The following is a 72,089-nucleotide window of genomic DNA, read 5'->3' on the forward strand; positions in this document are numbered from 1 at the left end:
ATAATGATGCATTTTCAAACCGATATAACGGTCGACCTCGAGTTTTCTTAATGTGGCCAATGAGTTGAGAATATTTTCTCCTTATTATGCACATACCGTGAAATTTTAAAGAAAATCGTTAGAGCCGTATACATACATACAAGAATTGCTCGCTTAAGAGTATAGGATAAAATTTATATATATATATATATATATATATATATATATATATATATATATATATATATATATATATATATATACATACATACAAGAATTGCTCGCTTAAGAGTATAGGATACATACATACAAGAATTGCTCGCTTAAGAGTATAGGATAGAAAATATCAGATTGAGTAAAGGTTGCAAATAGGCGACTAGATAAAGAATATTAGGGTTCAGAACTCATCTCAATTTTTACTCTTATACTGAATAATTTTGTATAAATTCTAAATTTTCCAAAAGAAAGTTTTTCTTAAAATAGAGCTAAGCAGAAAATGGAAGAGAGATAAGAAGCAATAGCGGCCATAGGGTGTAGCTAATGGGGCAAGCACCCCATGCCCTACGTCTGAGGGGGGGGGGCGCGATCGGAGATTTTATTGTCACAAACGTGATCACTACATATTTTCAGCCTAAGTGTTTTATAGGCTACTGTGCATAGACACGTTTAACCAAGCTACGACATTAATCCGAGAGTGGGTACATGGCAAGTGGTTGAAATCCTGGGATGGCTCCAACAAAGCCCGTGGAGTCTGGCAACATTTGCGTCGCCCGGACCGCGACGATCCATGGTGGAGGCTAAAAAGGTCGAAACAATCTATCATTGCGCAGTGTAAAACGGGGCACTGCCCTGTTGGTGCTTACTTTGCCAGGTTCCGGCCAAATTTTGATGCCCGTTGCCGACACTGTGGAGAGTCGGTGGAGATAGTGGCGCGTCTCTTGCAAGAGTGTATGCAGCTCCGAGAGCTGCGGGATAGTTTGTCTGCAGTCACTTGACCTGTATGGGAGCTTGAAGGTACTACGCCTAACAGAAGAGTTTCTCGCCAAGGCTCTACGGGAGGACTAATCCTTCCAGTCTTGTTACCAATTGGGGTTCATCTCAGGTGCATAGACATCGAATGTTCATACTCTTGTGTGGCATGACTTCCACATGGAGATCACAGATTTTTCTGCATCGTAGAAGCCCATTAGAGTGTATCTTGCTATCAACTTCTACGAGAAGTTCAGATGACTCGTGCAACTTTGATACACTCTTGGGCTCTCCAGCTACTGCCTTAAATGCATTGTAGATGAGAAAAGGTCTCATCTTTGTTAGGCTTTTCCCCTCTTCTGTACACCTGGCCACCAGAAATGATGGCTTGATAGAGTTTCTTGTGCCCTCCTTCTTTCTTTCTTCCATTCTTCCTTTCTTGCCCAGACATAAATCTGGGGCAAGTATTTTTTTTTTCTGTTGTCCATAGACAATTGTGGCTGTTCATCACTTGTGCTCCCCACCCGCCATCGAGTCCAACAAGGGTCGAGCCATTCGGGTGTTCAGAATGAACCCACCAGGGCTATACCGGTGCTATTTTCCATACTGATTCTCGGTGGACACTATCAAACGCTTTCTTAAAGTCTACGAAACTGATCGTTAGCCATTATTGGTTCTCAATACTTTGTTCTATGATATTTCGTAGAACGAAGATCTGCTCTGCACATGTTCTGCCTCTTTGGAAGCCTGCTTGTTCTTCTCTGAGCCTCTCATCTACAGATTGTTGAAGCCGATAAAGGCACTTTTCTTATTCAATATGCTTGGACAAAAGTATTCAAATGCCCTGTCTTTCACCGTGACTGAGCAGGGCCTGAGATATCTGCGTTTCACTACCAATATACCCAGCAAATTCAGTTGATTCATAATGCTCTTGCTCGTATTTTTTTATTTATTTATTCCAAATCAACGTTTTGACTCGTACGAAGTTGAAGAACTTTCTAATATACCTTTTATTGTGCAAAGAATTGCAAGCCTATTATTAGATGTACATGGTTGGCCATCATCATCACATCTCTGCCTGTGGTCCCTTATGGGACATAGGCCACCAGCCAGCTTCTTCAAGGCGTCTCGGTTCTGGGCGTGTCTCTCCAACTGTCCCCACGTCTTGCCCATCTGCTTGACATCTGCTTCCAAATTGCGGCGCCATATATTCCTGGGCCGTCCCTATCTTTCTCTTTTTAAGTCTGTCGAGTATGATGATAGTCAGTCTGTTGTAAATATTATCCTTCTCTTCCTCTTCACTGTCATTTGTTGTTAAGACAATATCTAAGTGAATCCTCTTCTTCACTGAATGGAATGAGGCTGTTATTATCCGTGGTCCATGCGCTTCTCATCCTATAAGTGCCCCCTGAGCCCGCTTAGACAGCATTATACCATAATGTGTCATTCTTGGAGGATCGTGTTTCAAATCAGGAGCTTTGAAACTGGATACAGCAGCTCCCTGATTGACCCTTTAGGTCGATGACCTATGCTGGTAGCTCAGCTCGACCAGCCGATTGACTCAGAGCGGGCCATCTGGGCTACAGGACTAGAGGAACTTTGAACCATTTTTTTGACGCACCCTGTAGTTTACCCTTACGGCTCAGCCCCCCCCCCCCCCCCCCCACAAGACACCCGCCCAGGTCCCCGCGCACTGCTGGATTTGAATTTTTCCATTCACTCCAAGCACACCAAAAGTTACCTAATTTAGTTGGCGTCTATAAACCTTTGCATTTTATACTAGGTTCACAAACTAGAAAACGCACAGCTTTGTAAACATTTTATAGAGATTTTTGGACGTATATCTTAGTTTATTTCGGCTTAGCTTAGTCGAGGAGTAGAGAAAATCTCAAATATTTGGAAGTAGCCTATTCCGTAAAAATTTTATCTACTTATATGATGCTAGGGTCACTTGACCTAAACAATAAAGAACTTGAAAAACCAAACAGCGGACCTGGAAGAAGATGGATCTCCAGCTGTTCGGCGCCAGGATTATCCGACCTTCACCATCATCAGTACAAGGAACGTCAGGACCATTTACGAGACTGAGAAAACTGCAAGTGGCAGCAAAGATGAGAAACATAAACCTTCATCTTAAGAATCAGCGAGTCAAGTTAGACTCTCTCCAACTGTCCCCACGTCTTGCCCATCTGCTTGACATCTGCTTCCAAATTGCGGCACCATATATTCCTGGGCCGTCCCTATCTTGACGACTACAGGTATAAACAAATAGTTTGAGAACATCGCGCAGGATGGTACGAACCTCGCCGATAGCGAAAGAAATGAAGTTGCCATAAAAAAGGGGATGCACAAAAAAGCAGCACTGTTAGATAGCCCTAAAACAGGAGCATTCAGACATACGAATAGTGGCTAACTTTGCCGCTTCGGAATCGGCTTACTTAGTAGGATCCGATTGTTCGTGGACTCAAAAAGAAACACAAACTAGTTTTTCATGTGAGTACATTATTACATCCTTTGTCTTTCAAGACAGAAGGAGACATATTACGGTCGGCAACTTCGTCATGGTTAACAAAATGTCCATTTGTAGCGTTCTCGTAATATAAAAATCCAGTTATGGATTTACGGCAGTACGTCAACCCTGTGCCTATATTTCCGCAAACATAAAAATATACAAAATACACATTTTTTGCTTGCATATTTAATAATTATAATTATTTTTAAAGTAGAAAAATAAGATTACATACTCTAAAAAAAAAAAAACGAGAGCAGAAAAAAATGTATTTCAATACGTATTTAAAAGAAACAAAACAGTTAACACACGATTAGATTTATCACGATTAGATTTATAATATTATTTTTTTAGCAAAGATACGTAGGTCTGTAATTAATTAATAATATATTAATTAAAATTCCTCAATTAAAAACATAAAATACCATCTAAACATTAATAGTTATTCCAAGAATAATTTGTACAAAAAAATCTAAATCTATATTACATAGATCTACGATTTAACGTACTAAAAGAAGAGAGAGAGAGAGAGAGGGCAGTGACCGGGCGCGCTCTGCGCGCGAGCAGGTGAGGTCACGTCAGTACGTCATCATACGTGCGGATAGACAGCTGCCAAATAATTGACCTGAAAAACTAGGGTCCTGCGATGTAAAGTTTTATTTAAAAAGCTATTACGGTAACTTTAATCCAGATACCCCCTTCTTATTTAGCCTAGGCCCCTATATATATCTCCCCCCCCCCTTTTTTTTTTCCCAACTGGGTCAAAACAAGTGCGATATAGGATCATAGCGCATTAGCGGCATTATAAAAGCATGAAATTGCGCTAAACAAAAACAATATTGGTAGAAATATTTCTAATCTCTCAGATTTATTATTATATAGTCTAGATTCTAGACCTATTACAAATTTAATTACATGACTGATGCAAACTAATTGATACAGTTAGGCCTACACTTAAATAGGCCTATAAGCTTTTCTTGTTGAAACCTTTTTATCTTATTCTACAGATATTTTGTCCTTATTCAGAACATTAAGCGTTACTATAATAGTTTGTTTTTTGTAAAATATTTAACAAATTTCGGAAGATAATTTACACCCTATAGCCTCTATAATATAGCGACAACTATCCCAGATTATTAAAACTCCCGCGGGACTACGAGGAATGGCTGTGGGCAGGGTTTGAGCTCGGGACCATCAAAACGACAGTCCAGCGCGCATACCGCACGAACAGCTAGGGCAGCCTCCGTAGGCTACTATATAGCTAACTTTTGCTTTGGAATGTTACCCCTTCCCTCCTTTTTTTTTCCCATTTCCAACTTATAAGGGTGGGTCACTCACTGATATATGAAAAGTTCTGCGGGTGGGTGGGAGCTCTTTTTTCAATAATATCAATGAATGCCTTTCTTACACGTATTGTGAATTGGTTTCACCGGCAACGACCAGCACTTGGATTGAACGACGAATTTTAGTTGTTTCGATCTAGATCTAGATCTACTACATGACAAAAGAAATAAAATAGTGTTAAGAGGTGCATTATAGGTTGGATAATTAAATAGACATAGAGTCTAGTCACTAGTGACCTAGTCTAAACTGAATCCAGATAATAATATCATAATAAGATAATACTATCTATAGTCTAGTCTAGTGACTAGTCACTAACTTAATTTAAACTAGGAGTTGGGAGTCATCAACTCAAGTCACTCACTCAGTTGTTGACTCAGTCGCTGAGTGACACTGACTGACTCACTCAACTCTCTCACTCTCTGACTGAACTCTCTGAGTACTGAGTCGACTGACTTAGTGACTAGACTAGGACTAGATCTAGATCTACATGACAAAAGAAATAAAATATTGTTAAGAGGTGCATTATAGGTTGGATAATTAAATAGACATAGGTCTAGTCACTAGTCTGAACTAAATCTAGATAATCGTCTAGTCACTAGTCTGAACTAAATCTAGATAATCGTCTAGTCACTAACTAGAATCTATTCTCTAGGAGTTACCTGGAGTTGGGAGTCATTCAATTTCAAGTCACTCACCTACTGTCTACTGACTGAGTGACACTGACTCACTCAACTCTTTCACTCTTTGACTGAACTCTGTGAGTACTGAGTCGACTGACTTAGTGACTAGGACTAGATTTAAATTTAGATCTACGGCTAGATGATAAATTTAGATTGTGACATTGTCACTAGATCTGATCTAGTCAATCTAGATTCTCTGTCTAGAGTAGAGATACTCAGATACTGATTCTGATACTCTAGTACTCTAGATTTATAATACTATATACTATAGATAATAGAGTATTAGAGTAGTTTATGTTATTCAGACACCTATAGGCCCAAATTTGAAAGTTTGACTTTGACAGCGCATTATTTTACAATGGTTCGACATAGAAAAGAAAATGAAGTATCAAAATCTCCTTTAGTTAAAGGAGAATAAGAATGACTACATATATTTTTACCCCTAACCTATATTTGTTATAATATTTAAGGTCAAAGAGGCCGTGTGTTTTCATTTAATTCGGACAAATTTGACCCACATTATTTGATTCTGGACACCATAATTTATTTCGGACAGTCTCTATATTAAGGCATCAATAAACTCTATATTAACATTAACTAAATTTTAAGATCCCCAGGCATAGCCCCTCACATGTGTATGCATAAATACGAACACAAAAAATAAAAATATGAACACACTTATTCTACCAAAATTAGGTCACTGGGATAGTGACTTAAGTGACTTCTGCACCGACTTTTAGATTTATTTTATGTTTGCATGATTAGATGTGTGTTGAATGTTTGTGTTTTTTGTTTATTAATTTAATAAATTTCTAATACAGATGATCTTTTGTAGTATAGTACTGGTTAGGATAGCCATTCTTGCTTAACTGAATCCTCTATATTGACTATATTCTATATTCTCTCTATATAAATCTAGATCTATCCAGTAGGTCTAGATCTAAGCATTTAACTTCATTCAATGTACCAAGCTCACTCCAAACATTTGCCCATTTATTCTCTATAAAAAAAACAACAACAAACGAACAAATATATAAAAGATAATTTTTATTGATGTCAAAAACTGGCTGTCCGAAATACATTTTGGTAAGAAAATCATAATTTAATTCAGACACCCTGGAGTGATCGTTAAATGAACTTGTGTGTTACCCGTGCTTGTAATCGTGCTAGTATTTGTAATCGTGTTCGCATTATCGTAGTCTATGAATCGTGACCAGTCTGTACTGTGTTATTGTGTGTATCAGTCGTGTTTTATTGAAATAAAGCCTTGTTTCTAAGGTTATGAATTGACTTAGTATATTACAATTTATTTCAATAAAACCATTCTTAAATGGACAAGTTTTTGCGTCCCAATAGACTGGATGCTGATCCTAGTTCAACTAATGCTTCAGTTACATGGAAACATTGGATTTCTTGTTTTGACAGATTCGCAACGAAGGTAGGGGCTAGTGAAAGCGAACAGTTTGACCTGCTATGCAACTTTGTGTCTCCATCCTTATATCAGTATATTTCTACCTGTTCTAAATACTCAGAAGCAAAATCTATTCTTGAGAATTTATTTGTGAAGGCCCCTAATGAAACATTGGCCAGACATTTGCTTGCAACTTGCAAACAAGAAGTCGATCAAAGTCTTGATCAATTTGTACACAAGCTGAGAGTGATGGCCAGAGATTGTCAGTTCCGAGCTGTCAGTGCTGACAAAAATGAAGAGGACGCCATACGTGATGCCTTTGTTAGCGGCATGCGTTCGAGTGTAATTAGACAGAGGCTACTTGAGAAAAGATCCCTTGACTTGAAAATGGCTTTAGATATTGCCAAGACTCTCGACATGGCCCAAAAAGAATCCAGTTCGTTTAGTACTCCGTCTCAATTAGTAGAGTCATCTCTTTCGTCATCGGCAATCTCAACCGAAGAAATGGTGGACTCAGAAACAATCGCAACAGTGAGTACTAAATGTTTCTTTTGCGGAGGTAGTCGGCATCTATGAGCGAAATGCCCTGCCAAAGACTGCATGTGTCATTCGTGCGGGAAAAATGGACATTTTTCGAAGGTTTGCAGGTCTCGCAACACTCCTATAACCAAAACAAAAGTCAAAACATCTCCTAGCCACGAGATTAAAAGACAATCTTGTAAAGATTGTAGCTGCATTAAGGACTCTACACATCTAACATCACTAATTGCTACTTCGTCTGTACCTGATCTAACTAAATCAACAGTACACATCTCTGTAAATGGCGTGAACCTAAAAGCCCTAATTGATACAGGTAGTGGGGAAAGCTACATTTCTTCAAATATACCAAGAGAGTATGATTGGTCAGTGACACGTTCAAAGCACAAAATTTCTATGGCGTCATCTCAACTGTCAAGCGTCACAAGTGGCCACATTTTTGCATCGCTATAATACAAAGGGGAAGTTTACAATCAATTCAAACTTTCGTTACTAGATGAACTTTGCACTGATGTAGTGCTTGGGTTAGATTTCCTCGCATTACACAAAGAACTGATAATTCCATTCAACGGTGGTCGACCTGCATTTCATGTCTGCTCGCTCAATGCTGTTAAGGTAGAGGCACCACAATTGTTTGCAAATTTATCTCCTGACTGCAGACCTATTGCTACTAAATCTTGTCGTTACTCCTTCCAAGACACACAATTTATTAAAGCTGAAGTTGAGAAATTGATACGAAACGGTATCATTGAACCTTCCGAATCACCTTGGAGAGCTCAAGTCCTTGTCACGACCAATGAGCGGCACAAAAAGCGAATGGTCGTTGATTATAGCCAAACTATAAATAGATTTACTTACCTGGACGCTTACCCCATGCCTAGAGTGGATGAAATGGTGGAGAAAATTTCCAGGTATGAAATCTTTAGCACATTGGATCTGGAGAGTGCTTATCACCAAATACCTATCCAACAGAGCGAAAAGAAATACACAGCCTTCGAAGCTTGTGGTAAACTCTACCAGTTTTGCAGAATACCCTTTGGGGTCACTAACGGTGTAGCTTGCTTCCAGAAAACCATAGACACTATTATAGAAAAAGAAAAGTTGTCTGACACGTTTGCCTATGTCGACAATGTAACAATATGTGGTACAGATGTAGACTCCCATAACAAAAATCTGTTGCATTTTCAGAAGGTAGCTCTGGAATACGGAATAACTTTCAACGAAAGTAAAAGTGTATTTGCTACTAAGAAGGTAAAGCTGCTTGGATATGAAATATCCAAAGGGCATTTGAAGTCGGACCCTGATAGATTTCAAGCTCTGCGAGATTTGCCACCTCCAAAAGATCCGAAGTCTCAGAAAAGGATTGTAGGACTTTTGGCATATTATGCTCACTGGATACCAAATTTCTCCGACAAAATTTATCCTATAATGAAAAATCAAATTTTTCCTGTACCTACAGAAGTAAAAACAGCGTTGGAAGACTTGAAAGAAGAATTGCAGAAAGCAGCAATTTTCACCATAAAGTATGACCATCCTCTAATTGCGGAAACTGACGCTTCTGACATCGCAGTAGCTGCCACTTTAAATCAGGAGGGAAGACCTATTGCATTCTTCTCTAGAACTCTTTCACCTACTGAAAGGCATCAATCTGCCATAGAGAAAGAAGCCACTGCAATAATTGAAGCCATACGCAAATGGAAGCATTATTTGTGTGGCAATCATTTTACCCTTATTACGGACCAGCGGTCTATTTCATACATATTTAAAGACACTCATGACAAGAAAATTAAAAACGATAAGATACAAAGGTGGAAATTGGAACTGGCAAGCTTCAAGTTTGATATACAGTATAGACCTGGGAACGCCAACACAGCAGCAGACACCTTGTCTAGAGGGCACTGTGCAACCATGACGAAACAAAGTAGCCTGAAGACGTACCATGACTACCTGTGTCATCCAGGTGTCACTAGACTTCTACATTATGTCAGGTCAAAGAACTTACCCTTCTCGGTTGAAGAGGTCAGACAGACCATTCAACAATGCAGAACCTGCAATAGAATTAAACCGCAATTCTATAAGGAATTTGCAGGTACGCTCATCAAGGCCACACAGCCGTTTGAAAGAATAAGTGTTGACTTTAAAGGTCCTTTGCCATCAGCTACTCGCAACAAGTATTTGTTAACAATGATTGACGAATATTCGCGGTTTCCATTCGCTTTTCCCTGTCCTGATATGACATCTAAGACAGTAATAAAGTGCTTCGACCAGTTATTTTTCCTCTTTGGAACACCCAGTTACATCCACTCTGATCGTGGCACATCATTTATGTCCACAGAAACTACAGAATATCTACATTCTAAGGGCATAGCCACTAGCAGGACAACGCCCTACAATGCCAAAGGAAATGGGCAAATAGAAAAGCTGAATAAAACATTGTGGCAGGCTATTTTATTAGCATTGGACTCAGGGAAGGTGGAACTATCACAGTGGGAATCTGTGTTGCCCCAGGCACTTCACTCAATTCGATCATTACTGTGTACTTCTACTAATGAAACTCCACACGAACAGATCTTCAAATTCAACAGAAGATCGCCAACGGGAACATCCTTGCCTACTTGGCTACAGAACCCAGGCAAAGTATTACTAAAATCCCCTGTAAGATCTTCAAAATTTGACCCATTGGTACAAGAGGTTGAACTTATTAGCTGCAACCCACAGTACGCCCATATACGATTTCCAAACGGCCGGGAGGAGACAGTGTCGCTTAGGCACCTGGCGCCGAAGGAAAGTTCCACGAACGACTATTTCGAACCAGAGAACGGTATTCTGCCTCATGAGGTCGGTGACTCTTTGGATATCTCACCAGGGAGTCGCTACGTGCCTGAAACTATCAGTAATTCACAGAGTCCCACCCCAATGATATACAACCAGCCAGAAGTCATCAGTGACTCACAGGGGAGCCACCCAATGCCAGAGGCCAATATTGACTCGAGTCCCGACCAGGACAGTTACGACTTGCAAGGAGAAAAGTCTACGCCAGAGATACCTCCGGATCCTTCCCTTCATACGCATGGTTATAACCTAAGACCCAGAAAGAAATAAAGGAGGGGTGAATGGAGTGATCGTTAAATGAACTTGTGTGTTACCCGTGCTTGTAATCGTGCTAGTATTTGTAATCGTGTTCGCATTATCGTAGTCTATGAATCGTGACCAGTCTGTACTGTGTTATTGTGTGTATCAGTCGTGTTTTATTGAAATAAAGCCTTGTTTCTAAGGTTATGAATTGACTTAGTATATTACACACCCTATTAATTTTTTTTTGTATGGAATCAAACAACTTGGCTTATAAATCAAATAAATCAGCTCCAAAAACAGAATGAATATTGCCAGGCTCATTAGTATAGACTTAGCCAATCAAAAAATATAGTCTTAACCCTAGGAAGAGGTTTTAAAAGTCATCTGGGTAACATAGGAAAAAACAACAACCTGACTAACAAATTTGAAATTCGTTTTTCTTACATAAAAAGACAGCTAAATGGAAGGAAATTGGGCCAGAATCATTGGAAAATGGACAAGCACATTATACAGCGCGCTAGTTTTATAATAAATATTAAAATAATTATTTAATGACCACAAAAACAATGAATGTCAGAATTCATGTAATGTTCGAAATAAATAAACTACTATAATAGTTTTTAATAGAAATACTAAATGGATCTCTAGAGATTATGATAGATCTAGAATTAAATTTTAAAAAATTATTAGATCTTTTAGTTTTAGAATCTAAGAATCTAGATCTAGAATTAGTCTTACAAGTTGAAATTACAAAGTTGAGTCAAAGTCAAAGAACAAAATCAAATCATGTAATCCTTTAGTTTATTTTTTGTAACTTTAATTAGATCTAGATTCTAGATCTTTAGTTTAATCTCACTTTCGTTTAAAAAAATAAATACTTCTGCATATTTTTTAATTGTAGTATAGTTTGTTGAGGATAATGCCTGTCATTAATCATTGATTAATCCAGATCTGTATTTACATATTCCGAGCATGCTACAAGCGTACACTTCTTGACAATTTCCGCATTGTGCTGGCATATTAATCAGGACATTATTTGCTAGATTTAAATAGCGGGAAAAAAATGTTAGAAAACAAAAAAAGTTTCTAACCTTTCGAAATTTTGATATATTTTTATCTCTTTCTTGTGGACACCCTGAGACTGTACCTCACATGACTTCCCATAAAACAAGCCCTGACTCATATAAAAGTATGTAAATGCTAAAAGTCAGATTATTTGCAGACGATTGCATAATATAAATATATATAAATATATATACAGTGCTTTTTTTTTGTAAAATATATATATATTTTGTTTTCTTTTGTTATAGTGTGGATTAGTATTCTGCGTTTTAGCAGCGCATTTTGTTGTGAGCTGTTTTGGTGCTAGAATATCTGAGGGTTAAAAAAAAATATATTTTTTTTCACAAAGGCACTAGATGCTATACATATAATATGTAAATACATTCTCAGTCCTTCACCTGATTTTAAAAAAAATTGGTTTAACAAAGATTTTGACTATTTCATGAAAAGATATTATGTTATGTTATGTCAGATTTGTACCTGAAACCACAATACTTATTTCTTCCCCCCCCCCCAATCCCTTTCCAAATTATAGGAGAAAAATATGACCCAGGAAACTACAGACCAGTATCACTTACCAGCATCACATGTAAAATCCTAGAACACATAATATGTAGCAACATCATAAACCACTTAGACAAACATAATGTCCTCACACCATACCAACATGGCTTTAGGAAATATAGATCATGTGAAACACAACTAATAGGACTAATTGATGATTTTTCAAAAGGTTTAGATAATAGTGAACAAATAGATGCTATCTTACTAGATTTTTCTAAGGCTTTTGACAAAGTTCACCACCATAGTTTGCTTAAAAAATTAAAATATTTCGGCATTAATGGTCCACTGCATCAGTGGATTAAAGATTTTCTGATAGGGAGAGAGCAAACTGTAATAATAAATGGCTCTAAATCAACACAGATAACAGTAAACTCAGGTGTACCTCAAGGAACAGTCTTGGGTCCACTACTATTTTTAATTTACATAAATGATTTACCAAATTGCATTACTTCAGGAACAAAAGTCAGATTATTTGCAGATGATTGCATAATATATAGAACAATAAAAACAACACAAGACACATATATTTTACAAAGAGAATTAGATGAATTACAGAAATGGGAATCAAATTGGAGCATGTCTTTCCACCCAGAAAAATGTCAGTTGTAAGAGTAACAAAAAAACTAAAACAAATTAATTCCACTTATCTTATTCTTGGCAGACCAGTAACACAGACTAAAAACGCAAAATACCTAGGTGTTATAATAAATGAAAAACTGTCATGGAATCCACATATTGATGAAACTACAAAAAAATCAAACAAAGCATTAGGATTTATTAAAAGAAATTTCTATAAATCAAATAAGAACATAAAACTAAAATGTTATTTAACCTTGGTTAGGCCAATAATAGAATATGCATCCTCTGTTTGGGACCCCTCAACTCAAGAAAACATTAAGAAACTGGAACAGACACAAAATAGAGCAGTGAGATTCATAACAAATGAATATTCACATTTGACTAGAGTAACACCTTTAGTAAAATCACTAAATTTAGAAAGCCTTCAGGACAGAAGGCTCAAAAGTAAAGTAGCAATCGTACATAAAACACTGAACCATAATCTTCAAATACAAAAACAAAATTTAATAAAATACTCTGAAAGACACAAAGATAAAGGCACATTCCTCGTCCCATATGCTAGGACAAATTTGTACAAATACTCCTTCTTCCCTAGTGCTATTAGAGCATGGAATGGGTTGCCTGAGCTAGCCAGGAAAACCAGTGACTTGGCAGAATTTAAGTCATTGGTTAATATGCATGACTAAATGTATGACGCGTAGGACGTAATCATCTTCTTTTTTTGAAGTAACGTCTGTATTATATAAGATAAGTTAGGTGAGGTGTGTGAAACACACAGGATAACATGTAAACATTTTGTTTTTTTTGTTTTCTTTTTTTTAATAATTAATTCGGGAAATATACACATTAAATTTATATCCATCATCGCATCAAGTGTTTTAAAAATCATTGTTTCTTTTTTTATGGATGATGTTAAGTGACAATACATAGAAACATATCATTCTTTTTAAAGACATAATAAAATTAACACATATATAATGTGTCTAGAATTTAGTGTCAAAGTGTTCGGCACCAAAATATCTCTATTAAAATGATGGCAGAACCAAAATGGTTGCTTCAAAATGTCATGTTTCTCCGTGATCATGCTTCTGTTTTCTTCAGTTTGGTCACTTTTAGTTATTCTGGTGGCATTGTCTTCACTGTTAATTGATTATTACCTTATCTGCATGTGCTGACAAGCTTAAAGTTTTTTTAAGATGTTACAAAGAAATTAAATACAAGTTTGAACTTTTTTTTTTTCCAAAAACATTAGACTAAATCTAATTGATTTTGACCAAATAAGAGGATTGGTGGATGTCTCACTAAATGCATTCTTTCATGAAAAATAATGGCTTTAATCAAGTTGCAGAACACAGCCATTTTTTTTTTGGCTTCCTGATAAATTAACTGGAATCAAAGTTAACCGTTGATGTTTTTATGGCCAAGCTTTTTCAAAACAAACTTTTCTGCTATTTTAGCTACTGTCTTGATTGTAATAAAATTTCGATGTAGTAAGGATTGTTCATTTTATTATCTATTTACAGTATAAGAAAATGTTTATTTGGTTTTGAATAATTTTTTAGTTGACGGAAAAAAAACCCTCCAAAATGGATGACGATTATTATGATGATATGGGTATGGAAGGAAATCCTTTGGAAGGAGTCTCAGAAGAAGAACTAATGGAAATGCTGCAAAATTATGATGGTGAGCTTACCCCGGAACTTATGGATATGCTCCAGTCTTACAGGTAACTAATAAAATTAATAAAAGATTATTTTTAACTATTTTGGGCTGAAACCTTATGTCAATAATTTGTCATTCTGTGTGCTAATAATTTATAATTTCGTCTTCTTTTTTTTTTTTGGAAAATTTTAGTTGTTGTTTTTTTTCGCAAAAAGCAAAATATGTTTTGCCACTGGTTCCTTCTAGAGCTGTTGTATTTCATTGGTTAAAAGTATTAAAGGGACATGTGCTTCGCAGATGTGGCAGAAGTGACACACAAACTGGAGGAGCTCCAATAACTATTGTCCCATTTCTCCCCAGCGTGCAAACATTATGGGCCAACAATCAGCATAAAGAAGACCAATGTGATGTTATCTCTCATTTAATGCCACTCTTAATATTTATCTATGAATACCTGTTGTATGTTGTACACAAATTCAGGTACTTGAGCTCCACAATCCAAGATAATCTCAAGAAGAGGACATCAAAAAAGTCCTTATGGTAGCTTCCTCAACTTTTGATAGACTCTGCCTGTCTGTCTAAAAAAAAAACAGTACCTCACCAGGAAAGCCATCATCAAATATGCAAAAACCAATTACAAATGTTGTTTTGTTTTTTTTACAGGCAACCTAAGTCCCCTGAAGTTGTCTATAGTCGAAGCCATTTTTCTGAACTATTTGACAATTGTATGTTGCCCACATGGACTCAGTTGTTTGAGCTTCTATTGCCACTCTTTGTTTATTGCATCATTTTTCGAATCCTGCTTTACCTTAGTCATCTTGGTAAGCTCATTGTTCTTCATTGTTAGATATTTTGAAATTCTTTTTCTTAATGGTCAGGGTTACAATCTTTAAAAAATTCAATGTATTTTTTATTAAGGAGATAAAAAATAATAATAGTTAATTTGAATAGTTTTAAAATTATTTTAATACCATGTGACTTTAGTGGGTTTTGGAATAACCTGCTTGTTACAAAATATTTGGTAATTTCTTTTTTCTCTTAGCATTAAAACATTGTAAAGCATGAAAAAATAACTATAAGTGTTAAAAATTATTTTTATGACTTCTATTTTTTTATTTTTTGTATATATTCTCTTGGAGCTACTGGTGACAGTCATACATATTCTGGTATTCCTCCGTCATTTAAATTTATAATAAAAGCAATCCTATTTAGGTCCTCAAACAAGAAATTATAAATAACCACATAACTGACAAAATTTACTCAAAAGATAGTAAATATTACTTTCTATAAAGTTGTCAAGCATTAAGGTTATACATAAAGTATATGCTTAATGAAAATCAAGCAAACTTTTTTTTTTTTTTTCAAAAGGAACAAAATCTTATGGAGCACCACATTGGCTCATTCATCTATGCAGTGCTGTACTTGGGCTGTTGGCTTTAAATTCATTTTTCAAAGTTGCCACCCTTTACATTGTTGTTGCTTGCTTTTTGGCCTACTTTGCTTACAGTTTTGTTATAGAGCAAAAACGGGAGTGGTGTGGCTTGGTTGGTGCAGTTATAATGGTGGTCTTTTCACTCTTGTGGTAAGATTTGATTTCTACTTTGGATTTGCTTTAAGTTCAATCAGATAAAAAATGTATTAGAATAAATGTGATTTTATTGATTAAATTTAAATCAATGGTCAAAATTTTCCATTTAATGATCTTCTCGTTGAAGGCAATTATAACATAAGATAAATATTCATTGGGGTTCATCAGTATTCCCTTTAAATTAAAAAAAAAAATTTACTTCAACAGAACATTAACATAAGGGGTTTTATTTAAAAAAACAAAATCATCACTACTCAGTTTCCTTTGCAGGAAATAGTGATCTATTACCTGCTTAACCAGTACCTGTTGTTTTTTATCAGTTGTCTTTATAACTAAAAAAAATGATTAATTACATGTTATTGTGTTTAAACTTAAATAATTGTTTAAATATTAAAAATATATTTTCTATATTATTTCAGCGAACTATTTTTTGTTGAGGCCGAAACATGGCATAAAATAAGAGGTGATTAAAAGTTGTAAATCTGTTGTGATCACAGTTTTTCATGGCAGTAGATGTTTAAACAATTAAAAATAAACTGAAATGCTTTTTTAAATATATATATATATATATTGTGATGCATTAAAATCTGTCTCTTTCTCTGTATCTTTCACTTTTCCCATCAGTCTACTTTTAACCCAATTTATCCACATACTTTTAATTACTATTTTTCTATAAATTACCCAGTTTAGACCTATGGGGCATCTGTTTCTATGGCCCATGATTAAAGAGGTTGTTATGTGGCTAGCAAAAACTAATGCTCCTTCTTCCCTACTGCTATTAGAGCCAGCCAGGAAAACCAGTGACTTGGCAGAATTTAAGTCATTGGTTAACATGCATGACTAGATGCATAACCTGTAGGACGTAATCATCTTTTCTGAAGTGAAGTAACATCTGCATTATATAAGATAAGATAACCACCTTTACATTTTCCCAACTATGTTTGGTACCCATTAGAGTTAGATGGACTTAAGGGCACCCTAAAAGAATCCCAAAATTCATTGGAAGTCAAATGCTTTACCAATCATGCCTCCTATTTTTAGGTAATTTATGTTTTATTATGTAATATTTTGTTGACATATTTCAAAAATAAGTTTCCTTCAAATTGTCAAGGTCCACTGGGCAGGTTATGTAAACATTAACTAAATCTGTGTTCATACGCTGTAAAGTTAGCTCTTAAGATTAAGTTAACCCCCTAACTTTTCATGCCGTGTTCTAAAATCCTTAATACAAATCCTGTTCTAATCCTGTATTTTGAAATGGGGAGTCCCTTGCCTTACAATTTGACCACATGCTGAAAGAATAGAGTGATTGTTGTTACCTGTCCTTGACTTGTAGCACCAAACTGCTGGTATACAACTAAACCATTGTAGGCATAATATATCGTAATTAATAAACTTTGAAAAAAACTTAATTTCCTTTTGTGAACAAAACTAAATAAAACTTTATTTATAATATATACAAAATCAACTGATAAATGAAATATAGTAGATTTTAGTAATAAGATCTTTTAACAAACTCTAACTCACTACAATAACACAACCTTTCAGTCTCACATTCTAAAGTCATCTTTCCTAAGACCAAGTGACAACAATGACACCTATGTTTCATCCTTCATAACCAATCGCTAACCTCTTCCCACCATCACCATATACACACACTCCATAACAGTGGTATTACGCATATACTTTGTGTGAATTGTATCAGTAACATTCTTTGTTTATGACTAAAGAGTATTCATCCTTATGTGTACTGCAGGTGCTCAAATCATTCTGTTTATGAAAGTCATATCATTGGGTGTGGATATTGGACAAGGAACTGTTGTTGCTTTGCCTTCTGTGGTTCACTATGCTGGATATTGTTTCAATGTGGGCACAGTGATATTTGGTCCATGGATAAGTTATCCACAGTATTCTAAATCTTTGGATAGTCAATCTAATTCCTTGGTTAGTAGTCAATGTTGAATATTCTTATCATTTATTTAACAACAACAAAAATTACAACTTTTATAAAACTTCTTACTTAATTTGATTGTGTTACTATTATTAAAAAAAATGTTTATTGCTCTATCAAGATTTGATAATATCATACACTTATCTAGTTTAATATCTTGGATTTAACTCTTTTTATATATTTCTGTTTAGGGTGTTTTATGGATATTGAAAGTGTTGCTCACTTCCGTTCTTGGTGTAGTGTTTCTGACACATTCAAACTGCTTTACTAATTGGTTGATTCTGGATCATTCTTGGAGGTAGCTAATGACTTAGATAAACACAAATACAATACATTTAATAAATTGAAGTAGTTGTTTTTTTTAATGTTCTACTTTGTAATTCATATTCAATTTTTCTTTTTTTCAAGATGGTTTCTAGCTTATCGAGATGCCCAATCCTTTAGATTTAGTCACTACTCAATAAGCTTTTTATCGGAGGCCACGTCAACATTAAGTGGAATAAAATTTGATGGACCTAATCTACAGTGGTATATATTTTCATATCAATCTTACTTTGCTAGCAAATCAAATTTTGTGTAGTACCTTGATTTGTATCTTTGAGTGCTCAAATTAAAAAAAATGTTTATTATTTGTATTTATCTTTCAGGAATGTTGCACGCCCACATAACATTGAGCTGCCTAGATCACTTGTTGAGGTTGTGACAAACTGGAATTTACCTATGCATTTTTGGCTTAAAACTTGTAAGTGTTTGTTTGAATACCTTTTAATATCGACATACTTATAGCATAAATCTTTTACTTCTGCAAGGTTTTTGGTAGCAAAAATATCAAAGAGGTGGACTGGGTAAAGTTTTGTTCTTTGAGAGATTCTTTATAAAAAATTATATTTGTCTTGTTTTTTTCTTCACTTGGCAATTTTTTGTAGTAAAATTGAGAAAGTGTGTGATACAATTGCCTTGGTTGTCTTGATTTTTTAACATTTTCTTTTATAGATGTTTTCAAACTAGTCCGTCCATATGGAACATTTTTGGCTGTCATATTAACCTATGCTGCTAGTGCACTTTTACATGTAAGATAAATTTTGTTTTTCGACTTATATTTTCTTTTAAAAGATTTTAAAGCTGCAGATGTTGAACATTTTTTTTAACATAGTATTCTGTTTAGACTTGCTTAATATTATGTATGCAAGGAATAATTAATTACTTCACTAATCAAACTTTTCTTCTGCAGGGTCTTAACTTTCAGTTGGCAGCTGTCTTATTTTCATTGGGATTCTATTCCTATACAGAGTTTGGTGAGTACTAAAACTTTTATTCAGTTTGTATTTATGTACTTGATGCATTTACTAAATCAAATAAACATGTTTTTTTCAAATTGAAAATTAAGAAGGAATTATAATTAAAGCTTTTTCTACACTGTAAGTCTCCTGGTTTTAGGATAAAATACTTGTTGTTAAATTCACAACTATTTAGTGCACTTAGTAGGAATTCCTAAAATGTACACATAGCTAATCATACATTTTGAACACCAGGGATTGCTAGCACCACCTACAGAAAATCATACATTTTGAACACCAGGGATTGCTAGCACCACCTACAGAGTTTTCATCATGATCTGGCAACAATCCGAATGATAGAAATAGATTATTGGTTTAAATGCTGGGACAAGGTCAAAAAAGCTAGCAGAGTCTGGGAGCATATAAGCATGTTTGAGGCTGAACAAGTTATTATAGCACAATGCAGACTGTGCCACTGTCCCATTGGTTTGTATATCACATGGTTCAGGCCAACTTTCAACTCATGGTGCCCCTCGCTACAAGGAGGAAGAGGAAGCCATGCCTCATTCTTTTCAACTGCCCCAAACTTGCTGATTTTCATCTCGACAGATCTGAGGAGCTACAACCTCTTGACCTGTTAGGTGACATACATGCATTGTTCACAACATCAGCGTTTCTGTCCTGGGCTTTTGCACAAGATGATTTGAGCCTTTCAGGCCCTCACTAAAATAAAGCTTGATTTTGATGAAACCCCTCTCTTCTCAGCAAACTAAGTAGGTCACATCTGAGTCTTTCTAGCAAAATAAAATACTTTGCTGTCCTTAATCTTAGGATTCAAAGGCAATGCATTATCCTAAAATAATAGCATACTCCTATAATATTCCTTTACAACACATAATTAATATTCAAAATAGTCCTTCACTATATTGTTCCTTTCAGTACTAAATCCCCAGGTAACTACCTCCTTAACCTAACTACCCTACAAACTTCCAAATAAATAGCTTAATCTTATTTTGTAGGATAAAAAATCAGAAATGCAGTTATAAATAAAGATGCATACATTTTGTAGACCACATGAAAGAAGTATTGTCACACTAATTAGGGACACCAACATCGATAAGACACTTTAGTTCTATGCTATCTCTGTGTCATGATCTAAAAATATTTGAAACAGCTAGATTTGGTTTTCTGATAAGTTTACCCTTTTTGAAAAGCAAGTTTTGAAAACAAGCTAAAAATTGCAGTTTGTGTTTCATATGTGCCTGGTCGTGTGGTATGCTCTTTGGACTGTTGTCATAGTGGTCCAGAGTTCAGATCCCCCCCCCCCCCCCCATCATCTCCTTCTGTTTTGCAGGAGGTTCAGGCTAATCTTCATTTTTGAAGGAACGTCCAAAACACTACTTTGTGTCTTATATAATACAGACGTTTTACTTCAAAACAGAAGATGATTACATCCTACGTGTCATGCATTTAGTCATGCATATTAACCAATGACTTAAACTCTGCCAAGTCACTGGTTTCCCTGGATAGCTCAGGCAACCCATTCCATGCTCTAATAGCACTAGGGAAGAAGGAGTATTTGTACAAATTTGTCCTAGCATATGGGACGAGGAATGTGCCATCAATGTGTCATCTTGCAAATCTGAGTTCAGTAGAAATCTAGCTACAAATTCATAAATCATTCTCATTCCATTGTAAATATTTCAAAGGAAGATATTGTGGAGCATTACTTGAACATTGTTCGAAATAATATTTGAGTGCTGGCACAAAGCTGAGAGAAAATAAAACTGAAACTGTGGACTTAGTTATTTCCGTGTGCTCTTTATTTACTACAACTCTAAATCATTCAATATTGAACCAAACATATTTTTTTGTGTTTATTTTTAGTGTTTCGAAGAAGACTTTCTCACATTTTTGATGCATGTATACAAGCTAGGAAATGTAAAGAAAAATGTGATCATAAATATACTCGAGTAAGTGTAGTTTGAATTTTCTTTACTTGACCATTTTTTTTTATGAATCCATTTTAGATATGTATTTGAACTTGAAACTTATTTTAAGTTTGATAGTGGCATTTTTTTTCCTAACTTCATTGACAAACTTTAAAAAAAAAAAATAGGTACAGAAATATGTAAGCAAACAATTATTTAAAATTTATATTATAAAATTATAGTGACTTTTTTTTTTTTCATCCAACTGCTTTATGAGTTTAGGAAACGATGTTTTTGATTGATGTTAATGTTTGTCTGTTTTTTTATTTATTTAATCCTTTAGTCAGAACATTCAAAAACTGATATGTTTAGTTTATAAAATGTAAATGGCATTTTTATTATTATATTTCAGACAAACCCTTTTGTAATAATGACGAATTTTGCATTCAGTTTTCTGGCAGTCTTTCATCTTGCTTATTTGGGATTAATGTTTGATAGCAGTGACGGTGAAGAAAAGGTATTTATAGGAAAAATACATTTATGTTGTTTTTTTTATTTCTTTTCCTTAAATCTTGAACTAATTACATATTCTGAATTTGAATAATAATCTGAATTAACACCAACAAAAAAATTAACAAAGAAACTCAGTTTAGGCTCGATCTCTAGCAATCAATTTTTTTTTGGTGGGAAATAATAGCTACAAAAGTTTTAGGGTAAACAAATTAAACACGCAACGAGAATATATAATATTAACAATATGTTAATATCCAGTGAACAATTTGTCAGTGAACGTTTTGTCGTGTGAAGGATTTGTCATGAACCAACTGTCGTTGAACAAATTGTATGTGAACAAGTTGTCGGTGAGGGATATGTTGGATGAATGAATAGTCGTGTGAACGAATTGTTGGGTGAATGAATTGTCGGGTGAACGAAAAGTTATGAACAAAATAGGGAAAACTCTAGTTTGACCATTTGTCTGTGAATGATTTGTCATGTGAAGGATTTGTCATGAACTAAGTTGTCAGTGAGCAAGTTGTCGGTGAGCGATATGTTGGATGAATGAATAGTCATGTGAACGAAGTGGGGAAAACTCTAGTTTGACCATTTTAATTTTTTAGAGTAAAAAATAATGTAAATTTGGCTTGACTTGACATAGAAAAAAAAATTATGGCTTAGTTAGCCATAGTGTTCCAAAGTTATACAATAACTGAGTAAATTTAAAGTTGCTTCAATTTTATTGAAAGAATATTTAAGCTTTGCAAATATTTTTTAACGTAAATATATTATAGATTACATCTAGATTCTAGATCTTGAAGGAAATCGAGATCTAGACTAGATCTTAAAGAGTTCTAAATCAGAAGTCTAGGTCTAGTTAGTATTAGATCTAGATATCCATAGAATGATAATATCAATAAGTAATCACAGAAGTATGAATTCCTGCTTGCTGAATTGGTACGTACACATCAAAATACGTTCATGCATCTGACGGTGTCAAAATCATGGGTTCGATATCCTGTTTGAACCAAATTTAAAAAAAAATAATTTTAGAAAAAAATTATATTTATATTTTTCTTGTTTAAATTACCCAATTATAAAATAATGTTAACAACTCTTTTTTTTTTTTTTTAATGTAGGGTTACACTATGTGGCACACACTAGAGAAATGGTCAAGTCTGAATTACTTGAGTCACTGGATAGCTCTAGGCACATTTATTTTTTATTGGCTCATATAATGATATCAAACTTTTGAAATGTTGTTTTTTTCATTTGGTGTTTATTGTCCCTACGAACTTACGAGAACATTAATGATAACCACTAGAATCGATACAAGATGTATATTATTACTAATATTTTCTTTCCACTTAACTTTTTTAAAAATAACTTTTGTCTATTTAAATGACAGTTAAATATTAAAAACAAAAAAATGTAAATCAAATTTTGTTTTGTAACAAATATATATTTAAAAGAAAGTTAAATAAGCAAAAAATGTAAATCAAATTTTATTTTGAAACAAATATATATTTAAATGAAAGTTAAATATTGAAAACAAAAAATGTAAATCAAATTTTATTTTGTAACAAATATATTTTCACTTGTGATGGCTATTACATTGTATAGGTAAATCAAAATATAGAATACCATTTTTATTTTTCAATCACCATTTATTGATTTTTAGATATTTTTTATATTTTGAATTTTTTTTGGCTTATAAAAATGATGTGATACTGTTTTTATTTTAGTCTATTTTGATAAATTAGAACACTTTTTGAATTGGCATTAATAGACAATGCTAAAGTACTAAGAAATAATTCATTTAAAAAATGTTGGGTTTAGATCTGAGTGACATAAACTTTTTTTATAAGAATGTTTTTTAAAGATTTAACTCGAGTGTCACTTTCTTTCGTATAAAGAAAAAACTAAACAAATGAAAGATAACAAAAACAAAACAAGCAACAAATTCACTTTTTTTAATTTTCAAAATGGTATTTTACCTTCACCTATCCCTTAATCTGTTGAACTGTTGGGACACCACACTTGATCTATCTACCATCTTTCTCCATTCCTCTGTCTTTTGCCTTGGATAGAATATCTTTTAACGGCAGGCTGTCCATTCTTTTCTCTTTCTCTGTCTGCCTATTCTTTTTTTTTCTTGGAACTGTTCCCTGAAGGAAGGTCTTTGCAAGCCCTGATGCAAATTTCAGTTTACTTTCTTTTAAATCAGCTGACAAGTTTTTATTTTCCAATGTAAAATAATAAAATAACATTAAAGTTTTTGAAACACTGAAGAAGCCTTAAATCATTATAATCTTTTATTAACAATGATATTAATTGGCTTATGATGCTTCAATATGAATTAAAATATAACAAACAAGTGCAGTTGTGTATTAGAGATAGTAATCTGATTGACTTTAAATTATTTCACCATCTGGCAATCTCATTATTTTATATCAATAATACTTCCTTATCCTTGCACTTTTGAAGCTTTAAACAAATGGTCCATTGCTGATTCAGGTTAGGATAGGCATGTGATGTACATTTTAAAGTGTTTGCCTGTTTACTTTAGACTAAAAGCATATGTTAGTTAAGTTAATGATTATCTGTGTTTGCAGTGATCAAATTTAAAATGATTTGAACTAATACTTTTCTTTTTATAAAAAAAAATATATATTATTGATAGATTTGAATTTTGTTATATCATCAATAAATCAACTTATTTACAGGCCCAAAAAGAAATTATTCTTTTCAAAACTATTCTGGAAATATCAGTAAAATACATTCTAGACATATCTGAAAGCCTCTTAGCTTAAATTTCACCGTTGCAACTTTTGAATTTGATTTTGTATAGTTTTATTTTTTATTTTAAGTCATTTATTTTTCTTAATTTAAGTTTTCAATATTTAATTATTTTTTTTTTTAAAGCAAAGTTACACTTAGGTTTAATGTAAAAAGCAACAAAAAAGCACAATGGCAACAATCCACATCAATCTATTTTTTCAATGTTACACAGTTTATGGTTTTTCATGTTATATGGTTTTAGTGTTGATCTGAGCTTTTGAAAATGAAGATGGATTCTATTGGTGATATATATTATTTATTGATCCATTTTACCTCTTAGCTTTTACATTGTTGTCTATTTTTAATCTTATTGCTGCTGTGGGTGTTATATATTATGTTACAGTACTTCTGATTTTTCACTGATATTGATTGTTTGGTTTTATTCATGGGGATATCTAAAATATCTTCAGAACTGTTGGACTGGTTTGGTAACAGTACATTTTTTTCTTTTGCTCTGTTTTATTCTCTGTTCAGTTTATACTTTTTTTTTTCAAATAATGAAATGTTTTGTTTATAGCAATGACGACCTAATTCTAGTCATAGCTTATTAATTAAAATCAAACTTTTACCTGAGACGCTAAACGATTGGAAATGTACAAGATTATGATAGAAGCAAATGTTCTTGGCCTACATTCCCTTCAAGTTTCATGCTATGAAATGCCGTGCAAATAGATCAGCTAGGAGCATTGGTTGACATTCTCCTACATTTTAGTTTGTTGCTAATTCCGAATTAAAATTTTTAGAAGCATGTTTAAAGACATGATGCTCAAAGTTGTAGAGAACTCAAATATCAACATGAAGGTCCCGTGGCCTTGTAAACTGTTAGTGAAGAAAATATTTGTAATACTGCTTCCATAAAATTTTTCTTTTCTTAATTTACAAAACTATGTCATGAGGATCCTATTCCTTCCTTCCAAGTCTATGTCTGAAATTGGAACTCGTTTTCAAAATAGTGCCTTTTGAGATGATCTGAATTCTGTTCATCAAATGTCTTCATCTACGAATCAAATTATATACAGATAATCTTTTTTAAACAATTCAATTATTACAAAGTCATTTTTGTGTACACTATTATTTTACACTCTATTGTGTATTTATATAGGAGAACAATCTCAAGTTTAGAGTGCATTTGATGCTGTAACTATTTCGATAGTTATATTGTTTATTTATTTATTGTCATCATTAATGGCCAGATTCGTAACAAATATCTATAATATTTTTTTTTGACAAATTTTGCTCTACTCTTATACATGTCCCCATATCACTGGCTAGAGATTGATACGTTTCATTGCAAAATAGCACAAAAAACAACATAGTATTTTTTTTAAATAACAGAATATATTGGAAAAACAATTCTATCAATGTGTCCTTAACACAAATATGCCCTTAGGAAAAGTATTATTATATAATTGATTTGTTGCACATGTGATATTTTACGAACACCTGTTAATAGCTGAATCAAAAAATGTAATGCTTATTTTATAGACCTGCATTACTGACAGAGAACTTGTACATGTATTTTTTAATTATGATATATATTGACGTCTTATTCTACAACTGGTTCTGCCATGTGGAATATAGAAATATCGGGGAACTTAATCAGTTTTGTAGATACTTACTGTTCTTGCTAACAGAAAAAAATTGATGTGATTGCTGAGTGCCCTTTACCAAAAGCATTTTTATTATCGAAATTTATTTTTGTAAAAGAAATGTTATCTCCTTTCTACACAGAAAATAAAATCCAATTGTTATGTAGTTAATTTTAAGATTACAGATATGCATGCATACCTCTGATAAACTATACATTGGTGAGAATCTGTACAACTGTTTGCAAGCTTGTTAAAAAGTATTTTTGTTGGCCACAAAACTGCTACTTATATGTTCTGCTTTGTGAATTTAAGAAGTTTATATTTAAAAGTGATCATTAATAAATAATGAGGTTAAAAAGAGGTAGCAGACTTCATGCATATCCTTTTGTTTTAAAATGTATCAAGTATATAAAAACTGGTTAATCACCTTCCAAGTCAATGAATTACTGTACTATTGGTCTTCTTTGGAAAACTTTTCATTGTGTACTATTTTTTTTTGTTTCTTTGACTTCTAATGTCATAATACAGATCTCAGTGATATTGAACTGTTGATATTAAAGACCTTGTGTTCCGTCTTATCTGGATATATATTTATTGAACTTTTTCACTTTCCTGGGTCTGGGTTTTGCCTTTTTGTTTTAAATTCATGTTAAATTTTGTTGCACCTTAAACAGGGTTCTCATTCTTGCTATCTGCTTTTGTTATTGAACCAAGCATTTAATATAATTTATTTTGTTATTGATAATAATACATATTTGCTTATGCTTTTTTTTTCCTGTTGTCTTTTTTTCTTAAATTAAAATGTACAATCAGTTCCTGATATTATTTGTAATTGTGTTTTCTATTTGTTGAACCAATAGTGAACATCTTTTTTTGTTTTCTTAAATCTATCTGATACAACTTTTTTGTTTTTCTTTATTTGTAGATACATCAGTTCATTGTTGTACATCAGTTCATTGTTGTTTCTGTTTCTTTGACATAAAAAAAAAAAATCAGTATTTTAAATAGTTTTCCCATTACATTTTTTGTTCATCAATAAAAAAATAAATAAATAAAATACGTGATTAAAATGATAGACTTTGAAATGTATTTTTAGTCTTAGTTTTAGAATATAGCACCAACAAATACAAGCCAAATTTATAATATAGCACCAACAAATACAAGCCAAACTTTATAATTTAGCACCAATAAATACAAGCCAAAATTTATAATATAGCACCAATAAATACAAGACAAAATTTATAATATAGCACCAACAAATGCAAGCCAAACTTTATAATTTAGCACCAACAAAAACAAGCCAAACTTTATAATTTAGCACCAATAAATACAAGCCAAACTTTATAATTTAGCACCAATAAATACAAGCCAAACTTTATAATTTAGCACCAATAAATACAAGCCAAACTTTAACTTAGATCTAGATGTCTTTAACTTGGAAATACATTGGGAAACAAAATGAATGAGCAGCAATGAGTAAATAATTGATTGCCTGTGTACAATGTGGATACCGGCACTTTGTTTCTCAAACATTACAAAAGCAGCAGGTCAATCTGTCTCATACTCATTAATATCATAAAGCAAATGAAGTATTTTTAAGTGTTCATGTTCCTAGGTCTAAACTGATTTAGAAAGAAAAGGTTTCGAGCTTTTTAAAAATATTCATTGGGACAGGGACATGAAAATTAGACATTATGTCTTAGCCTCATCTGTAAGCCCTCCCCCCTCCCCCGCTTTTTTTTTTTTTTTTTTTTACAGAAGTATGGTAATGAGAACACATTTTATATTATCTAGTACTAATCGACCGGCGGCGTAGCATACACCGCTGTTTTACAAGGCCGGCCTTAGGCCACTGCAACCTATGTGTCCACAGTGTGCCCCGCACTTTCAAAGGACCCACGCTAATTCTAGGTGTATATATTATTAAATTAAACCAATTTATAACTTATAACAGATTTCCCGCGTTCTCCTGATTTACCAAGAGCTCCTGGAAATCTCCTGAAATTGCAAAATATAGGCCTAGGTACGAAAAAGTCCTGGAAATATCCGGAAATTATTAAAATCTTTTGAAAACTCAGACAAATCTCCTGAAATATATAGACAAAAATTTTAATTTTGGGGTGTCATTCAATAAGGAAAACGCCAACCCTACGCGCGATAGAAAAAAAATGGCATTATGCAATACCCGTAATTGTGGAATCTAGTGAAAGAAGCTTCTCGCGCCTCAAACTAATGAATAATTACTTGAGGGCAACAATTCTTAAAGATAGATTGATACATTTGGTAATTCTTGCTATTGAGCGTGATCTATTTAGGAAACATAATTCTTTTGATATACTGTATGACTTCGCTACTCGCAAGGCTCGTGTAGTAATTCTGTGCGTAGTAAAGAATTAATAAAATGCAAGGACGAATATATTTTCAAATACAAACTCTTAATTTTCACTTATTATCCGTATCCCTACCCAAACTGGGCCCCGCGAAATCCGTTTCGCATTGGGCCCCACAATGGTTAAGTCCGGCCCTGTTATTTAGTGACGGTTGAATACAGAGTAGTGCTGATTAATTGTTCTCTTTCCATGACTTCTTGGTAACAATGGTTAAGGCCGGCCCTACTATTGAGTGACAGGTGAATACTACTTGTTCTCCCGCCCCCCTCTTTTTTTTTTTTTGCCTCTAAAATTACGTGGGATAACTCTAGTCCGTCCGACTTGCAGAAATAAAAGAGTGATCTTTCCATTACTTGGTGTCCAAACTCTTGAGCCATGAAGAGAATTATATATACCTAGATATTTCTTTAAATGTCCGCGGACCACAGTTTGAGAACCACTGCTCTACGAGATGAACTATAGTCGTTCTATGACAGAAAGAGGCCTACCCTCCTATAAACAAACAAAAAAAAAGTAAAATGCCACAGACATGTTTTAAAAAAGTCACCTGATGTGGACGTAAAAATAGTTTCTAGTTCAAATCCTTCTCGCTGTGATCCGTGTGATTGTCAAAGAGTTTAGCCGAAGGCTCTTCGAACTCTATGCGTGTAAGCCTGCTTGAAAAAACACTCTGTCTGGAAGAGGTCCAAGTCAATGCCCATATCAAACACTGTGTCTGACACTCCGGACGCATGGTACTGTATGACTTATGTATGTCCTAGAATACATGGCCGAAGGCTGAAAACAACGGGAACTCTCGCCATTTTCATATGTTTTACCAAGCTAACCTCGCCATTGATGTAACGGCCCCTTGAAAAACGGCGCCTGGATTATAGACAGGGTCGTGGAAGCTCTTTTACAACTCCGCACTGTGTAAGTGGGAAGCGTGGTCGAGAGGCCAAGTGCGCTTGAACTTGGCTTGGCTAGAAGGGGGCTCAAGGTTCGACACCCGACTCGGAGTTGTGTTTACTGAGCGCCTAAAGGCAGCACGGAAAACCACAAATCCACAAATGAGATTGGACAACGGTGCAATACACACATTGCTATAAGCATGAAAGTAGCGCTATTTAAAAAAAAGCTATAAAAAAAAGGCTATAATGAGAAAGCGCTCGCATTCTCTTAGACACTCCCACAGGAGTCTTAGTTGCTACTCATTTAGCCTAATCACTTCCTTTAGCGATCTTTTCCACCCGAGTGCCACGTTGAGGCAGAGTAGCGTATCCGGGCTCGCTGTGATCCTCCAAGTGAACTCGGCCGCCCTGAGGAGGGTTTGTGATTGACGTAATATTCATTTCCGAGGGATCACCAGAGACCAATCATCTATAACTGCATAGCCGCTATCACCTATTGTGCAATGTGCCGGCAGGCGGCAAAAATTTTTTTTGGGGGGGGGGGGGGGGGGGCAAAAAAATATTCTAAGGTTACCTTTGAAAAAAAAAAAATTATAAACGTAATCTTATGAAAAGTTCGCAATTATTCTTCTGAAAGTAAAAGAACTATAGCTTCTGTTAGAGACGCTGATACGGAATTTAAATATGAGCAACGAAGATTTCCAGAAATATTGTTAAAATTTACAGTCAAAAGTAAATTAACTGATACTACGGAAAACCAAATCATATATAACAGAGAAATGAACTTTATGAAGAATTAAGATGGATAGAAAATTATTTGAAACCTGAAATGGGTTCCATTGAAACACTGGAATATATTTCTAGAAATAATTTATACTCAGTTTGTTCAAATTTCTGCAAATTAATAATTATTCCAACTCGAACTGTGTCAGTGCATGGCTAAATGCAAACGATTGAATTTTCAAATTAAAACTGACAAAAAAAAACAACACACGATGTTACAAGAAAATAACTCTAGCGATGATAGCAATCGAGCATAAGATAAATCTGTGATACTCAACTTCACAAATAACTTCCACACACTCTTGTCGCAGGCCAAAATAACTTAATGCCTTGTCGCAGGCCAAATAACTTAATGCCTTGTCGCAGGCCAAAATAACTTAATGCCTTGTCGCAGGCCAAATAACTTAATGCCTTGTCGCAGGCCAAATAACTTAATGCCTTGTCGCAGGCCAAAATAACTTAATGCCTTGTCGCAGGCCAAATAACTTAATGCCTTGTCGCAGGCCAAATAACTTAATGCCTTGTAGCGGGCCAAATAACTTAATGCCTTGTAGCGGGCCAAATAACTTAATGCCTTGTAGCGGGCCAAATAACTTCAAAATACCTTCAACGTCCAAAAGTCTGTTCATTTTTTTTCTCGACTTAATGCTTTTCAAAACAGAATGAGCCATAAACAAAATGTCTAGAAACTTCACATAAATATGAATTGGGAAAAGGCAATAAGATTTTCAAAGCTTTTTCTGTTACAACCAGATAGACATGTTGAATTAGTAACCATTGCAGAATGATGTAAGCCTACACTCTTTGTTTATTTTTTTTTTTTTTAAAGAATCCACCAGATGCCAGTTCTTGGCTTGTCTTCAGCATGCGACAAAGCTTCTGGCATGGATATTGTAATAATGTTAAACGGATATCTTATCTGTTTAATATCTTATCTTATATAATACAGACGTTACTTCAAAAAAGATGATGACTACGTCCTACGCGTCATGCATTTAGTCATGCATATTAACCAATGACTTAAATTCTGCCAAGTCACTGGTTTTCCTGGCTAGCTCAGGCAACCCATTCCATGCTCTAATAGCACTAGGGAAGAAGGAGTATTTGTACAAATTTGTCCTAGCATATGGGACGAGGAATGTGCCTTTATCTTTGTGTCTTTCAGAGTATTTTATTAAATTTTGTTTTTGTATTTGAAGATTATGGTTCAGTGTTTTATGTATTATTGCTACTTTACTTTTGAGCCTTCTGTCCTGAAGGCTTTCTAAATTTAGTGATTTTACTAAAGGTGTTACTCTAGTCAAATGTGAATATTCGTTTGTTATGAATCGCACTGCTCTATTTTGTGTCTGTTCTAGTTTCTTAATGTTTTCTTGAGTTGAGGGGTCCCAAACAGAGGATGCATAGGAAATTTTTTTTTTTCAATTCGATTTGCAAACTCTCCAATGCTGTGTTATTTAGGCCTATTTCAGAATGTCATCAATTTTAGTATCCGAACTTCTTATAAACTCACGAAGAGAGGGGAAACTAATCTATACTTCTTCATTACCAATTAACTCATTTTTTGCCATAAATTTAGATTTGCGATGGTAGCTTTAATTTTATCTTGAAAGCGAAACAATGACATTTCTTTGCCTTAAATTGTAACAATAAGTTGAGACAATTTAAAACAGAGAATAGTATTACAAAGCCATTGGTAAACTAGCGTCCCCAAAATGAAGGCAAATTCCTAGCTACGCCACTCTGATACGCGTACCTTCAAACACTTAAAAAAAATTCCTGTATCCCTGTGGGTACGCATATCACACTTTGGGCAACACTGAGTGTATTGGAAGTGAAATTAGAGAAAGTTTCCATTTATTCTGTTATGCAGAATGTGCTGGTAGACTGTATAGTGATACACTGATACATGCAGCTCGATCTAAACCAGCGACAATACCCTTTCCCCCACCTTTTTTTTTTTTTTTTTTTTTAAAGGTAGATTACTAGGTAGTCTTGTACATTAAATATTCACTAATTATCTTCTCTTACTAGTGATTAATTGCCAGATAACATTATTAAATAAAAACTGTTAAAATTCAATAAATACAGAACAATTTATTAGGCTCCTAAATTTAATACAATAAATTGTATAAAAATATAATAAATACATTTCAAATAAGATTGCTTTAATTTAGCATTTTAGCCCTTCATAAAAATAAATAAATAATGACATAATTTGGCTTGTTTAATAATCAACACTGCTGACTGAGGGTGTAGTCAGGGATGAATTACAATTACAACAATATCTAAAAAGTTAAAAATATAAATATAGCTCTAAATAGATCTGTAGATCTATTTGTTTGATTTTTCGTTTGTGCATTTTGATTCGATTTTGCACATCAAATTTAAAGGTTAACTTTGAAAATGCTAGAGGTAGAGCAGTTGCATTTTGAAGACGCTCTAGAAGACAGTCCGCACGTAAGTTTTAGTTTTTACTCATTCACTTCAGACTTCAGTCATTGTGACTGTCTCATACTCAATACTCATTGAATGATTACTTTATTATTAGATCTAGTTAAATATTAGATCTAGATGTAAAAATAATTAACTCAATTAACTGAACTAGAACTCCATACCCAGTATACTATATTATACTATATATAATTATATATAATAATAATAATAATAATCTTTATTATCCGTAAGTTACGGCCGTAAGGAAATTTGTCTTACAATTTGTGCATTACACCAAACAAAAAACATTATAACTATAAGAAACCAAAATGTACATTCACACCAGACTCACTCATAATTTACATGTGACAAAGTTTATACCAGATTGTTCTTATTTAATGATTTGATTGCCGGGGGAAAAAAAGAGTGTTTGTGTCTGTTTGTCTTTGCTATCGGTGTCTTGTATCTCTTTTGTGATGGTAAAATCACAAAATCCTGACACAAAGGGTGATTCTTTATTTCGAGGATCTTGTTAGCTTTTTTATAGATGTTTGTCTCAAACAACTGCCCAAATGGGGTTTGTTTTTTGCCAATGATTCTGCCAGCAGCATTTAGGATTAATAATTATTGCAGACTTTACTTTACTAGACTTCTTAGATCTATATTTATATTTAGATTATATTTATTTATATAGACTTCTTTAGTTCTTATAATCTAAATAATATTATAATTAAATAATAATACTTAAATTAGTTAAATCTAGATTCATTCTAGATCATTACTGACATTAGTCATGATTAGTAGATGACACTAGATCTAGATGAGTTAGATGTTACTTCAAAAAAAAGAAGATAAATAATTACAAATCAATTAAATCTAATTATTTTAAATTATGACCAATTATGTCATTATGAAGTGCCTCTAATCTTATTATAAATATTCTAGTCTAGTATGATGTAGCTAATACAAGTCTTAGATCTAGAATTCTAATCCTTTTAGCCTCAGCCTTGTTTTAGACTAGAGATTTTCAAATTTGAGCATCTAGGTGACTGACAATTCACTATTAATAATGTCTTCATCACTTGAAAATTAAAAAGAAAAAATCCATCTTATTCAACTTGAATTAATTATTAATAACATGTTACTTTGATAAGGACACTTACATTCAACCAATATATTCAGGTGTATGAGACAATTGGCAAGGAAGCTGGAGTATGGCAAGCAAAGGCATCACTGTTTTTTTTTTCCAATATATAAGCTAGATCTTACTTATACAGAAAATTTTCATATATGAAGATAATGCCTATTCTTTTAAAAAAAATTATTTTCAACTTTTTCTCTTGCAACACCAGTGTGGACAAATTAAATGGATAAGTAAATTACTTCACTGAAAATATTTTTGCATATTTGTCAAAGTTTTTTTTTTTTTTTTCAGAGCCGTCATCTGTTGCTAGTATTTGAAAAAGATGCAATGATGATCAAGAAGTATTCACAAAACATGCAGAATTGTTGCCAGCGAATAATGAGTGCTCAGGTATGTTAAATAATGCTCTTTAAAGTCTCAATCAGCAGCCTTTATTTCTGTCTCATCCAAGAGTACTTTGTGATGTAGATTTAGAAACTTAGTAGCAACTAATGTATTAAGAAATTATTGCATTTAGTAAAGGGGGAGTTTGTGAATTTGTACAGTTGAGTACATACAAAAGGAAAAAACATTCTTTATATGTTTAATACAAAAGTTAAACTAGATGTTTACTACACAAGTTTATAGCTATAGATTTCATTACTATGCTCAGAAGTATTTTTTTTGTCATTTATCACAATGTTGTGAACATTTTTTTCTTTATAGAATGAGCTCTGCAGTGCTACTCAATCCCTGGCTCAACTGCTGCGGTCATATGAACATCAGGTCAGACTTGTGATTTTAATGAGTTATCCCTTCAAATAAAAGCAGTAGAAAATTAAATGAAAATCTAACATAGAGTTTTAGGGAATGCTTTTAAAATAAACACCATTGATGTTAATCTGTGGTTTAAGATTCCCATTTAGATAATTGCATTAGCTCTTTTTCAATAAACACAAGAGACATTGCACTCAAAAACTAAGGTGGGAGTGACAATATACAACATATTTACTTCAGCACATCATCATCTTGATTTAGTTCATGTTCCTTAGTCAACAAGCAGAATTGTGGGTGTGTCTTGGACTAGCGTAGTCATGGCGACGTTTTTTTACATCGTAAAAAAAAGTAAAAAATAAATGTCGAAATAAAGCCAAAAGCTTCTAATTTCTATGTAAACAAAGGATGAAGAACTCTTTTATAAAGTAAAAATAGTTCCACTGTTGTTAATTAAAAACTTTAATTTAAAAATGCAACGAAACAAAGGTAGGGTAAGAACGTCTATGAGTAGATGTTCCGTGCGTTTAGGAGTAGACAGGCTGTCTATGGGATAGACGCTCCGCACTGATTGAGTTAACTCAGAAGCTCCTTGCTTGCTTTCTTGAGTAAGTAGGTAATGACACTGTACACTGCCCTAAGTTTACTGGATGGTTGCAAAGTACTCATCAGGAATGTTGTTTAGCTCACAAGATCATGGAACAGCTCCCCAGTTCTTGTGGATATTACACTTTTAAAAAAGTTAACATTGAACAGCTAATTGATTAAGCAACTTTTTTCCCTTTTATATATAATATATAGAATTTATCTAATATTCTCTGTATTTCTTCTACAGGATTTTCCTCTAGAGTATGGCGATAGTGTTCTTGCAATAACATTGAGACAGTTTGCTACCTTCTTAGATGATGTAATTCTTTTTTGCTTGTTTGTCATAAATAACATTTTTTTTTGTACTAACCTTAGTAATCAAGAAATAATGAATGTATCCCTTCCCTTAAAAATAATATTAGCTAAAGTTTAATATTAATATATTAATATAATTCATATTTAGTTAAAAAAAGAAGAACAACAGACATATTTAAAAAATCTTTTCTGTTTATAACCATTTTTTAAACATATGGACCTCTTTATGAAACATATATAGCAGATTTGAATTAAACTTACCACAATATGGGAAATAATCTTCTCCAGTTGGCTTATAGGCAAGTGAAACATTTCTCTGAAGCATTCTAAAGTCATTGGTATGATAGTGTCCACTTTTTCCAAGACTGCAGTTCAAGTCTTTGATACCAAAAGAAAAGCTACAAACCAAAGAAATGCAAAGGCAGCAAAAGATGAAATTAAATTGACTCCCCAAAAAATATGTCTTCCCATGCATAAGATGGTACAAAATTTATAGGTTACTTTTAGATTTTTGTGCTATTGTGCAATCTTTTTTAGTCTTCAGATCCAACAACAATGTCTTATTATTTAGGGAAGGTTGTGAGACTTCTCTGACATTGGTAGTAACCTTTGCATTGATTTTTAATTCTTGGTTATGCTAGGAAATAATGTAACATAACTTATACATGCATAAATTATCCCTGTGTATTTTCTTTTCTCAGATTAGCTCAGTCCATCAAGTATTAGCTCAACAATTTTCAGAAACAATGATCTATCCCTTAAACAAATTTTTGCAGGCTGACATGGAAGGTAATTATATAAACAAAATTTTTAGAATCTAAGATTTATTATCTTCTTTGTTCTCATTTTTAAGCTGCAGGGTTCAGATGAGTAGTCCTATATCTGTGATGAACTGCGCAGTGCTTTCCATATCTGGCAGCTCTCCATATAGTTTTTGTTCTATAGGTGGGTTTTGGGGCCTTCTTCTGAAAAAGTATGCAGCTTGAAGGACATAGGGGGCATTCTCAGGTGATCTCGCTAATCTCATTCTGTTGTGTCCACTTTTGAGACAAAATATTGTATGTTGGTCATGTTGGTAAAGCTTGTAATAGGCATCATTTTTCCTTTCTTGTTTATTCTACTCTCTATTTTTTTTCACTTCTTCTGGGTAGAGAGAGAGAGATTTGATTGTTTGTCATTCTCCCATCTTTGGCCAAAATGTTTGTTTTTTCATAGCTTTTATTTCAATTATACTGGTATCTATTGGAGAAGTTTCCTTGCCGTTGTTGTTAAGTTTTACACGAGCTGTCCTGAGTTGTTTTATATAGGAAGCATAGAGTCAATTAGTAAGACAGCATTATATAAGAAGGCAATTTGGCTGTTTGACTTGTTTAGCCTGGTAGCTTCTAGTTCTAGTGGTCCCTTTTCTGCTCTGTTGCAGTCCAAGAGGTTACCTGTTGCAATTGACTCAATTGACTTTTCTTTCTCCATTAGGCCATTCAATTAATCTGCCAGCTCTTTCATGTGTGCTGGATTCTTGTATGATCCATCTGTTTAAACTTTGATCCATTGGTTGTTGGGGTAATTGGTATTCAGAAAAGAGTTCACTTATTCTTTGAATTCTGTTTGATTGTGGGCAGATTTTTGTGTAATGTTATTTGATACAGTTTCTTATAGAAGGAAAGAGAGCTTAGGTGCCAGGGTGTTAGGTCATTTTGCTGTTTAGTTGATTCAATAGTTATGATTTATTATTGATTACATTTGCTAAGTGCTATTTTATGGCAATGATTTATTTTGAAAATTAATACAAATTTTTTTCTTTCAGAAATAACCACAATGCATGAAATGTACAAGATAGCGTCTAATGGTATGGTGTCTTTTTTTTTTATTTATACAATTAGTAATAATTTTCACTGTATTTTTAATAAATTGAATGATAGAATAAAAATTTAGCAATCAAGACAACTTACAGGTTTGTTGAGAAACATATCATTTGTACCATCAAAAATTTATGAGGAGCAATTAAAATCCCAATTTAAAATATAAAAAAAATACCCAATCTACCATATATTACCCTATGGTTTCAATTACTTTTGCAGAACATGAGCAGAGTATATCTAAGTACATGAAACAAACGATAAAAAAAGACGATAAAGACAGAGTTGAAATCAATCGAGAAATTCATGCCAACAGAAAAAGATTTCATCAAGTAAGGTGGTTTTTAGTTTTTACTTCAACTCATTAAGTAAAAACAGAGTTAACTTTATTCATTATTATAAAATTTCTTTAAATGAATGGGAACTTATAAAAAGGCTTGTCTACAAGTCTGAACCTTAAGGAGGTATGCAGTATTTCATGTGGCTACACAGTCCTAGCTCTGATATACATTATTTGCCACATCCATTGCAGACTCGGCCCTTGTCTGCTGGTGGTTGGTTTTAAGTTTCCTATTTGCCATCTACACCTTGGCTTTAGATTTGCTTTTAGTCTCAAAATCCAGCTGTCTCTTTCTGAAGTGAACATCAAAACATATATTTGAATAGAAAGAAATATTCTGTACTAATGTTGAAAAATGAACAATTGTTTGGATTCTAATATTAAATTTCCATTTTAAGTCTAATTTCCTTTAAGTCTTACAAAGAGTAGTTTATTTGGTTGACCTGCCTGGTAATAATATGTGAAAACATGCAACATTCTGAAAATTTTTAGAATGAATTAATTTTTCTTTATAATTCTTCAATGCAATGAAAACTAATTATATTGTCTTTTTTTTAGTGACATAATTTTAAAAAATTATTTGAAATAATTCTCAGTATGTCAATGATTAATATTTTTTTACCAAATTTTAACTTACTTGACTTAACCCTTTTGAATCCCAGTGGTGGAGCTTTGGACCGCAACAGTACTTCACATTCAGACTTAGTTCTGTACCCCTGGGTTGGGTCCATGTCCTTACTAAATATTACGTAATAAATCAAGTATGATGGAACAGGTGTCATGAATCAACCAGAAAAACATTTGACATTATCTTTCATTGCAATTGCATTAATGTGTGTGTGTGTGTGTGTTTGTTTGCAGACAGCTCTTCATTACTACTCCTCCTTGAATGCACTGCAGTTCAAGAAAAAATGTTTCTTACTGGAGCCTATCATGGGCTTCCTTCATGCCCAGAGGACCTGCTTTCAGATGGGCCAAGACATGATGGTCAAATCAGACATTGAACAATTTCTGGGAAACATTGGCAGCAGTGTACAGGAGTAGGTTGCTCTATTATTTGTAAGAAAACTTGAAGTAGAACATAACCGAATGCCATGAGGTTTATCACAAATGAATAATGACATCTGACAAGAGTAGCACCATTGGTAAAATCACAAAACATAGAAACATATCAAGACAGAAGATAAAAATGTAAAGAAGAAATAATATATTAAGTTCTAAATCATTATTTACAAATCTAAAAACTTAATAAAAGACTCAGATACAAAGATAAAACGACATTTCTTATTGCATATGCTAGGACCTTATTTTTCAAGTCAGGTGGCATGAATCAACCAGAAAAACTAATAACTTAGTAGAGTTCAAGCATCTAATTAAAATTAACCATTAGATGGATAGACATAGGACATAAATCATAGATAAGATGTTAAAATTATGTAGTTTCATTGTAGAATTTCTAAAAAAAATTATTTCTCAACATTTATTTTTGAAAATTTAATAAATTATGTTAAAATATTTTGAACAATACAATTCAAGAGATTTGATAATAAGATTACTTTGGTCAACAATATGTTCCTTTGCTTTGCTTAATTATGAGTTATTTGTCTCTGTGAAAAGGCATTATGATGTATATACACTTTTGCAATTGATTTTTTTTGTTTGTTTTCAACTACAAGTTTTAAGAAAAAATAATTTATATGATTATGTACATTTGACGAACCCTATATTTAATCCTAAAAACAGTAATGATATGAAATTTTTTAATACATTACAGCGTTTGTACATTCTATTTCTGTATGAAAAAAGAATTTAATGTGAGGTGTTTAAAAATACCTCAGTAATACACATTAAAAGCACCTTTTCATGGTTTATTTAGTTTTTCTCAAGTTATAAAAAGACATGATTTTGTGATTGTTTCTTTACTCCACAGAGTTCATACAGAACTAGCTAAAGAAACCCAGAAGACTGTTGAAATTATTGAAACAATAGAGAAACAGAGTCAGCACAAATACTTTGCTGAACCACCCCCAGACATGCCATTCATTCCACCCAACACTAATCTGTCCAACATAACGGGATATCTTTTCTGCCGAACGTAAGAATTTTACTTCAGTTCTTTTATATGTAACATTCTTGCACTATTTGTTTTCAGTTATATTTTTAAGATCACCTATAAGATGTGTAATTTTTTTCAATATCAACTCTTTCTGTCTGGTACAATTTTTGCAAACGTTATTTCTCCCACACCTATTCTTGGACCAAGTTGAAACTTAACACCATTATTTGTTGTACCTTACACATTATGAATCAATAAAAAAAATTCAACCAATTTTTTTATCAACATGGGGTAAATAATTAATTTTGTTTACTGCCATATTGAGATACATGGCAGTGATTTTTTTGGGTTCTTTCCCTTAGATGAGTTTTGTTTTTTATAAGGATTTAAAAAATATTTTGCTTGTTTTGTTCAAATTAAATGTTTTTGTTACTTAAAAAAAAATAAATTTTAAAGCCTTCTTACTGACTTTGTTTTTAACAGAAAACAAGTATTGCTGACTGCCAAATGGGAACGGTTGTATTTTTTTACTCAAGGGAAATTTCTGATGAGCCAACCTAAAGAAGAGGTAAATATCTCTTAAATTTCCCCTTTCAGACCTTGTGATCTAAAGGTCATCTAGTTCTGGTGCTTGTAAGTAGACCTGGTGAAATGTTTGACTATTTAAGGTTAACCCTAAAAAACATTTTTATCTCTTGTGTAGCAGTCTAAGTATGAAGTAACTAACTATATAATAGGCATTCACATCAAGTCTAATGAGTAAAAATGCACATAGTATTTCACATGGCTACTCAGTGTCATCTGTGACTATATATTTTGTCAAACCTTTTTAACAATGGTTTACTTTAGTTCTCTTTTTGCCATATGTGCATGTCTTTGGCAGTAGCTTTCCGCTGTTGTAAAATGTTATGTGCTGCCAGATAATTTTGTAAATAGGGATTTATTTAGAGTATCATACATTTTTTTTATAGACATTTTTGACCATTTTTTTTGTGTAGCTTATTATTATGTTATAATTAATCAAGTACTTTTTTAAAGCTTCTTAACCAATCTGCTATGTTAGTTAGTCATTTTATTAGATTTAATTTTTTGTTTTCAATGATTTAATGTATTACTATTAGGTTATCAAAAACCCTGAAGTAAGTAGAGAAACCCTCTTGATCAAATATATACCTTCCCTCAGACTTCTATTGAAAGATACCCTTTGACATTTTCCCCATGTTAGACAGCCCTGAAAAACATTTCCATTCAAATATTTGAGATAATGTGTAAATAGCAGACTAACCCCCCCCCCCCCCCCCCAAAAAAAAAAAAAAAAAAAGCTGTTTATGTAATTCATTTGATTTTAATCAACATTGAAAAATGTCAGTGTCAAGTAATTCTAAGAATACATAAAAATACTCTTGAAATATTATGGTTTATTTTATTTGCAGTAGCCAGAGTATTCATATAAGGAATCAATATTAGAAATCATAACAGATTGGGTTTCTTTTAGATATTAACCATTACATCAGAAGAATACTTACTTATATTTTTTTAAACTGAACCACAGGTCTTGATCAAAACAGAATTAAAATCGAAAAAAAAAAATGTCTTAAATAAAGTTTCTTTTTTTTGTTTCCTATGTGTGTTATATTCTGTTAATATGTTGCTATTTATTTTAACTCCATGCCCTGACAATTCATTTTGGTTCATTTTCATTAGAATTTCATGAGGTTTTTTTTTTTAGGAGCATATCTCATAGTGTTTGTTGTCTTATGTTCCTTAAAGATTGCTATTTAACAACAACATCTTTATCAAATAATAATAATAATAATAATCTTTATTGTCCGTATGGAAATTTGTCTTACAATTTGTGCATTACACCAAACAAAAAACATTATAACTATAAGAAACCAAATGGATGCATTGTTTGATTTTTACAAAACAATAAACAAGTAACTAAAATTTCAAAGTAACAATTACAAAATAAATGGAGTAAAGGATTAAGAGAACAAATAAGGAATTTAGGCTAAATATTGAACCAAAATTGAGAAGAAAATTCTGAGCGAAATTTCCACTACAAGGTAAATGCCAGGCAAGGGACTAAGGATTCAATTCCTATTGAATTATTGGCAGATCAAACTAAAATAGTACTTAGGGACTTTCAGAAAAAGGATATGAGTTAATTGACAATTTGTAAAAATATGTGTCAAATGTATTTTATTTGTTTGTTTTCATTTCATTTAAAAAAAATAGGCATATAAATGTTAATATGTAGTCCATAAAAATTGCTGGCGGGGAGATACTGAACATTAGAACTGTTTTAATCTGTTTAAATATTTTGAATGACATTTAATATTTGTAAATTATCATTTAAATATTATCATAAAAAAGACTTGTAAAACAATTCTTTAAAAATACAAAAATGTCTTCCCCCCCGTTAAATTTATTTATATTTCAATTACTATAATCAAATAGAAATAATTGTTTGACCATAAAAATATTTGTATGTTGCTTTACTCTTCTCCCCCCCCCCCCTCCCCCATTTTTCCATTTGTTTCCCTTTAAAAATGTCTAGATCATTTACAATGTCATCACCAAAGGCTTTGTGCTTGCAGTAAAATATTTTTAAAAAGTGATGTTTTTGGGTTATTTAGCATACTTTACGTATTATTCCAGTTTGCTGGTAGTTTGGTTATAGATTTATCAGATGAAGGAATTGTAGTCGAGTCTTGCCAGATTGATGACAGGAGGCATACTTTTCAAATAGTTTCTTCTAAGAAGTAAGTGCAATACTTATAGATAGACTGCTTACATAACTTACACATTATCATCATGACAGACACATTTTTTATTCTCAATTTTTTTTTTTTCAATTTCTAATTAGAACTGTCATTCTCCAAGCGGAAAATTATAGAGAGAGAGATGAGGTAAGGGACCAATCAGAATGTTTTACAAATAATTTTCAATCTTGAATCATATAAACTTTTTGTATTTAAAAAAATGTCCCGCCAAACTGTTGACCAATAAAACCAGAAAATCCTTTTCTTTTAACCCTTGAAACGAGTAATCTATTCAAACAGTAGTTAAAGGATTGGCCTCTAGCGTAACCTGTATTTAAAAAAATGTCCCGCCAAACTGTTGACCAATAAAACCAGAAAATCCTTTTCTTTTAACCCTTGAAAAGAGTAATCTATTCAAAAAGTAGTTAAAGGATTGGCCTCTAGCGTAACCTGTTTTAATTCCCCCAGAAATTTACTGACATTATATTATTAAATATTTGTATTTTTTTCAGTGGATAGCAACTTTGAACAACATTATACGTGAGCGTGAATTCACAAAACTAGCACCAGCACCCAGCAAGAAGAAGGCAAGTGGGATAGACCTAGTAATAGGCTAGATTCATTAGTTGCTAGCTCAGTATAAGGCTAGAACGAACTTTGCTGAATGCAAAAGAAATGAAGCTGCTTTGGTCAAGAGAAAGAAAAAGAAAGCTGCCCTGTCAGTGAGCCCTAGGACAGATGAATATAAATGCTCGAACTGTGGCAAACTCTTGCCGATTCAAAATTGGCTTGATCAGCCTCTCCAGATTCTGCCCCGTCTCAAGACATAACCAAAGCCAGTGACTCATCTGGGCGCATCCGTTGTCTTACGAGACAGAAGGAGCCATATATAAGGCTAGAATCATTCTATCCTTCAGTTGTGAAGTGACTATGGATCATCCCATAGAAATAAGATGAAAGCTTGGTTGTCAGCTATGGTTGAAACAATGTTGTCCATATAACAGCTTCCCCCTTTCCACCCAGCTGTTGTGCCCAAAGGAATGGTAGGTATCAATACACTTAAAGATCTGAGGCTTCACTAGTTCTGCCGAGGTGTAGTACTATGTTCTGCAAGATGCCTAAATAAAGGTTACCAGCTTCTGATTTTTCCTCAGGTTTAACTACCATAGCCTTTCCCACGTTTAGGTATAGCTGCAAATCAGTAGAGGTTTGAATTTAGCTATCATTCTCCTAGGTGGGAAGCCAGCCGAGGTTAAAAAGCCCTGGCAGAAGTTTACTTGTTAAGGCACCAGCTGCTCACATTTTCCCCTTCTAATGTTAGTGATAACAGTTCCACTGGACCTGATATCTGAGCCACACTTGAAAGCCAGAATTTGAACTGGTTTTATACTTAGTGAAGGGCTTATATCCATATCCACTTTTTTTGGCAGTAACAACCTTATGGAACCACTAGATAGGGTAGTGGGCTAGATACAGTTACAAAATGTACACTCTGAGTGTGGTTGACCAGTGATATCTTTATTTTTTGCAGGATTCATCAGGCCAATCCACAGAAAATATTTCTGCTGCTTCTAACACTCAAACAGGGTAAGACAGCTTTTAATGACACACATTTTTGTTTGTTTGTAGATGTTCTCTTATTTTAACTAATGTTGGCTGTTATTTTCTCTTTTGTATAGACTATTAATATGATGTAGAAAGCTTGTACAAGTTGTATAGACTATTAATATGATGTAGAAAGCTTGTACAAGTATCTCTATGTTCTATGGCTAGTGATGTAAATGTTGCCCATTTAGTTTAATGGAAGCAAAATAGTGCTCCCAAAAATAACAGGTTATAAAACTGTACAAGATATTTTAGGTCAATGAAAGTATTGTAGAAATGGTAAGTTACCAAAGATCTGCTTATTGCTTATAATTTCTGTGTAATTTTACATTCAGCATAAAGAATACTGTTAAATTACATAATTTATAATTACATAATAATTTTTGCTAGTGTACAAAATATTTAAATTTGAGACACCAAGATAACATTGGTAAACATAAAAGACAACTCATTCTTTTGTCTTAATTATCTTACTTTTGTTTGACAATAAAATCTAAAACTGAACAGCATTATTTACCTTCATGTAAAGATCACCTTCAAAGACAAGTTTGCATGAGAAATCCTAAAGGCATGGTGACTGTTTCCAATCTTTTCATTATGAGTGGGTTTTTTTGTTTGTGAAGTTGTCTATAGTGAAAGAAAAAGATAGAAAACCTATCCTTGATAGTTCAGTATTAAAATCACAACAAACACAATGTGCAAAACTACAAACTCACTTGAATTTTTCCTGTACTGATAAAAAATTGTAATGTTAAAAATAAAACAATACAAAACTAAGAAAAAACTTTTTAGCAAAGTTTTTTTTTTTTAAGGTTTAAAAGTATAAAATAAACTCTGCACTTATTACTGCTAGGAGAGGAATTATTTCAATAACAGCATCTGGTTAACTTACAAATCTCATTAATTTTATAAATACTACTCACACTTATTCTTTCTTTCTCTGAACTTTTCTTACAAGCCAATAGAAGACTGCTCGCAGCAAACCTCAATTCTCTTGTGCTATCCTTTTCAGCTGATCTCAACTCTGTATTCCATTTATTTTTTAAATTTTATGCATCAAGATTACATTGCCTTCTGTTTTTTCCATTGCATACTGCTCAATAAGTCTTTTCCTAAAAGTATTAATAAATGATGATTTGATTCCAAAGGTCTTAATGTATTGTACAATTTAAGAAATGGTCTCCAAAGAAAAAGCATTAAAATGAGTTGTTGTCAATGTCATGATAAAGAAAAAAACAACTTTTTAGATCATCTTAGAACTCAACTCTTTGTTCTTTAGTTTCAGCTGTGTTGAATGGTTCTTTTCAGCTTGTTCACTTCAAATCTTTATTTTGTTTCTTTGTTTTGTGTCATTCTGAATTTAATTTTTAATTTGTTTTATTTTTTTTAGTAATCATTAGTTGTGCTGGCAACATTTTAATTTTTTATAAATATTATATTTTAATGTTTATTTTATGTTTTGTGTGTGTGTGTGTGTTTTTTTATTTCATTTCCCTCCTTCACTTCCAAATGACATTGACAGTCCTAACCAGAGCACAGTAGCAAGTATATCCACCACTGCGTCCTCTGAGACATTGATCTTGGACACTCCAATTCAGTTTGACTTGATATCTCCCAGTGAAGAAAACAGAGCCGTAAGCTCTCCTCAGTCAGGCCCTCCAAAGTTAGTAGCTTTGGGAATTTTTTTTCTTTTACATTCTTTAAATTAGATTATTTTCATTCTCTTAAATTAAAACTAATTAAAAACATTTTGTAGTCTATTTATTGATTAATACTTTTAAAATTTTATGATAAAAGGCCTCAATTTATTTTATATATTTATCAGCTATTAAGTCAAATATTTTGTTTATAGATGAATAGGAGAATACAAAATATAAATACTTTAAATTCAATAATTATCATGTATCGAAAGCAAAATAAGTTTAAAAAAAAGTATTAATACAAAATTCAGTCTGCGGTCATGGACCCTAATAGCAGTGTTGAAAAAAACCAAGCTCACATTATGTAGATAAAATCATAAGAAATCTTCTAGACATAATATACAGAGACCTCATCTCAAGGATGTGTAAGAGATTCAAAGATGAATAGAGCCTTATAATGACCTCCTTATGATTGTTATGTGTCCATATCACAAAGACCACCATGCTAGGTATAGTACTAGGCTTGCTAATAAAAAGCATAGGAAGCTAGAGAACTTATCAGCTGATCACTTGTGGTTTCTGCTGGACTTAGTGGGTCAGTTTAAGGTGAAGGATCCAAATTATCATTTTACTTATGTTTGGATCCACTTTCTTCTACGATGCTACTGTTAATTTTCTCATATTGACCTACAAAACGTCAAGTGAATTCACAAGTTTCTGAAGCTGATAGTTTATGAGGGTTCTAAATGCTTTTATTTTTTTCCAACTGCGGCTAGATATTTCTTTGTTGCTTGGCTCTAGGTCTGACTAAAATTCTCAGTCTGAACCAGATTTGAAACAAAATATGAAACTGCTATCAAACTGAAACAGTTCACTTCTCTGTCAACAGATGCAAGTAGAACAAGAAGTGACATAGCACTTTTATCTAGTCCTATTAGACTAGAATTAGAACAAGGAGTGATTAGCACTTTTATCTAGTCCTATTAGTCTAGAATTAGAACAAGGAGTGACATAGCACTTTTATATAGTCCTATTAGACTAGAATTAGAACAAGAAGTGACATAGCACTTTTATCTAGTCCTATTAGTCTAGAATTAGAACAAGGAGTGACATAGCACTTTTATCTAGTCCTATTAGACTAGAATTAGAACAAGGAGTGACATAGCACTTTTATATAGTCCTATTAGACTAGAACTAGAAGTTGAACAATAAGTAACATAGCACTTTTATCTAGCCCTATTAGACTAGAAGTTGAACAAGAAGTGACATAACACTTTTATCTAGCCCTATTAGACTAGAATTAGAACAAGGAGTGACATAGCACTTTTATCCAGTCCTATTAGACTAGAAGTAGAAGTAGAACAAGAAGTGACATAGCACTTTTATCTAGTCCTATTAGTCTAGAATTAGAACAAGGAGTGACATAGCACTTTTATAAAGTCCTATTAGACTAGAATTAGAACAAGAAGTGACATAGCACTTTTATCTAGTCCTATTAGACTAGAACTAGAAGTTGAACAATAAGTGACATAGCACTTTTATCTAGCCCTATTAGACTAGAAGTTGAACAAGAAGTGACATAGCACTTTTATCTAGCCCTATTAGACTAGAATTAGAACAAGGAGTGACATAACACTTTTATCTAGTCCTATTAGAGTAGAAGTAGAAGTAGAACAAGAAGTGACATAGCACTTTTAACTAGCCCTATTAGACTAGAATTAGAACAAGGAGTGACATATCACTTTTATCCAGTCCTATTAGACTAGAAGTAGAAGTAGAACAAGAAGTGACATAGCACTTTTATCTAGCCCTATTAGACTAGAACAACGAGTAGAACAAGAAGTGACATAGCACTTTTATCTAGTCCTATTAGACTAGAAGTTGAACAAGAAGTGACATAGCACTTTTATCTAGTCCTATTAGACTAGAAGTAGAACAAGAAGTGACATAGCACTTTTATCTAGTCCTATTAGACTAGAAGTTGAACAAGGAGTGACATAGCACTTTTATCTAGTCCTATTAGACTAGAAGTAGAACAAGAAGTTACAAAGCACTTTTATCTAGTCCTATTAGACTATAAGTTGAACAAGAAGTGACATAGCACTTTTATCTAGTCCTATTAGACTAGAAGTTGAACAAGGAGTGACATAGCACTTTTACCTAGTCCTATTAGACTAGAAGTTGAACAAGAAGTGACATAGCACTTTTATCTAGTCCTATTAGACTAGAAGTAGAACAAGAAGTGACATAGCACTTTTATCTAGTCCTATTAGAGTAGAAGTAGAACAAGAAGTGACATAGCACTTTTATCTAGTCCTATTAGACTAGAAGTTGAACAAGGAGTGACATAGCACTTTTATCTAGTCCTATTAGACTAGAAGTTGAACAAGGAGTGACATAGCACTTTTATCTAGTCCTATTAGACTAGAATTAGAACAAGAAGTGACATAGCACTTTTATCTAGTCCTAATAGACTAGATGTTGAACAAGGAGTGACATAGCACTTTTATCTAGTCCTATTAGACTAGAAGTTGAACAAGAAGTTACATAGCACTTTTATCTAGTCCTATTAGACTAGAATTAGAACAAGGAGTGACATAGCACTTTTATCTAGTCCTATTAGATTAGAAGTTGAACAAGGAGTGACATGGCACTTTTATCTAGTCCTATTAGACTAGAAGTAGAACAAGAATTTATATAGCACTTTTATCTAGTCCTATTAGACTAGAAGTTGAAGAAGAAGTTACATAGCACTTTTATCTAGTCCTATTAGACTAGAATTAGAACAAGGAGTGACATAGCACTTTTATCTAGTCCTATTAGACTAGAAGTTGAACAAGGAGTGACATAGCACTTTTATCTAGTCCTATTAGACTAGAAGTAGAACAAGAAGTGACATAGTACTTTTATCTAGTCCTATTAGACTAGAAGTTGAACAAGAAGTGACATAGCACTTTTATCTAGTCCTAATAGACTAGAAGTTGAACAAGGAGTGACATAGCACTTTTATCTAGTCCTATTAGACTAGAAGTTGAACAAGGAGTGACATAGCACTTTTATCTAGTCCTATTAGACTAGAAGTTGAACAAGGAGTGACATAGCACTTTTATCTAGTCCTATTAGACTAGAAGTTGAACAAGGAGTGACATAGCACTTTTATCTAGTCCTGTTAGACAGACAAAAAATGAGGAAGTGTTAAAGAAATGGTTGTTTGAAGAAAGAGATTTCCAAATGTGTTGTAGTTCACATTGGTCTTCAATAGCGAGATGGTTTTCTTGTTAATAGCGGTAGTGGATTGATTTGAAACTTTTCAAGACTTAATATGTAAGCTCAATGTGTTTGCTTGAATCAAAAGCTAGATGAGAACATGACACATTCTTAGCATGTTTGGTTTTCTTGTTTGAAAGTAATATTTTAGAACTGCATGCAAATTTGTTAGAATAGTGTTACACTACTAGGATTAGCTTACAGTGTATTTTTATTTTCAGGTTTTATTTAATATACTAGTGATGCTTTTTGTTTTGAAAAACATTTTTTTAAAACTAACTTCTGCCATTCATTAAAACTTTTGTTCTTAATTATAAAATGATTATCCCAACACATTCTAAAGGCATTTTATATCTGTTATTTAAAATGAACAGAAGGGTCAATCCATTTGATCAGGCATCTTCTATTGTGCTCAACCCAGCATTTGATAATGCAGCCTTTTCTGAGACTTTCACAACAAGATTTCTTGGTTCCATGGAAGTGAAAGGAGACAGAGGTGAGCCCTAATACCAGTGTACACTAGCATCTTATTGAAATCATTTAACTCTTCTCTCCTAACTGACGATACAAACGTTGATTCCATCAGAGTGTGGTAAATAATTACAGAGAGAAAGAGTTAAAGGCTGTTTTGTGATACGTGCCATTAAATTAAGAGTTTTTCACTTTATAAAGTTTTTTTTTTGTTATGCTCAAAGAATAGAAGCATTCTTAACAAGTGAGGGGTTTCTACATTTTTACATGTGATCACCTACGTCTTGGACAATCAGCGTTATTTTGTTTAACATATTGATGCTAGAACTTGATTAATCTAGGTTAAAATTCTAAACTGAACCTGTTTGCATTTTTCAAGGAGAGCAGCTTGTACATTCAACAATCAGACAGATTATGGCTGCAAGAGCTATACATAATGTTTTTAAAATGACAGAGTCATTGATGGTAGTTTCAAGTGAAGGAATGAGGTCAGTTGATATTCAGTATGCTATTTTAAAAAAGTTTCTTACCTACAAAAAATCCATTGTACTGTTTGTTTGCTTTCTAAGATGCTTGTCATGCAAAAAACATCATGGTTAAAAAAAATACTTTATTATTGTTTTTTCTTATATTTTTGCATAGACTTATTGATCCTTCCAATAATATAGTGAGGGTAGAGTTTGCGCTGCAAGACATTTCCTTCTGGTCAGCTCACCCAGATAACAACAGGTATAGTTTAACATAACTGCCATTTTTGGTTACTAATGTTCATAATAATACTTAATTAATTTATAGAGCGCTGTTAACAAACATAATTTAGGCTCAAGGTGCTATGATAACGTAACAAACGAGAGCTAAAATGGCAAACTAATCTAAAAAAGTTTTGGATCAAGAACAGATAGATCTTAATGCTCTACTTGAATGTCCTGAAGCATGTTGTCAGTCGGAAATTAATAGGGAGTGAATTCCAAACCTTCTTTGGTCTGTGCACTGAAAAAGCCTGCACACTAACTTTTGAGGGAGAAACATGGCACCTCCAGAAGTGCTGAGTCCATGGAGCACAGGGCTCTCTGGGGGACATATGGCATGATCATTTCACTAAGGTACAAGGGCATTTCTTAATTGTAGATGCAGTGATAAAATAGTGTGGCCAGCTTGAAGTCGATTCTTGCTTTCACAGGAAGCCAATGGAGTGCATGCAATACAGCAGTAGCAGAAACAGTGTTGTTCGGAATTCGCTGCAGCTTGGCAATTTTTCATCAGGTATACCCGCTAGCATGGCTTTACATTCATCGTGCAGTATGGGTGCTGGACTGTTGTTCAGCCATCTTGATGGTCTTGGGTTCATACACTGCCCACTTTGGACTAGGAAGTAGATTATTATCAACTGAAGGAACATCCGAAACATGTAAACTAAAACATACCAACATTTTACCGCCATGTTTTGTCTTTATCAGGTTGTTTGGTTTTATAACACGTAATCGCACCTTGGCTGCCCCAGGCTCAACTGATGGGAAACCATCTGAGGCTGACAAAAACCAGAATGCTAGTCCATCATTTTCTTGCCATGTCTTTGAAAGTAATACCACAGCTGAGGATGTAAGTTGCTATACCAGTGCTACATTTTATGTATTTTTAGCAGCCGCCGAAAGTGGAAAAGACACTATTAGTTTTGTGTGTAACGTCTGTCTGTCTGTCCGTCCCATTTAGATCTAGTAAACTAGAAAAGATAGTGAAAATCAGACATCATAATATTTTAGACCATTCAAAGTTTTGATGCAATGGCTACTTTTTTCTTTTCTGAAAGCGAAAAAACTAATTTTTTAAATCACTTATGCAAGCAGTTTTTTAATAAAAATACACAACTTTTATAACTATTCACTATTAATAGTAACCAACACAGGAGGCTCTTTAGTAGGGGAGAGATCTAGTTACCATATTTTTAACACATTTATGCAAATGGTTTTAGATTTTTGTCAAAAAAAATATTTTTTTTACACTTGTATTGCTAAGTTAAGTAAGTTCTGTCATACTAACTACTACATTTACACAAAAAAATGTTTACTTTTTTTAAAGAGAAAAAATCTATTTGGTATGCATATAAAACAAGTAGTTTTTCATATTATCACGTGAACTGCAGTGCTGCATTATAGCTATAGAACACTTAACTAAAGGAAATTATTTTTTTACGGAACTGTTTTTTTTCTTGAGGATTTGAACAAGAGTTTGACCCTTTACAAAACAATTAGATCAATTAGATATTCATTATAAGATATCAGTTGGGCCAGGTTCACATGTAACTTCACATTCACTTTCACCTATCCTTTGGTCTGCTGGGGCACCACACAAGATCTGTCAGCCTTCTTTCTCCATTCTTCTCTTTCATTTGTCTTTGATAGAATTTCATTCTGATGTTCTTTCTGAAAGTATTGAAACATGCCTTTTTACCTGCCTGGGTGGACCACTTCAGGGGCCGATTTTGATTTTCTGTTTCCACACAAACTGTCTTTGTAACCTTGTTTTTAATCCACAAAATGATTGTTTGTGCAAGACTGTTCACATCATGAAGTATGTTGTTTTTTATGTTTCAGATTTGTCAGGCCATAAGTACAGCTACAAAAGTTGCTTTCCAAGCATTAATGGTAATAACCATTATATTGTATACTGGTTGTTTTTAAACAGTCTATTACTATTCTGTTTATTTTCCAAGATTATCTTTTTAGGGTGGTAACTTGTAAACTTATTATGTAGAACAAATGTAGAAGAATAAAGGCAGCAGGTTTTTTTTGTAGAATAAAAATGTAATAACCACAGGATTTGTTCCTTATAGATTGTCATGGCATTATAGATCTTACTTGTTTTGTCCCTTCTTCACTTGTATTGTTAAAGCCTGGGTTTCTCTTTGCCTTTATTTATTACAGAAACGTGAATCTGAACATCACAGTATGTCTTCATTTTGTTTTTACATTGTAGCTTCCAATATACTAATAGCATCCCGATTTTGTTTTTTTCTAGGAAGTCTAATTTTTTTTTGTGTCTAGTAAACAAACTTTGAAGGGACAACTCTTTCATTGTCTGATTTTCTACTGATGTTATAAAAAGAACTATTTTTTTTTATGTGTAGTCGACTCTACCAATATATTGTATCCTATTTTCTTGTAAAGAAATGTATTTTATTAGTAAATGAATACAGCATCTCTCTAATTAGAACTTGAAAATGTTTTTATTTCTTAAGGCTGAGGATCAATATTTAGGTATAACCTTCATTAAGGCATTTTGTAAGCATGGCACTGTCTTATGGGCTTCATATTATAAGACATTAGTTCCAAATGCATGGCAGATAACAATATGTAGCTAAAGCTTTGATACAACTTAATGGCATGTGAAATTTCTTTTTATTTCTTTCACTGAGTCCATTGTACAAACAATTGTGTTCACTTGATTGAAGTTTATCTGAAATGCAATAGGACACGTAGAATCTTAACAATTTTTACTCATTTAACTCTTGATTCCTTGAGCAACTACTATATAGCACAGCATAGGATGATATGGTCCCCATCTCATAGATCCATTAATTATGATATGGCTAATAATTTATTAAATACAATGAATGCTCCCTCCTTTGGTTAATAATTAATTAATCACAATGAATGCTCTCTGCATCCATTTCTCTCACATCAATACAGTTTATTAAACTCCATTTGAATGTTATTTTGAACTGGCGATGAAATCAATATTAATATTACTAGTATTCATTTTGGTAATGTTTTCTACAATGGAGCGATAGAGTTTCATCTAGCTCACTATGTTATTGGTTTTTGAGAGAGATTAAGAGAGAGGAGAGACAGAAATTCTGTAGCAAGTATTTACAAATAGCCATAAAACCTTTTACTTTGAAAAGTTTATATTTTAAAGATATTTAAGGACAAGATATGAATGCTACTTGACTGCAGTTAAACAATGTATGCTTTCTTAAAGTCCAACCGTATCTCTTGCAAGTAAAGTGGCATCTAAGATTTAAAAGGGATATTGTTTACAAATAAATTTTGTCTGAAATAATAATGAGCATTTCCAATCTGGCATTGGTAAACAGTCTATCAATTTCTGTTGACTTTCCAGGAGAAAAGGAAAGGCCTAGCACCAACACCAGCAGCAGTAGCAGTAGTGCCTAAGCCTAAAGCTCAAATCAATGAGAAAGTAAGTGAACAAATTATTACTTTCATATTGAATCCATGAGTAGCAATTTTTTTTGTGTATCCAATATGGTAGTATTGACAAGGGAAGTAATTTAAGAAACCATATAATCATTTTCAGCACCGTAGAGTCAGATTTCTCAGGGTTTTTTTTCTTGTAACACCAAGCAATGTTTGTTAGTTGGCAACAATGACCTTTCAATATCACGTCCTTGGCAATATTTGTCTTTTTATTTGGAAAACTCTCCATAGCTTCCTCTTTTCATTTTCTTGTTTCTTGAAATGGCCACCACATTTCTTTATATCACTTTCTCTTCTTTTTCTCTTTTTGTTGCTTAAGGACTGTAAATGGAATCTTTAAAAAAAAAAATCAGAGTGTAACCAAAGAGCAGATTACTGTGATTAACTTTTAGTGTGAAAATCCCCAATATCAGTATGAGTTAAATTGTAATCAAATATTTCACACATTTCCCTTGGTAAACTTGTGCAGTCCCAGTGGAAAAGCTACGATAAATGTGATCATGCAGAAAAGGACCTCAGAGAGGTAGCAGATTGATTGTCCCCATTGTTATTAATGTGAATTATGTTTTTATAAAGTGCCAGGGATTCTAATTTTCATTCGTTGTGTGACTTATTTGATATTTGTGGTCAAATAGTACACAGATAAAACTATACTGCACATCCTAGATCAAATACTTTTTACCAATCATCATAGTAACATCACATCAATTTCTCATTTATTGGGATATTTAAATCAAACTTGATTGTGCAAGTCTTCATTGTGGGCAATGGACTGCTATTTCACTGCTCTAATACACTTTGCAAAAGCTACCTTAAGTGATTTGACTAAGACTAAGACTGCTTTATTGATCCTTACGGAAATTTGTTGTGATCACCCCTATGTCCTCAAAAACATTCTTGATTTTTTTTCAGATTTTTTTTTCTTCCACTATTTTTGTTCTTTGCTTTGCGGGTTTCAATCAAGCCCATCACTTGTCTTTTATTTTTTAGTCAAAGAATCCAATCACTTAACATTTATTGTCTTGGCAGGAGTTTGTTCTTGATTTACATGCAGCCAGTAACCTTTTCTTCTTCTTCTTGTCTCTGCACATCTTATTGGAACTTCTGTTTAAAACTTGTTTCTGGTGTTTCTACACTTATTTAAATGTAACTTCTGTTTAAAACTTGTTTCTGGTGTTTCTACAATATTTAACTGTAACTTCTGTTAAAACTTGTTTCTGGTGTTTTTACACTTATTTAACTGTAAGTTCTATTTAAAACTTTGTGTCCCAATTGTCTATTCACTTTAATATTCTGACAGAATCTTCTCCTGAAGAATATCCAGAGTTTACCTTGTGACACTGACAACAAGAAGAACAAGTATGGTATAGACGAGGTGGACACCTCGTCTCTAGACAATTGTGATGATGACATCAGTTCTCGCCTTCCACTCAGTCCAGACGGCAAGTTTTTAATTCTTACAGCCATTGATGAGCCTCCATCCCCTCCATTAGTCTCCCCTGTATCGTCTAAAGCCGTTGAAGACTCAAATAAAGCAGATGAAGAAGAGGGTGAATCAGAAGCATAACAGAAATTAGAACAATTTGTTTCAGTTCTAAACACTGCTTTCATTTATTTAATGTGAGTTTGGTTTTGGATAAAGGTTTTATATTATTTTATTGAAATGTTTTTCTCTGAAAAAAAAAGCCCACTTTCTTATTTTTTTTAGATAAACCAATATTTTTATGATGCTGATAAAATTCATATAAAATAGGAAGAAAAATGTAGCTCTGATTAAAAAGCTGTTTTGCTAAAGGTTTAGCTTTGAAAAAAATTTGATACTGGATTCAAATTCATGTATTCTTTTTAAATAAGAATCTAGACATAGCTTTTTTAAAAATTTCGTAGTTGATTAGACAGCTTTGTTCTGATTGGGTTTTCTGGGTTATTTGCTTCTTCCAATAATAGCTGTGTTTTGCTGTATACATATTTATGTAAATGTTTTAGTATTATTTTGGACATTTGTGTTTGTAGTTTATAATAGAGACTGTTCTGGTTAATTGTGCAGTATGTGTTCAAGATTGTTATGATAAGTGAGCAATTTTTTGTTATAGATTTGTTTAAAAATTGATATCTTTGACAGGGTTTAGGATTTATTTCATGCTGTAGTGTACAGGAAATTTTTCAGTAATTATAATGTTTTGTTTCTTGTAGAGTTTCAGATGATTTCTTGTTTTTACATTTCTTTACCACTGTCTCACTTTCCTACAGAGTCATTTCCTATTCTCTGTTCACACTTTGAATGTGCTTCAAAAGGGTGAATATGAACTTGGCACAAACTATTATTTAAAATAATAATACATTTGTTTTGTGTCATTTTTATGTCAATACTATTTGTAAAAAAAGATATTTAATTATTTATAGTAGAATAATACTTGCTACAATGTTTACAGAGCATGAGATGTCTCTTTCTTTTTACAAAATTTGTATGTTAATAGCATTAGGGTACCATGCATTAATTATGATCATGTGTAGGTTATAAATCTATGTTTTATGAATGATTGATATTGATAAACAATAAACAATAAACAATGACAATAATGCATTTCACCTAAACCTTTCTGCATTCACTGTATTGTGTTTTTAGATGAATATAGAGATGTATATTCATTGCGATGCTTTTTATATTTCATTTAGCCTTTTGAAATATGTATTCCTATTTTTGATATTTTATTAATAATTTTTTTTTACATCAAATTTGTCAAAACAAAAGTGATAAATTTGAACAAACATGAGTTTTAAAAAAAGTGTTTTATCTTTATAATGAACAAATGTTTATTCTATATTTTTTTTGATCAACTTTGAAAAGAAATTTAATTCCTGGGTATCTAACCCGTTTTGTTGGTTTGAAAACTGTGCAATGCTTACTGCTACTGTAGAAAGAGGCTAGTGAACCATTTGTTATTTTGTCCCTTTTTTTATATTTCCGAAATCATTCTGTGATGTAAACAAACTTTCCTCAATAATTTATTGTCATTGTCTGCATACTTTGATCACTTAATTGTTTAAAAAAGCTTTTTGTTATAAATTCATATTTGTTAAGATTTTCAAAATAAAAAAAAAATACAATGTCGTTTCAGTTTTTTTAAATTGTAAATTATATTTCAATAAACTTCCCAAACTTTAATAGACGATTAATTGCCTTATAATTGTTACTGCTGCAATTAACAGGTATATTCTTACGTTTTACATACATTGCTTTTGTAATTTAATGCTTTTCTTTGTTTAATTCTAGGCATCAATTTTTTTAAAGTTAGTGTAAATACTGTAAGGTTATACATTATTTTAATACTCCTCAATACATATGAAACATGCACAAACACACATTTTGTTTGTAGTTCTTGAAAACATAAATTCTGTATGATGACCAAGATATTCCTATGATTTAGTGTAATGATTAAATATTTAAATGTATATAGACCTTGAGAATGTTTGCCCAATAACGTGCATTGACCTTTGACATTTAGTGACTCATAGCCTCTTTTACCTATACTTATACAGAACTTAAATAATTTCCTATTTATTAAAAAAAAAAAAATTCTGACTTTATAAGATGACAACAGTATAATTATGAATTAGTGAGTAATGATCATCTCTTTATCTATTAGTATGTGATGAATGTTTCTTATACAATAGTAGCACTAGAAGAGAAATTTAAGTCAAGGTCTTTGTTTAAGGGAAAGACTTGTGCCGTTGTTAGTGTTGGGCCTGTTGAACTGCTAATGAAGCAAGTGTGGCTGAGGTCTGGGTGGTTTGTGTATCTTCATGCTATTAATGCAGGACATAGTTAACAGCAATAATTGAAGGATTATTTTTGGGGAATCCTAATGGTCATGTGAGAAGTAAACCTTTCCTTATGTTGTTGAATTTCTGAGTTGAAAAGTGGGTGTGGGTTCATGTCTTAACCAAGAGTTGGTGTAGCTTTGCCATATCTGATTCCCCAGTTTTCTCTTGTTAAAAATGTTGCTTTCTAGTGCTGCTATAATATTTGTAACATGTTTGCATCATTCATTTATTTCAGCACTAAGTTTCTCATTGGTATTTATATTTATTAGAACAAGGAACAAGGATTAATTTGCAAACCTTTGGGATATCTCTATATCTGCCCCATTTACAAACATTTATGCTAATACAACAGAAGACAGAATGTTTTTCTTTCCCTCTGAGGAATTAACATTTCTTATGAATTTTGTATGGGCTTTGATTTTAGTTATAGTAAAGAAAGAAAAAGATTATAGGTTCAGGTTGAATATCAATCTATCTATTGTCCCAATGCTCCAAAGGGCAACATGTCCAATATCTACAGAAGGAAGCAGGTCTTTCTGATTTTATACATGTATATATAATCTAATCCCTACAATAATGAAATTAAACTGTTATGAAAGGTGTTTTTTGCACTAACATAGTATTATATTCACAATTATTTGTATATAGTGAGTCCAGAAGTCATTCAGGCATAATTTATTCAATACAAGTTGATCCTTTGTATATCTGACCTTAATGTGATATGTACACAGTAAGATTAAATCAGTTATGTCAGAATGAAAAGAAACTGAACATTTTCTTATGCCTGCCTATTTTCTGTTGTAGTCTATGCATATGTTTGATTTCTTTTCGAATGAGAATACAGTAATATTGATTAAACTTTTAGTTGACTTAGGAGTTTTCTTTTTTTTTTTTTTTATTTCTCCAGTTTTCTTATATATATATATATAGGAACAATTTGTTCATAAATAAATATTGTTTCCAGAATAAACAATACTGCCCATGTCAGACATGTAGGAGAATATTTTTCTTATGTTTCCAGATGAAATCCTTATTATGTAATTAATAAATAACAATACAATCATAGGTAGTTATACATATATTTAAACTCATATTATTTATTTGTCATTTGAAATGGATCTTTAATTAAATATTGAAAGTCTTATATAAATAAACATCAATAATTTTCAAATTTCAAAATATATAGTATATCATTTTTAAATTTATTAAAAAATGTGTAGCTCGAGATGTTAAATTCTGAAGTTCTATCACAAATTTAGGTGTTATATATCATATTTATACAACTCCATTATGTTCATATCACATAATGTTGACTCCAGATCTCAATTTTTTGAACTCCCCAAGAGTTCTTATCACAAAACGTTGGATCCAGATAATATATTTTTAAACTTCCCTTAAGTTTCATCAAAAATGAAGGTGCCATATATAAAATTCTTCCTAGCTTGTAGGCTTCAGATATAAAATGTAAAACTACATTCCTATCACAAAATGTAAACTCCAGATATAAACTTTGACAACTTAAATATTGGTTCCTCATCTACTTATGTTCCCTTTAACCAAAGAGACAAAACCAAGTGCATAATAAAATAATGTCCTTTGGTTAACCAGTCGCTCATTCAGAACTCAATGCACACGTTTCAAACTATGTGCAATCAACTTTATGAAATAAAAAAAACATTTGGATTATTGAACCAAGTTTTTTTTTTTAGAACTTTTCAGTGAAATTAAAATATTATTTACTAAACTTTCTGAGCCTTGGCTACTGAGTGCCCTGCCACAGATGGGCCTTTAGTTTTTTCTTTTTCAGATGCATCGATTTTCTTTCTTAGAACTTCAGCCATTCCTGGGAGGCGTGAGAAATAGTTTCTTGCAAAGTTGTGTTTCTGTGTCACCTTGTGTATAAACACTTGTCCATAGCCCTGAAGGATTGAAACAATTTATTAACATGCAATATAGTAACAATTTATGTAATATTATAGCCCTGCATTTGAGTAAAAATGTATTTACACACTCATTAACATTGTAGCCTCGCATCTGAGTAAAAATGTATTCATTTATTTACACTGTAGCCAGCAATTTTGTTACAATTTGTTTACACTGAAAACAATGCAGTGTCTGCAGATAACAAATGTTTAACTTGTGACCGCAGGTGCATATCTTCAATTGGCCTTTTTAGCCTCATGAGAAGATACAAATGGAGGACATAATTTCCCATTATGTAAAATGCTACTGTAGCTCAGCAATATATTAACAATTTATTTACAATGTAGCCCTGCAATATAGTTACAATTCATTTACACAGTACCCACCAATATAATAATTTATTTACATTGAAGCCCTACAATTCAGTAATTTATTTACACTGTAGCCCTACAATATAGTTACAATTTATTTACACTGTAGACTTCCAATTTAGTTACAATTTATTACATTGTAGCCCTGATGTAAAGCTATATTTACATTTTCATAATTAGTTATTGTGTAACTAAATTTTAAATCCTTTTAAACTTGGCTATAAGAAAAACCATTTTTTGTTTTAAGTATACATTTTTAAAGATTATTGTTATTGTAACCATTAATGTGGTCAAACTGTTCAGACTAAACAGGAAACTAAAAGCATGCATCATTTGAATGACATTGAAGCTCTAAGGCCTGCTTCAAATATATGATTAACTCTGATTTAAGTATTTTAATGGTGAAGTATCAGTATAATAGATTGAAATATTTTGACATTGGTGATGTGTAGGCATGTTATTGTATTAATGTTCTATTGATAATACAAAGAAAAAAAGTCTTTAAAAAAAATTACTTCTTCCAAGCTGAAGAGTTTCTTATGTGCCTCTGCCTCATCATGGGTCAGCAGTATACAGTTCCAGGGAGACCACTCTTGATGTTTGTCCCATCTAGCAAGGACAAGGTCGTAGATATCATCCCAAGCACTCAACACACTTTGATTGCTCCAGATATTTTCCACCAGATAACGAAGATCTTTTTCCTAATATAAATATTATTGATATAGATCTATTTACTTTTGGAACAGTATGGGCACTATAGATGAGATAGTCATACCTATTAATAAATCTTTTTTTTTCTGTAGTAATGGGTGCTTATAATTATTTTGCACTGCAAATAACAATACTTCTTTACACATTAAAAATGAGCAGCAAAATAAGGGACAAATATTTGTTCAAATTCTAGTGTATTATTTAACAAAACTGATTTGCACAATGGACTGAAAATGTAAATGTGGGTATAGACATTATTAGTTTTATAGACTTTTTTAAAACTCTTTAAAAATAAATACATTTTAAAATCATTTCTTAAGATTCATAATATTTTCCTGAATTTTTGTTTTAATGACAAAAAAAAAAGCCACTATATAGCAGAGAATAGAAAAAGTATCTGTACAAACATCATTTAAGGTCAAAGGTTAGTAGCTCACCTGCAGTAGATAACAAATGCTACTGCCATCCTGTAAAGCTTCCTCAGACTTTCGCAATGCTTTAAGCATGACGCGGTAGTAATTGTGATCCTCTCTTTGCCTACCATCGTTCTCAATCTTCTCACATTTCTTGCATCTGCCAACACTGCTGGTGTTAGATGTGATGAAGAACTCAGTAGACGGTAGATAAGAGCCACAACTGCGGCAGTAGTTGATGTTTTTGCGTAGCGTACTTGGGTCTTGAGGAATCTAAAAGAAAGGTATCCCTAGAGTTAATTTGAACATTATTTTTTACAAGAACAAGTTAATGAGAGCTCATTGCTTAAATGTTTATAAAAAATATTTTTTTTTTTTACTGTTCCCACTACTTGGTGGTGTAAATATGAAACAAAAAAAGCAGCCCTAGAAGACTTTGGTTTTTAGCACCATTGGTATAGAAATAGAGAAGTACAAAGACAGGCACATGCTCAGCAATGAAATATGACCTGAGAGATTAGTGAAAATAGAATCAACATGTAGAGTTATCAGGCTGTATATCCATCCAAGAGACCAGAACAATGCTTGCCCATGTGCTTTCACTATTCCCATTACTTACAATATCAACAGAGCTGAGCTGACACCCTTGAAACCAATATTTTTGTTGTTGTATAACTCACAAAGCTTCTATTTTGATGGAATGAGTCAGCAATGAAATATATAATTACTCTGCTTAATTTTTAGGCCATTATTACAAACTAATAATAAGATTCCTGCTTGTTATATTAATTAATTTTTGTCTTTGAGATAATGCAGTTAAAGGAAGTACAGTTCACTTATTTTTTAGGCTTTTGGTTGATGGAGGTATAGCGCGGTCAGTAGAAAGATTATCTACCAGTGTCATATCTAGTTAAAACCACATTGTTGAGCTTCAGTTTTCATTTCCATTAAAAATTCCAGTCAGCTAGAGCACACATAGTTCTACCAGTTACTACCACTCAACAAACTTCCTTTGTAACCATAATCAAGCTTCTTGAAAACCAAAATCTAAAATTCTAAATGATAATTACTTTGAGCAATCTAGCAGCCTCAGGATTGAAAGCTGGTGTCTTGATGTACTGTAAATACAGTGTAGAAATTCTCTTTCTTAACCCTGTCAGATTGCTTTCTTTAACGCCTCTCATCAGTAGGTCAGCTTCTCTGTCAATCAGTTCAGTTATCTCTTGAGTCAGTTTACAGTCATGCTCCTGAAAAATAGGTAGGAAATGTTAAAAGCCTAATTCAATTCATAATGACCAACTTATTCATATTCAATTATAAAATCTTGATATTTTTTTAACACAATGTCTAAAAATGCCAGTATAAGTAAAGTAAAGTATCCCCTTTCAGATTTTCAATCTATGAGGCAGATGATGTAAAGGTCATCTGTTTTTTTTTGGCCAAGGGTTAATGAACGAGTTAAGTCATGTGACCAGCACAATGACCAACTGCCTTTTACTTTCCTTAGATACCCATAAAAGACATCCTAAAAATCCAGAAATTCAAATTCTAGAATTCACCAAGATTTGAACCCAAGACCACTCGGTTCAGATGCCAAGCACTTTACCACTTAGCCACTCTACCCCCGTAAGCAAGCAAAGGGGGAAATTTTTGCTAGGAATTACTTTCATAATGATCAACTTATTCATTTTCAATTATAAAATCTTTAAATTAAAAAAAAAATGTAAGACTAGCAGAGGTAAAATTTTCTTTTAATCTTTAAGTAATTTTTACTACACTACAGAGCATCTCCTTATTTACCCTCTTTCTGAAAAAAATAATTTTTACCATTATTTCATACAAATTTAGACATAAAATATAAACAAGATGAAACAGTCAATTAACTCAATCCTAAAGAATGCAACCCAGGAAGAACTTAAGAAAGACAAAAACAAAAGAATGATGACATTAAAGAGAGAAGCAACAAAATAATTTACTGGCTTGTAAGAACAGTCTCCATATCACTAAGCTGTTGTGCAAGGAATAACACTAGTACCAATTTTTTGTTTTATAAAAAGAAAACTTACCTTGACAGTATGTTTCAGCGTTAGAAGAACATCTAAGCGTTCATCTTGAGTGAGATACTTCATATTGATACTATTATAGATGTCTCGTAACTCTTTGGCTCGGATAGTGTAGGGTGTGTCCAGAAAGGTCAGCTTGCCATCAGGCCCAGCCCACTTTTTGGGTGCCGCAGCCTTTAACAGATATCACGATTAATGAATGTATCTCAAAAGTGTTACAACATTACTAATAAAGAAATATTCAGCTTCAGTTACACGTGTATTTTAACTAGTTTAATTACAAAATGTCATTAACAGAAACAGTAAAAGTTTAATTGTGGCCAATTCAGGCAAAATAAAATTAAGATTATTATTATCGCAATTCAAATAGTGTTTAAATAGTGCTCCCTTTTACCTTTTCCAGGAAAGCCATAATTTGCTTTTCTCTGTTTTCTTGGTTAGCTTCATTCTTGTGACGTTCAATAGCTGATAAGAGTTCTGTTTCTTGATCCAAAAGCATGCACAAAGCAGCCTTCCGCTCAGCTCCAGTAAGATCAGAATTTATTCGCTCAATTTCTTCCAAACGCCATTCTGTAATTTAAAAAAAGAAAGTCCATAAAATATTTTTTTAAATATAAAAAGGCAACATGAGCCATAAAGATAATAATCAAAAGAAAAACTTTAATTAGTGTCTAACAAATAAAAGAATATTTACTCTCTAGACAATGCAGAAGCAAATCAAAGTCGGATTTAGAATGTGGATTTATCCTCCTGGTATACTCTTTTTTTATTCGCTCTTCCTTTTCTTTCTTTTTGCGAAGCTCTTCTCTCCTTTCCCAAGCCAGACGTTTCTCTTTATCTTCCTTAAGCTTCTTAACATAGCGCTTCGCCAGCCAGCTTCGAAAATTCTTTTGCAAAATAATAACCTGATGGATGATGAAAAGCAGGGACAAATTTGATAGAATTGTTAAAATAAAAAAATTAAAAAATAATATTTAAATTTAATTGTTGTACAAAAAACAACTAAAAAATCAAACATTTACATATTATTTGTGTGTGTGTATTTTTGTTTAATTTGTGCTTAATCTTACCCCCCACAAAAAATTGTTTGTATCCTTAAAAAGTTGATCTCTTCAATCAATTTTAAAATAAAATATCTTACTTGGTTGCTTTCTGATAAAGATTTGTAACATGTGATTGCACAATTCATGAATGAATTCTAAACAGTACTATAATATTTGATTGATTAAATTCTAAAAACGACTTACTTTTGTGAGAAACGTTTCATGATGCTCATCAGCAGTGACATAATGTTTTGGTGAGAGCAGTTTATCTTCCATGTTTGAGATGTAGCATCCAATGCCAGTCATCTGTGTGCTTGTCGTATTGAATGTTTGTTGAAGCTACATAATCAATGGTTAAAATATTGAATAGGTTTAGTTAGTTAGTATTTCAGTATAACAAAGAAAAAACTGCAAGAAAAATGTGTTGGAGCTAAGGGAAAAAACTTGTTTTTTTTAAGATTTTAGATTAAAAACCTTAAAAAATAATCTTACAAAAATTATTAATTATTTTTTGTATTGTTCTTACATTGTTTTTCTGTTCACACGTCTGGGTATCTCTGCAAAACCTCTCTGATGTCGCTAAAGGTCTTTGCTTCTGCATTGTTTGAGCAGCTGCATTATGATACTCTACACCAGTGTTTTTGTTTCTAAAGCCACCTAGGAATGGCTTTTTATTTCTGGATCTCTCTATTTCAACCACAACATCTTTCGCTTCACAGTCTTCTGCTCATTAATTTAATGAAAATTTAATTAAAAAAAAACAAAAACAAAAAAAAACAACAACAACAACAACAGTTAAGTGCATTGAAAAATAGTGTTGCAATTTGTGCTACCTACAGTTGAATATTGTTAATTTAACCACTCCTGGACATGATTCTTTGGTCCTATTAACCAGATGGGGTCTGATTAACCAGATTCAATTGTATAGTACAATATGATTTGTTTATTAAGGATTTGGTCTGAATAAGTGGCTGATCCAATTAACTGGTAATCCAATAAACCAAATTCAAGTGCAATTATCAAATATTTAGAATTGTGTGGAAGAGATCAGTAGATCAAGAAGTAGAGATGGCAGGATGGAGATGGACCCAACTTAGGGGAATAGCCCAGAACAGAATTTGATGGTGAAGTACTGTTGTGGCCCTATCATAGCGTGACATCATTATGCTCTATCATGTGTTTCTGTCTCCCAGGTGACAGGGTCAATGCTGAAGGCTTTAGAGAAGCTTTGAGGGTGTTCCTGAAGTGGTTTGTTTGTCCACCTTGTGAGTGCTTCCTGGCTATACATGAGTCATTTAGGGATGTGGGGGTCTTCTATTCTGCAGATGTGGCCTGCCCATCATAGCTAGGACTGCATCAGAATTGTGTGGATGTTATTGTTATCATAGCTATTTCAGGACAAAACCTAGTTTCTGTCTCAATGTCTGTACAATGAAACAATGTACCGAATTTCTTTAATGCAGCAGCAACATCTAAGGAAATGAACAAGAACCCTTCAAACTCACTTTGGAATACAGGTCTAATATGGTCCATGGTTAGGCTTTAACAATAATCAAATTACCTGTTGTCACCCTAACAGTAATGACATCAGGCATATGGTACTCTTGGCGTGGTCGGTATTGCTTCAATGGTGTATTTACAGGATCAGCAGACAGGATCTCAAGTTGTATAGTTCCATTGGGGCCCACTCCAAGATCTGCTAGAGTTGTTGTATCTGGCATGGTTTTGCCTAGAGAATAAAATGTGAGTCATATTAGGAAGCTTACTATTTCTATATGGTTCCTTATTCCCAACAGCACTAAACATTAAATCACAAGCATGCATGATTTAGTTTAAATGCAAAAAATACTAACCATCAAACAAAAGCATTATCAAATTGCTTGGCATTTTGAGCTCCAAAGAAAAATGTGTTTTAAGGTCCTGCAACGTTTGGCTCAGTAAACAAGCTAATGTGACTACTTGACCACTTGGCATCATTACAAATTTTGCTGTTTGAAAAAATAAAGAGAATATTTATTTGTCAAGATCTTAGAGAGAAAGTGGAGATGGATTGGTTACACCCTTAGAAAAGATACCAACAACAGAGATAGACAGGCCTTAGAGTGGAACCCCCAGGACACAAGCCATATAGGAAGACTAAAAAGAAATGGTAATGCAGTATACTAGATGAAGCTGAGAGGACAGGAAAGAGCTGGGAAGCCATTAAAAAACTAACAAGAGACCATGGAGAGTGGGATGTTTTTACTGAGGCCCTATGTTCCATGAGGAATGCAAAGGAAAGATGATGATGATTTGTCAAGTAATAAAAGAAAGAAGCAAATAATTATAAATAGAATACCTGTAGCTGTTGCTTCAGAATTTGAGCCTTTTTTTATGTACTCTGTAATAATAAAACATATGTTGATGTAATATAAAAGCTTTGATCAAAGAGTAAACATTTAAAAAAACAATCATAATTGATGGTATAGGTAAACAAGCTTAGAAGAGTTAAATTCTATTAAGTAAATAAATGGTCTGGTCTTCTTCTTATCTTATATAATACAGACGTTACTTCAAAAAAGAAGATGATTACGTCCTATGCATCATGCATTTAGTCATGCATACTAACCAATGACTTAAATTCTGCCAAGTCACTGGTTTTCCTGGCTAGCTCAGGCAACCCATTCCATGCTCTAATAGCACTAGGGAAGAAGGAGTATTTGTACAAATTTGTCCTAGCATATGGGACGAGGAATGTGCCTTTATCTTTGTGTCTTTCAGAGTATTTTATTAAACTTTGTTTTTGTATTTGAAGATTATGGTTCAGTGTTTTATGTATGATTGCTACTTTACTTTTGAGCCTTCTGTCCTGAAGGCTTTCTAAATTTAGCGATTTTACTAAAGGTGTTACTCTAGTCAAATGTGAATATTCGTTTGTTATGAATCTCACTGCTCTATTTTGTGTCTGTTCCAGTTTCTTAATGTTTTCTTGAGTTGAGGGGTCCCAAACGGAGGATGCATATTCTATTATTTGCCTAACCAAGGTTAAATAACATTTTAGTTTTATGTTCTTATTTGATTTATAGAAATTTCTTTTAATAAATCCTAATGCTTTGTTTGATTTTTTTGTAGTTTCATCAATATGTGGTATCTCAAATAGGTTTCATAACAGCAAACAAAATGAAAACTAATTCAAGAGAATGATATGTTGAGGGATAGGATGTCTCAATGAATATGTGTTTGTTTCAATCAAATATGATGCAGATTCCCAAAAGAAAATGCACAGAGTTGCACTTAAATTAGAGTTTGAGGTAAAATCAAATCAGGCACAACATCTACTTTAAATAAAGTTCATTCAATTGCAATCTACAGGGTATAGAGGTCATTCGTTTCTATGGCCAATAGTTAACGAGCAGGGTGTCATAATACATAATAAAACTGCCTTTACTTTCTCCAACTAGTGTCAGGTGCCATTATAGTTGGGTGCTGAAATTAAACATTCCTGTTTTCACTGAGATTCAAACCTGGGATTTCTCAGTTTGGAAGCTAAGCTTTACCACTCAACCACCACATCTCCATTCAATTTAAAGAACAGAGTAATATTCTATGAGCAATATGCTTAACTTAAGTCCTAAATCGAGCAATATGCTTAACATAAGTCCTAGATCCTTCTCTACCTTTTATATACAAAGTTCTAAATATTCTATGAGCAATATGCTTAAGTCCTAAATCCTTCTCTACCATTTATATACAAAGTTCTAAATATTCTATGAGCAATATGCTTAACTTAAGTTTTAAATCCTTCTCTACCTTTTAAATACAAAGTCCCAAAAATTCTGAAAATAATAGCAGTGTGCCTGGAGTTGTAGCTCATTCAAGACCCAGCTATTTATTAGTTTTTCAACTATAATGACTTAGAAGTACTTTTACGACTGGAAGTCTTGTACAGTAAGTCAATCTAATTTGAGTTTTTGTCTCCATTGCCATGAGAAACAAGGACTGTAACCTTTTTATATTAGTGGGTATTGCAGGTATACTACAAAACTTAAGGATTAATAACGTTTCGGTAAACTAATTATATGTTTAAGTGTTTTCAAGCAAATTTATATTAATTTTTTATGCTTTCATACATGTGATTTTCGTTAAATATTATGTAACATAACATTAGAGTTTGTTTAGATGTTAAATGCGTTATTTTATTTAATAGAGCTAAATAAGATTAAATATGAAAGGTTCTTAATAAATAAAAAAAAAATTATTATAATTACCTTGTACTGTGTCCTCCACAGTTGAGCCCTAACAAATAAAAATATTTTAAAGTTCTATTATGGTAATAAGATCAGTTATTAAATACAAGACTGCAACAAAGAAAAACTGTTGAACTTAATCTATGTATAGCCACTAAATATATTACTTTATATCTTTTAGATTGTAAAATGTTTGTATTATTTTGTTTATTTTACATCTTTTGGATATTCCCTCAGAGTTGTAGATAATCTACATCCTAGCCCAAACCTCCTGCAGACAATGGGATATGAGATATCTTATAGCTTTACATTCAATTGAAAGAACAGAGTAATATTCTATTAGCAATTTGCATAACTAAGTATATCTTAGTATATATGTCTTTATTTAAATTGAACAATGTGTACATATTAAAGATTCATTAAACTTACCCGTGAGTCATTCCTGTTGAAGTTCACATCAGTACTTTCCACTATTTCTGCATAATTCTCTGCATTCAAATGACTATTTTCTTTGATTGTATCATCCATATATTGAATATTTTGATCTTCTTTAGGTTCAGCATGATGTTCAGTTTGTGTGTTGACCTCTTCTTTGCTAGCTTCATCTTCTGGCTTGATAGCATTTAATTCACTGTCTTCTACCAAATCTTCATTATCTGGCTGCTCTTCTGTTATGGGATCCTGTGCTTCTTTCTCTAGCTCTGTCTCAGAAAGCTGCACATCCTTATCATCCAAAGCTATATCTTCTTTATCAGTCAATGAAACATCTTTAAGTTGTTCTTCACTATCTTCCATTAACTCATTACTTTCTTCTTTAGGATTATCATCTTCTTTCAATTCATTATTATCTTCCTCAGGGTTATTGTCTTCCTTACTATCTTCATTTGGGATATCATTATCCTCTAAGTCATTATTAACTTCCCTTATCTCTGGATCACCTTCCTCTAAATTAGAAATCATCTCATTGTTACCATCTTGCAATTCCTCATTTGGTAGGTTATCTCTCACTATCAACTCTTCAGATGTCTCTTCATTATCATGTTCTCCTACATTGAAAGCACTCAAATCTGTTTCTAGCACACTCACATCTTGTGAAAAAGATTCAGATTCTTTGTCCTCCATTCCACAGTCAGTGAAATAGTGATCCGCTGCTGAAAACACAAATTAATTATACATTTTAATAGAATGTATGGTATTAACACAAAGTACTTTTTATAATACAATTTATAATATCATGATCAAAATTCATAGTCAATAAGTTGCTGCTAAAAAAAAAAAATCCACATCTCTTGTGATAACATTGCTAACATGAGGAAAAGTTTTATTTTTTTTAAAGCAGTTGATATCAATATAACAGTTTTAGCTCTTATCTTCTTCTTATCTTATATAATACAGACGTTAATTCAAAAAAGAAGATGATTATGTCCTAGGCATCATGCATTTAGTCATGCATATTAACCAATGACCTAAATTCTGCTAAGTCACTGGTTTTCCTGGCTAGCTCAGGCAACCCATTCCATGCTCTAATAGCACTAGGGAAGAAGGAGCATTTGTACAAATTTATTCTAGCATATGGAATGAGGAATGGGGACTTTATCTTTGTGTCTTTCTGAGTATTCTATTCTATTTTATTGTATTTGAAGATTATGGTTTAGTGTTTTATGTATAATTGCTACTTTACTTTTGAGTCTTCTATCCTGAAGGCTTTCTAAATTTAGTGAATTTACTAAAGGTGTTACTCTAGTCAAATGTGAATATTCGTTTGTTATGAATCTCACTGCTCTATTTTGAGTCTGTTCCATTATCTTAATGTTTTCTTGAGTTGAGGGGTCCCAAACGGAGGATGCATATTCCATTATTGGACTAACCAAGGTTAAATAACATTATAATTTTATGTCCTTATTTGATTTATAGAAATTTCTTTTAATAAACCCTCATGCTCTGTTTGATTTTTTTGATAGTTTCCTCAATATGGAGATTCTATGACAGTTTTTCATTTATTATAACACCTAAGTATTTTGAATTTTTAGTCTGTGTTACTGGTTTACCATGAATAAGATAAGTGGAATTAATTTGATTTAGTTTTTTTGTTACTCTTAATAACTGACATTTTTCTCGGTGGAAAGACGTGCTTCATTTTGATTCCCATTTCTGCAATTCATCTAATTATCTTTGTAAAATTTCTGTATCTTGTGTTGTTTTTATAGTTCTATATATTATGCAATCGTCTGCCAATAATCTGACTTTTGTTCCTGAACTAATGCAATTTGGTAAATCATTTATGTAAATTAAAAATAGTAGTGGACATAAGACTGTTCCTTGAGGTACACCTAAGTTTACTGTTATAGGCGTTGATTTAAAGTTATTTATTATTACAGTTTGTTCTCTCCCTATCAGAAAATCCTTAATCCACTGATGCAATGGACCATCAATGCCAAAATATTTTAATTTGTTAAGCAAACTATGGTGGAAAATTTTGTTGAAGGCCTTGGAAAAATCTAATAAGATAGCATCTATTTGCTAACTATTATCTAAACCTTTTGAAAAATCATCAATTAGTTTGATAGATTATGATTTGACTTCTTTGATATAAAATCTTTTTTTGTAAATCATCCCTTTATTATCAATAGATCTAGAATTCTAGATCCTTCATAATCATTCTATATTATTATTAATGTGAGTAGGCTCCAATAAACTACTACTAGTATTTTGGAATCAATTTACTATTTCCTTTCTATTTATTATCTACTTGATCTATCTTTAGTTCATTTTTTACACTAGATTATATCTAGATCTAGACCTAGTATAAGATAGACTATTGTCTGGTAGATATTTATAATTAGTATTAGATAATTAGTCAATTTACTTAATTTAGATCTTTTGAATTCTACAAGTACATTCTACTAAATTCTAGATCAACAAATAATGACATGGTCACATCCCTATAAACATGCCCATTACGGCCCAGTATCAGTTTTAATTAGGGTTATCCCCCTTTGCCCTAATTGCAGCCCTAAATAGCCCAAATCGCGCCCTAATGGGCGCGCATACCGTTTGCACATTGGCGTCATTAGGTTCCCATAAGGGACCAATACGGGCTACCCTAATCGTGCCAATATGGGGCCAGAATGGGTAAACCCACTTCCGGATTCATTGGGGATTTCCAGAATCGCGCCCTAATCAAGCCCATACTAGCCCCAATGGTTTAGTAACTGAGATTTTCATTGGGGTTTAATTAGGGATAACCCTTACTGTGCCAATATCGGTCCGATGCTGGCCTGAATGGTTTAGTAACTGAAATATTTATTAGGGTTCAATTAGGGATAACCCTTATTGTGCCATTATCGGTCCAATGCTGGCCCTAATGGTTTAGTAATTGAAATATTAATTAGGGTTCAATTAGGGATAACCCTTATTGTGCCAATATCGGTCCGATGCTGGCCATAATGGTTTAGTAATTGAAATATTAATTAGGGTTCAATTAGGGATAACCCTTATTGTGCCATTATCGGTCCGATGCTGGCCCTAATGGTTTAGTAACTGAAATATTTATTAGGGCTCAATTAGGTATTATCATGCAAATACTGTCTCCGATGGTTCAGTCATTAAATTTTATTATGGCTTAATTAGGAATAATCTTTAATGTTTTTCAATACTGTAGTTTAAAACAAATTCATTAGTGATTTTTTGTTTATAATGCCCTTTTTGTTCAAATGCCGCTCAATGGTTTAGTATGAGATTTTTAACCTTTTACATAGGTCTACTTTCACACTGATGATTTAGATCTAGCAATAGAATTATTTGGAAATTATAATAATTGAATCAGTGCATGATTTCTATATACATCTAGCTATAATGTCAACATATTTATAAAGTAATGGACAAGTTAAATTACATTTTTGGGTTTGAACACTATCAAACAATACAATTTTTGGTAACGTACTATATAAGACTTGCA

General features: G+C 32.8%; 3 protein-coding genes across 11 annotated transcripts in view; 2 read left to right on the plus strand and 1 right to left on the minus strand.

Annotated features, from left to right (window-relative positions):
- Positions 1–2,620: 2,620 nt before the first annotated feature.
- On the plus strand, positions 2,621–26,865 carry LOC106051375 (protein-serine O-palmitoleoyltransferase porcupine-like). 3 transcript variants are annotated; one of them, XM_056027153.1, is made up of 14 exons: positions 2,621–3,441; positions 14,272–14,435; positions 15,035–15,192; positions 15,740–15,953; positions 16,379–16,422; positions 17,716–17,903; positions 18,102–18,208; positions 18,319–18,438; positions 18,558–18,652; positions 18,904–18,980; positions 19,142–19,205; positions 21,075–21,160; positions 21,531–21,635; positions 22,753–26,865. In XM_056027153.1, exons 2-14 carry the CDS (start codon positions 14,296–14,298, stop codon positions 22,849–22,851), a joined length of 1,497 nt encoding a protein of 498 aa, XP_055883128.1. In that variant the 5' UTR covers positions 2,621–3,441; positions 14,272–14,295; the 3' UTR covers positions 22,852–26,865. The 3 variants fall into 3 exon arrangements, with proteins under 3 accessions (XP_055883128.1, XP_013062007.2, XP_013062014.2); XM_013206553.2 differs by lacking the exon at positions 2,621–3,441 and adding an exon at positions 4,857–4,985; XM_013206560.2 differs by lacking the exon at positions 2,621–3,441 and adding an exon at positions 4,863–4,996.
- A 5,467-nt stretch (positions 26,866–32,332) lies between these two features.
- Positions 32,333–58,254, plus strand: LOC106051390 (DCC-interacting protein 13-alpha-like). 6 transcript variants are annotated; one of them, XM_013206585.2, is made up of 24 exons: positions 32,333–32,566; positions 33,978–34,076; positions 34,392–34,451; positions 35,275–35,346; positions 36,044–36,131; positions 37,147–37,188; positions 37,421–37,530; positions 38,400–38,578; positions 39,469–39,633; positions 40,078–40,162; positions 40,716–40,733; positions 42,256–42,359; positions 42,464–42,506; positions 42,872–42,946; positions 43,891–43,946; positions 45,487–45,627; positions 49,246–49,367; positions 49,722–49,830; positions 49,985–50,071; positions 50,800–50,941; positions 51,934–51,984; positions 52,264–52,285; positions 53,462–53,539; positions 54,857–54,997. In XM_013206585.2, exons 1-23 carry the CDS (start codon positions 32,513–32,515, stop codon positions 53,512–53,514), a joined length of 1,977 nt encoding a protein of 658 aa, XP_013062039.2. In that variant the 5' UTR covers positions 32,333–32,512; the 3' UTR covers positions 53,515–53,539; positions 54,857–54,997. The 6 variants fall into 6 exon arrangements, with proteins under 6 accessions (XP_013062039.2, XP_013062045.2, XP_013062052.2 ...); XM_013206591.2 differs by lacking the exon at positions 52,264–52,285 and adding an exon at positions 52,578–52,596; XM_013206598.2 differs by lacking the exons at positions 53,462–53,539; positions 54,857–54,997 and adding an exon at positions 52,578–52,596.
- LOC106051243 (IQ and ubiquitin-like domain-containing protein) overlaps positions 56,685–72,089 on the minus strand; it is a 24,361-nt gene continuing 8,956 nt past the window's right edge. For both annotated transcript variants that reach the window (XM_056025268.1, XM_056025269.1), the window contains exons 2-15: positions 68,561–69,282; positions 68,153–68,180; positions 66,244–66,285; positions 65,759–65,893; positions 65,467–65,634; positions 64,432–64,628; positions 64,110–64,244; positions 63,557–63,767; positions 63,257–63,432; positions 62,866–63,036; positions 61,870–62,046; positions 60,824–61,072; positions 60,191–60,376; positions 56,685–59,300 (exon numbers count right to left, since the gene is read on the minus strand). In XM_056025268.1, coding sequence (XP_055881243.1) covers positions 59,121–59,300; positions 60,191–60,376; positions 60,824–61,072; positions 61,870–62,046; positions 62,866–63,036; positions 63,257–63,432; positions 63,557–63,767; positions 64,110–64,244; positions 64,432–64,628; positions 65,467–65,634; positions 65,759–65,893; positions 66,244–66,285; positions 68,153–68,180; positions 68,561–69,253 — 2,748 coding nt within the window. In that variant the 5' untranslated portion in view covers positions 69,254–69,282 and the 3' untranslated portion in view covers positions 56,685–59,120. The remainder of the gene's footprint in view (positions 59,301–60,190; positions 60,377–60,823; positions 61,073–61,869; positions 62,047–62,865; positions 63,037–63,256; positions 63,433–63,556; positions 63,768–64,109; positions 64,245–64,431; positions 64,629–65,466; positions 65,635–65,758; positions 65,894–66,243; positions 66,286–68,152; positions 68,181–68,560; positions 69,283–72,089) is intronic.

Source organism: Biomphalaria glabrata, chromosome 4, assembly GCF_947242115.1.
Source record: "Biomphalaria glabrata chromosome 4, xgBioGlab47.1, whole genome shotgun sequence".
NCBI classification, from domain to species: Eukaryota; Metazoa; Mollusca; class Gastropoda; family Planorbidae; genus Biomphalaria; species Biomphalaria glabrata.

Excerpts from the sequence above, each read along its gene's own strand:
- LOC106051390 (XM_013206571.2), top strand. The coding sequence starts at position 32,513 with ATGCTAGAGGTAGAGCAGTTGCATTTTGAAGACGCTCTAGAAGACAGT. Across the intron at positions 39,634-40,077 it reads GGATATCTTTTCTGCCGAAC|AAAACAAGTATTGCTGACTG; the intron begins GTAAGAATTTTA and ends TGTTTTTAACAG. Across the intron at positions 42,360-42,463 it reads CAAATAGTTTCTTCTAAGAA|AACTGTCATTCTCCAAGCGG; the intron begins GTAAGTGCAATA and ends ATTTCTAATTAG.
- LOC106051375 (XM_056027153.1), top strand. The coding sequence starts at position 14,296 with ATGGATGACGATTATTATGATGATATGGGTATGGAAGGAAATCCTTTG. Across the intron at positions 15,193-15,739 it reads GCTTTACCTTAGTCATCTTG|GAACAAAATCTTATGGAGCA; the intron begins GTAAGCTCATTG and ends TTTTTTCAAAAG. Across the intron at positions 18,209-18,318 it reads ATTCTGGATCATTCTTGGAG|ATGGTTTCTAGCTTATCGAG; the intron begins GTAGCTAATGAC and ends CTTTTTTTCAAG.